General features: G+C 35.7%; 2 protein-coding genes across 4 annotated transcripts; both read right to left on the bottom strand.

The window, feature by feature from the left end:
- Window positions 1-13,367: 13,367 nt before the first annotated feature.
- SLC30A9 (solute carrier family 30 member 9) lies at window positions 13,368-48,226 on the bottom strand. Of its 2 annotated transcripts, XM_062575506.1 has the most exons (18): window positions 48,115-48,226; window positions 47,072-47,248; window positions 43,603-43,665; window positions 40,698-40,797; window positions 40,257-40,349; window positions 39,810-39,892; window positions 38,269-38,327; window positions 37,404-37,471; window positions 33,854-33,956; window positions 30,993-31,048; window positions 29,471-29,606; window positions 29,014-29,053; window positions 28,506-28,577; window positions 27,930-28,037; window positions 26,047-26,212; window positions 20,502-20,631; window positions 17,940-18,053; window positions 13,368-15,799 (listed from the first exon to the last, which is right to left on the bottom strand). In XM_062575506.1, the coding sequence occupies exons 1-18, from the start codon at window positions 48,209-48,211 to the stop codon at window positions 15,755-15,757; spliced, it is 1,710 nt and encodes a 569-aa protein (XP_062431490.1). In that variant the 5' UTR covers window positions 48,212-48,226; the 3' UTR covers window positions 13,368-15,754. The 2 variants fall into 2 exon arrangements, with proteins under 2 accessions (XP_062431490.1, XP_062431488.1); XM_062575504.1 differs by lacking the exons at window positions 13,368-15,799; window positions 20,502-20,631 and having other exon boundaries at window positions 17,957-18,053; window positions 48,115-48,215.
- An 8,929-nt stretch (window positions 48,227-57,155) lies between these two features.
- TMEM33 (transmembrane protein 33) lies at window positions 57,156-67,796 on the bottom strand. 2 transcript variants are annotated; one of them, XM_062575502.1, is made up of 8 exons: window positions 67,758-67,796; window positions 67,562-67,635; window positions 66,395-66,489; window positions 65,784-65,971; window positions 64,769-64,836; window positions 64,137-64,270; window positions 62,405-62,488; window positions 57,156-61,166 (listed from the first exon to the last, which is right to left on the bottom strand). In XM_062575502.1, exons 2-8 carry the CDS (start codon window positions 67,610-67,612, stop codon window positions 61,037-61,039), a joined length of 750 nt encoding a protein of 249 aa, XP_062431486.1. In that variant the 5' UTR covers window positions 67,613-67,635; window positions 67,758-67,796; the 3' UTR covers window positions 57,156-61,036. The 2 variants fall into 2 exon arrangements, with proteins under 2 accessions (XP_062431486.1, XP_062431487.1); XM_062575503.1 differs by lacking the exons at window positions 67,562-67,635; window positions 67,758-67,796 and adding an exon at window positions 67,367-67,478.
- Between the last annotated feature and the right edge of the window lie 3,532 nt (window positions 67,797-71,328).

Genomic DNA, 71,328 nt, shown 5'->3' with positions numbered 1-71,328 from the left:
GTAAGACCATACACACTGAAGTGTCGGTATGTCCCCAAGAGGTTAGGTATAATGCTATGGGACCTGAAGTCACAGATAGCATGTAAGCCCTCGCACAGCGACATACCTGTATTCAAGCACGGTGCTTTGCAAGTCGCCCACCGTATCCCATTCAGGCTGCCGTCTGTGCACGGCAGGCTTGGAACAGAAGGGAACTGCTATCTGTCATGTCACTCCAGAAAGTCCCCGGAGGATAGATTCTTGTCTTATCCTTCCATACTCCCTAATCTTACTGTCATTTATGTATCTGCCTTCTCTCAAACTTTGTGTAGCAGTACCGCACACCCACCTGTGCCAACATGCCTTCGCTATTTTTTCTATGACAAATATTTGTGGAGAAACTGTGATTAAAAAACCATTAATCCTGATATTTTTATTGTTATGGTGTAGTTAATTCTATGAATACTTTCTAATGATGATTGTACTGTGTAGAGTAAATACAGGTTAGGGATAGACTTATACCAGATATTGTACAAAAAAAAGTGCATAGTGTAATATAGACTAGTAAGGTTTTTGTGACAATTTCTATAGGATGTGTGAATTGTTTTCTATGTGGCAACACACATTTCTTTTAAAATATAAAATCTTAGAGAATTTTTTAAACAGTCAATATTTTTTAATTAAAGACATTTGTTACCAACAGTTTACTATTTCAGCTGTTAATTCTAATTTGAATATTGGTTTTATTACTACATACCTCCAGTTCCATTTGTTCTGTTGCATAACAATGCAGAATAAAAATTAGTCTCTGGTTAAAGCTGTGTCTCTTCTTCTCTACACACATCACTGTGTCAGTGCGACAGCAGTCACAGTTTAGACTTAGATTCATATGAAAGGCTGGAGCACTGTCTTTTTCATTAAATGCTTCTTTGCTATAAATTACTGGCAAGTGCAGTGAAAGATTATGCAAATTCCAGTGTAAATATAATATATATCATTTTCACCTCAACATATAAACAACATTAGCATATTTGTACGCTTGTTAGATAGAAAGAACACTCAAAGTACCCATCTGCAATCTTCAGATCTGGATTTTCAGATGGTAAAATTTAAATCCTCTTTTAATTCAAAATTCAGTGATAACTAAATGTTTCCTGTTCCCTTAAATGCTTTAGAAAATCCTGACTCCAAATAGTTTGTAAAGGAATTATGGCCTCTACAGTGAGAAATGTTCACTGCCATAAACCGCTCCTCCTGAGCTGCAAAGCAAGACAGGCCTGACTGCATGCTAATGCCATCCATTATGAAAGATTGCCAGATACTTCCATTATAAAGCAATGATTTTGGTTGCCTGTAATATTACAGAACTGGTTGAGCTGAGATTTTCTAGATCTGGGTTTTCAGTTGCCTTTTTGATTTGGTTTATTTATTATTTATTTACTAGATGAAAGCATCACCCAAATAATTTCAGCTGATTTTGAAAGGCCGAGGTTAAAAAGTGTTAATCTCTTTATAAAAAATATAAAAATATATATTTAACAAACTTTTCTTTGAAAAGCTCTGACTTCCCATATCTTTGGGCAATAACTTAAAAATTCAGAAGAGGGTGGATTCAGAGGTTGGAGCAAGCCTTCTCTGCCCATGTGAAAAACTTTCCTTACTCAGAGTACACACCTTTGGAGGCAAAAAACAAACAAACAAAAAGCAATCATAACTCTCACTTGTGTTGTAGTGACTGCAGTTTTAGCATTTCTACTTTGGCCTCAGTAATATCCTTCTGTCTCTTACAGCTTCTGCATGCTGTCCCCTGGGATAGAGAGAGGGAGGAGAACTTACGTATGGAAGGAAGAATGAATTGGTTCTGTGAAGCTTGGAAATGTTCAGTGATCCCCCAAGACACTAGGTCTAACAGCTGAGCCTGCCAAAAGGCTGAAAAGCAAACTGGGCCCAGGCAGGCAAAGAGAAGGGATAAGGAAGCGGTCCCTGGGGTGCAAGAGGCCAGGCCTGGGAAAGAGCAAAACGCATCAGGCAGTGCAGTTTGGGAGTGTAATTCAATAATGTTGCATCTTATCACTTTTCCTCTAAATACCTGTTAAAACTACTGGCAATGCAGATATGGTTTAACTGTGTTCCTGCTCCTCCACAATGCCCCACAATACAAAACGGTTCCACTCTGAGAAGCACGGCCAACCACTGCTGTCATTTATGTATTTGATCAAGTACCAGATGTCCTTGAGGTGGACCTTTTAAGTCCAAGCGAGCTGTTGAATCCCAGGGGTATGAAGAAATTTATTTTTTTACCTCATTTGCATAAACTACAGCAAGCTCACATTATAAAAAAAAAAAATATGCTAAAAATAAGATTAGAGAAGTTGCAAAATCAAGCCCTCAAAAGTTCGGTTATACAAGAATCCATGTCATCTGCACCACCTTAACTGTTTCTGTGTGCTGGTGCCCCACTACAACCTACTGCTGTTTCCCTAGTGGGACCCACATTTCATTCCCTTCAGCAGAAGTGCCCGCCCTGGAGGCAAAGTAGGCTTCCAAAGTGAAAAAGACTGAAGCCTACCAGCTTCTAGCTCTGTGAAACAAATGCAGGGTGATGCACAGGGACAGAGGCAGGGTTTTGCAGAGCAAGGAGAAGGAGCATGGTCTCCGCACACTCCATTCCACCTGGGGAGGAGGAGGCTCTTGTGCTCACCACGGCTATGGTTCAACGCTGAGCAAAGTGGGGTGACTTGCACCCAGGGCGGATCACTAGCTCTGGGCTCTTAACCTCCCAGCCACTTCACCGAGGGCCCCGCAGACAGATCTTCAGACATGGTGAGCACTTCAGTGTAATCAAAGTCAATGGGAAGAGGAGCTTCAAACTAGGACATGCTTTAAGCATGCTGAGGAGACAGAGACATCAGAGTCCCAGGAAGGCGGTGCAAGATGTCATGTTTTAATCTTCAGCTCTCTGTGCCTGAGTTCTTCATCTGTCATGGAAACAGGGATTATTCCACTTCTCTCCTCAGAGGGGTTCTGTGAAGATTACTGCTGGTGCATACCTCAGAGCTATAGTGATGAACACAACAGAAAAGCTCATGAACAGTTCTTGCTGCAGAGTAGTTTGAGTACAGTGCATTATGTAAACCCAGATGACCTGTTGATTGATGAGGATAAAACAAAATATCAAATGACAGTTCAGGAAGGAGCACCATCCCCTGCAGGAGGCTGGACATTAGGCAGCAGCAGCATGGGATGGGAGAAGGAGGGATCCCAGGCAGTGTCTCCTCTCTCTCTCTCCTCCCTTAGGAGTCTTTTTTCATAGCTTTGCAGGTCCTGTATCACATGGCATACACACTGACACAAAATTGGTACTGACCTGGGAGATTTCACAGGTAAACCACCACATTCACATTTCTGCTTGACCATGCTGCTATTATCAAAACCAAGGCACAGCTCCTAAAAAAAAAAAAAAAAAAAAAAAAAAAAAAAAGATTCAAAAAATAAAAATAAAATAAAATCTTCCATTTAAACATTCAGATTCTCACCTACAAAGGAAGATAAACATGGTCTGTACTAGGACTGGGGTGCCCAAGCACAGGTGCCCATCTCAGCCCAGACCTGGGGCTCTCAGCCAATGCCACAGCAGTGCTGGCTCCAGTCCCACCACAGGTGGCTCCTCAGAGAGCAGCCAGCCCTCACTGTTCCAGCATGCCTAATGGGTTTCTGGTGGCAGGTTAGCCACCAGAAACAGTATTCTTGCTCAGAAAGACATAATATTTGAGTTAAAACAATAATGGATTTCTAACCTGTTTAAGCTAACACATCTGAATGCACTTGTGCTGTGGTGTTACCTGTGTATCACCAGGGCTCTTCTCTGCTCTCAGAGAATTCACAGGTGCCCCAACCTCTCCTGCTCCAGAGCCTTGGGTGGCTGTGAAAGGGGGAGCCAAGCCTGTCCTTGCAAAATGGCAAACATCAAGTGATGGGGCTCAGCAGAAAACATGCAAGAAGATCTGCGAACGTAACACACAAATGATATCTCAGAAAGGAACAGGGAAAGAACTCATCATTCCTTACCTGGCACTTACTTTATGTTCATTTACACTGTGGTTGACTGTAAATGGTCCCCAGGTGCTTCAGCAAGAGAAAAGTGTGGACACGCATCCAGATGACATCTTATAAATCTCAGTTATTGATACAGCAGAGCAACATCAGTGATGGTGCTTGACTGCTCCTAGAGCACAGCCTAGTTAAATCAAAGGCTCTGTCACTGTTATTTCCTAGCAAGTTCATATATGAACAGCTCTCCAGGGAGAAATTGTGTGTGTTGCAGCATGAAGTTCCTTGAAAAACTGCAGGTCTTTGTATATGACCTTGCTCCGAGAACACAAAAAAACTCTCCTCCAAGGATGCTTCAGCATCTGAAGTGTATAAAAGCAGCTTCTGGTACAGACGGAGGAAGTTGAGAGGAAAAAACAAACAAACAAACAAAAAACACACACACACACACCCCAGAACATTATCAGACTCAAGACAAAAATCTGACATGAACTTATATCACAATATTGAGAAAGTCCTAAAAAACCCTGTGTCTTAAAAACTATGTAAGCTCTCCCTCATCTAGTAGATAGAATTGCCACTCCAGGCATAGGGCAGGTTATAGAAAAATGAAGGAGGGAAACAGGTTTCCTAATGTTTCAAAGGGTTTTTCCATTAGAAAAGTTAATACTAAATTTAGTTCCCATTTAGGAACAGGGTCAGCGATACAGCAGAAAAAGTCTATTTAAATCTTTCAAAAATCTTTTAGTAATGTGAATGAAAAACTAAAGTCTTCTTGCAAAGGATATAAAACCCGAGTAGCTAACAACTGAAATATTTATTGAATTAATAAAAAAAGGGGGATTTTTTTTCTGAAGAATAATCCAAAACTAGAAGCAGAGAAGCAAGTAATTTTACTATAGTATCCTGATGGAAAAAAAAATGAAAGAAACACACAGGATCGCTTTCCAATCCATAGCATCACAAAGAAATTCCTGGGAGACTAGCTTCCTGATCTTCAAGAAAAAAATCTTAACATATTTGAAACCCCACCAAATGCTAGCCAGAACATCACTGATGACCCAGAAAGGATTGTCAAGTCTGCCAAGCCTACAGAGCTCTTGGAAGCTGCTGCACTTTTAGAATGAATTTCCATCTATCCCAAATTCACTGTATTGAACCAACTGGAGACCAAAGTTATATACTGGATAATACTAAGGAAATCAGTCGCAGGAATAGAGGGGAAAGAACAGAATGGGTGGCACAAAGTGCACAAGCACTGAGAAGGTCTAATCAGAAGTAGTAGTGAGGTTCTTTGCTGAGCACCCTGTGGGTGGTATATTGCTCTGATCGAGCCAAGTCTAAGACTATCTGAGAGAGAAGTTAAACACCATCTCTTCTGTTAATCTTTTACAGACAGACAGAGCAGGAGCAGTTTAGGACACAACTATAATATTAAAGTTCAAACAAACCAAAAAAAACCCAAAACAAAAAAAAAACACCTCTAACACTATGTATACATCAGTCATGACTCTCAGTTTGCTGAGCCATTATCTTGAAATATAGGGAAGGAGACATTCACATATCCTGAATGTTAGCACTTAGAGAGAGGGTCTAATCAGAGGAAAGACAACAGGAGTGTCCAAGTACCACAACAAGAGTCCAAGAACCTAATTTGTACTGTCTTACAGAGAGTTCCCTCTTTAAAACTTAAAAGATTTCTCTCATTTCCTTTTTCTTTGTCCTTATACACATGAAAAGCTAGACTTGTCATAAAATCTTCAAAAGTAACATAGCAGTTTCATGCAGAACTGAAAAATGAAATTTTGGTTCCAAGTTAATGCAGATAGTGATCTTTTCAAAGGCGTCATCCCATTCTCTGCCTCGTATTTCAAGAGTCTTACCTCAAATTTCCAAGTCAACATTTAACCACCTTCAAAACTGATGGAAGATGCATGTGAGCACCATATCCTTTTCTTTAGCTTTGTTAACACAGCTAAGCAAGGGCAAGGAGGCTAGACAACGCCTCCCTGAAAACTGATGTTTGATCCTCCCATTCCTTTAAGTACAAGTGATCTTTGTGAATTGATATGAGTATTCACATATCTTCTATGATCAAAATCAAAGCTCCTCTTCTCTCACTCCTCCTACTTTTTCTCTTCCGTATTTAATAGACCAACAGCTGCTGAAAGAAACTAAAGGCTGCGAAAGGAATTCTCCCCTGGGGAGCCCTTCCTCAGGGCTGGCCTGGTGTGCTGCACCCATGCCTGGGCTTCAACACAGGACTAGCACTGAGACACTGAGAAAGATATATGAGATGAAGGCACACAATTTTCCCTGTTCTATGCTCCCTTTTGCTCTGCTGGGGTTACCTTTCCAACTGTGCTCTGCTGTAGGAGAAGAGCTGCCAGTGGAAATGGAGGGCTGACAGAAAATTTTTTCCCCTGAGGAATGCTCCATCTGAAGTAGACCCAGGACTTCTTGTCTAAGTATCCGCTTTTGATAAGGATTAGTGTTGACACACCTCAGTTTTATTCTGAGCACACAGAAGTCAAAATAATATACCTCAAGCAGATGAAAAGTGAGCACAGAATGAAAAAAAATCATACATTACCATCTCTACCCAAGTCACTTGAAAACTTTCCTTTATGCACATTGGAGATTGAGGATTCTAAAGCAATTCTTTTATCTTATAAAACCATTCAAGCTTCTCCCTGTTGTGAACTGCATGTCTTCCATTTCTGTAAGTTTCTTTAAATTGTGCTGTAATGCACTCTGTGGCTCATATATCCCTTGTAGGGCTCTGATCTTGTTTAATAATATACTCACGAGGGTTACTATTTCATTGCTCCATTTTCCTTACCTTCCTCCTCTAATGTCAGTGAGTCTAAATGGCTTAATAAATAAGTAAATAAAAAGCCATAGAGGGTTCAGCCAAGCTCTGGTCAACCTTTCTCTGTGCTGCCTCCGACTGCAACCTGCATAAAACGTAGGGCAGAAAGGCACAAACTTGGTCTTCTCAAATGTATAGCCTACTGAAACTACTCCCTTCCATTAACGTTTCCTTCTTTGTGTTCATATTCATTAGAATCTTCTCCCACAGTATTTAATTTTTATTTTTGCTAAGCTATCAGTTCTCTCATGAAAAATGCAATCAACAAAAAGGTGCAAGTCCGCACCCAAAGATATCTATGTCCAATTAGAACATACAGGGACACAATTTCACATATGAATACATTCGTATCTGGTGCACCAAATTCAAGACAGATTATATTACCATAACTTGCTTTGGAAAAACATTTTGATCCTAAAGGTTTTGTGTATTCACAGTGGCCTTATTTATTGCAATAGCAAACTGAGGTAAAACCAGTTTTTCTGGAAAATAATTTTTCTAAAGCACTAAAGATCGTCCTACATTAACCATGATTTTTGAAAACAGAGTTCTGAATAACATTTTCCTAGGAATCAGGTGGCTTAAAAGGTCCTAGAGAAGATCCTAAGTATTGAAAGCTAATAAGCTTCAGTGCAGTAAAATTGAAAAAAAAAAACTATTCCAACACTTAACTAATATGAGTAACTTATTAGAGGTCAAGTTGTCCGGCTTCTGCGAAGGCAGAAACTATGGCCCTCTCCCTCTGGTTTTCAAAAGATTTAATTAAAATTGGTATAAAGGAAAGCTTACTTTCCCGAATCTTTTGCTTAAGACAAAAATTGATTCTTCAGCTTGAAATCTGATTTTCTCCAACAAACCAACTGTGAGGTCTCAGCTTAATCTGTCATCAAACAACACAGTTATTTTACAAATGGCCCTTCAATGAAGGCCACAAACAGATCAAAGTAAACAAGAATTTTAAGATATTCCAGTTTACATCACAAGAGAAGACAGAACACTAACACACACTCTCTTGCATTGCTTAGCATGGGAGCTTGTGAAATGCAGACTTTATCAGTGTGAACACCACGTCTTAATGTATAGTGCCACTGCAAGAAAGTCCTTTGAGAGAAGGCTTTCTGATAAGTGAGGTTCCTGTGAAAACGCATCTTTAGCACTCAAGATAGATGCTGTTTGCTCTCCAAGACCTGGCTACAGATTTCTTCATCTTCCAGAGGCCATACCTGAAGTGGGTGCATATGTGCACCTGCTGTGATGTAAATGCAGGCTACAAGCCAAGATGACCAAAAGCCTGACCCGCTGTAGCAGCGAGACTATCTAACAATCCTCACAACCAAAAGGCTTCTGTAGAAAATATGATTGTGCAGTAAGCATTCAGGAACACTTCCTATAATCATCTACACCGAGGCGACAAAGTCATATCCTCATTTACCTTTGGATCCAAAAAACCCCAGAATCTGAAGCATTATCTCCATGTGTTGAAGAATCTGAACTTCTTGTGACAGTCAACTTGATTATCAAGGTTCAGATGAAGGCCAGCATTCTTACCTTTCCTGAAATACGTTGTCTACCTTATTTTTGAAATCTGGTATTCTAGAGGGAAAAACTCCACCTTTTTTTCCCTGTTCTTCCACTTTATTGTGGCTTATACAAGGCTTATTGCATTTGTATGTTTCCTTTTTATGACCACATCTAGATTTTTCTTAGTCCAATTTGAAATAATTCTTTCCAGAACTGGATACATCTACCAGACAGCTTTCATCAGTATTAGAGGCACTTTAATGAACCAGTATGTTAATCTTTTCTAAGTTGACTCCTAGCTTTTTCTTAAGAGGCTGGGATAGCTCTGCTGGAATTGTAAAATTAGTTATTCCTTAAGTATAATATATAAACTCCTCCTGTCCAATAAATTCTCCGCATAGTTGATGGTAAAAAGACACGTAAGCCTTCTCTTTTACTGCCTGCCCTTCACCTCATCCTGAGATCTGAACTAGGACTAGTAGTCCAAACTGAAGACAGGACCAGTGGGCATCTGACCCAGGCAAAAAAATCTGTTTAGTCTATATTAGAGAGGGAACTTCACTGTTTGAGGATAGGGAAAATAGGATTAAAAGCACAGTTGTCAATGAAGTACACTACTGTGCATAAGTATTTAGAAGTATAGCTTGGCTATCCTAGACAGGTTGCTCAAATATCTAGTGCATACTATCTAATATACCGACATTGCAAAGGCACTAGCAACTAGTACAAGTGGATGGATGCAACCTTTGTCATGCATCCATAATATACTCTAATATGCACTTGGAATTCACAACTGTAGCAAATCTTCATCAACCGCAGCTGATGAAGCCAGTGCTACTGTTTACTTTTAAAACATAAAATTGCTGAAATTAACAGACCACAACCTTTACCAGCTATGTAACATTTTACTGAATAATTACAACTTCCAGGGGTTTTTACAGGATGTACCAATGTAAATTATAATTACAAAATAAAATATGCAGAGAAATACTTAAATGTCTACACTTCACAAATTAAAATGATTTCCTCACACTAACATAAAATAAACTAGACATAGAATGAAAAAGCGATATACAAAAGCATGAGAACAGAGAGAGAATACATTTGATTAAAAGGCTGCATGGAAAAGCCTATTTCAGTTTTGAGATTACTCATTGAAAATTCTACCACCAGTGAAAATCCCTCCTGTTGGCTTTCAGATTTAATACAATTTTTGTAATAGCCTAAATGCTTGCCAAAGGCTTCAGACATTTTTTAAGACACTTTTTTACACCCTTCTTGAGTGGGGATGTAGAACTCAACTTTCGAGAGAAACTTACCAAAAAAACTTTAATTATGTAGTTTCTTCAACACTGTACATTCTTCTTCTGTCTTCAGGTCTGAAGCAGCTGATCACAGCCTCCAATGCTTTTACATGAAGTAACTTTCTTAATAAATGAAGCCTGAATTTAGGTTACAAAAATCAAACTTATCTTAGGCTAAAGAGTGTGGGGCTGCATTCCACTATTTTAGGAAAGAAACCTTCCTGTAACAGTACTACGAATGCTAGAAACAAAAACAAACAAACAAAAAAAAATTGTCCAGGCTTACTGTTAGGGTAAGACTTGTAAGAAGTAACTAAGATTTTATATTTTAATTGGTGGTTCTGATTTACACACAAAGATCACTGTCCTCGAGAATCTACTGTAATACTGGTTGGGGAGAAAAATTGTTCTTTATTTACCACGATCTATTTTTTATTCTATGTAATATTAAAAAAAAAAAACTGCATCCTTTTTACATTATACATTTAATTTTCTCTTTAACTTCTTTGTAGAATGTGATGATTTAACTAGAAAATTTGCTTATCCTCAGACATTAAAGCAACCTAAAAACATGGACTAACATATTCAACAACGCTTGCAAGTCCACTGCAACAATTCTGCAGCAGTCCTTAGAACACTACACCTTTTTTCCAAAATATCTTCTGTATGGTGCTTCAATTTGTTTTTTGTTTTGTTTTGCCGAAAGACACAATTCATTATTTCTCTAATTCACTCTAACTCCCTTTTCCAGAATTAAAGTTATTCAGCCTCCTCTCACCAAATGCACAATTCATCAACAAATCTCCAGACTGAGATTATACCATCGCTCTTGGATAGGACTAAGTTTTCAGAGGGAAAGGAGGTTTAAACCTGTAAGACTGAACACCATATTAAGAAACAGTTAAATTGAGACATTGATCTTAATTTGATTAGAGGGGAAAAAAAAATAAAATCAGCCTGTGGGGGGGGGGGACACCCAACTATCTTAACACTGCTAAAGACAGACATTTTTACTGCATTGTTTGATGCCCCCTAATCAAATGCCATTTCTTATTGTTAACGTTTTCCCCTTCGATCATCCTCTCATTTCTGGGCAAAATTTCTAGATTGTATTGATCATTTCCTATTCCAGATGTGTCCTTGTATTCTTTTCGTTTTCTTTTGTTTTGCTTCAGCAAAGCCTGATTGACTGTAGCTTCTACAGTTCATGTAACTATTCCTGGCCCTTTTTATTTTTCTCAAACAGCACACATTTCAGAAATCACTTTATTGTGAATGGATTTTTACTTATTTTTACCTGTATTAAAGCTATAATCAACTTCTGATATTACTTATTTCTGTGTTTCAGTAACAAGAAAGGAAAAAGCTTTAAGCTTTTTCTTTAAGCTACCCAACCCCTCTACAGAAGAATCTTTTTTGGTACATCTCAACTTCTCATTTACATTAAGCAGGTGAACTGCAAAAGAGATGTTAGTTGTACTCTCTGTTCAGGATTAACAGTAAGAACAGAAGCAGCACAATACTTGGTCAAGGGGGGGACATTTTCATTTTATATTCACTTCTGCAACGTAAACCTTTAGGTAAACACAGAACTTCAATTTTAGTACAGGAGTCAATACTAATCAATTGTTCTACTCTACCAAGCCAGACTACCTTAAGAACATATGATCACAAAATGAAACACTTTTCTTTCAAGTCTTAGACAATATGCATCTGTGGATTTTTTTGTGAGACAGACATCTAAATCAACTTTGGAAAAAGGACTGATTGAGAATTTTAAGAAATCGCAAGATTTCCTGCAACATATAACAGCCTAAAAACACTTCACATGTAACCTGTAAATATTTAATGTACTCATCATTAACAGAAGTACTTCCACAATGGGTAATTTTTCTTTGTTAAGGAAAAAATCAAGTCAGTTAATATAGTAACAAAAAAGGAGAATAGAGTTGCAATCAGTGTATTACCTAAACAAACCCTACCTAAAATCCTTTCAGGTCCCCCATCTGCCTCCCAAGATGGACCATTATGAAAAAATTTCTTTAAAACTTTTGTGATATAGCTTAGACAACCTGCACCTATCAGAAGCACAAAAACCTGGTAATTTTGGCCAACATGACTTTCAAAACAGCAATGATGCTGTAGTAAATTATCAATAAACAACTAGTTAGAATAAAAAACAGAGTCCAAGAGCAGTATATAGCCTTACTATTAAAATGTAAGAGGCCCAGGATGGCTTCCTCCTCTCAAAGTAAGGATCACTCTTACTCAAGTAAAAGTTATTAAAAGAAATATGCATGGAAATTCAAGAAAGGAGAAAAGTAGAGCCTAAAAATACCTTCGACTTGAACACGAGCCACAGAGGATAAAGGATGCAACTTGTCATTAAAAACGTTTTCCTGTTCCCTGAGTCCCTGCGGCTATTAGACCAGGACACACAACAAACAGTGCCTCTGCAATACAGTAGCTCAAAAAGGATTTACTAGTACACCATGCTCAATAAAGCCTTAAGTAATGGTGGAGAATGTTTTACACAGTAGTTTGCAATTCTAATCTCTAATACGCACACCCACATATATATTTATGTTTAGTTAAATTACTTTAGAAAGGGGAAAAACAGCACATTAAATGTTGAATTTCACAGTGTATAAAGGAGACAATTTAGATTTGAAATTGATTCATAGGGGCACAAAATTCAGAATTTTATCTTTTATAGAAAAATCATATAGGAAAATACATATTATTAGCATTCATCAAAATATTTTAAGATCACTCAGTATATTGAAGTACCAAGACTTTTTTTTTTAAGCTGTGAAACTTTTGTAGAATTATGAGACGTCATGCAACAAATAAGCAATCTTTCACAGAGGGCAATACTACTTTGTACACAATTTGAAAAAAATAAAACTTAAGGCCAAAACAGTCTACAAAAATAAGTTATTTTAAAATACTAAAGCTTTACCAAAAAATATCCTAGAAATATAGATTTGTTAGCTGTCACTCCCTTTCCTTTATCAAATCTTCAAATGAATTTAAAACGAACACTAAGTAATTGCATTTGTGATAAAGAAAAACTCTGCTTCTCCACACTTTGCAAATTTTCTTTAATTCAGAGGATTCTATCATGTAAATGGACTATCTACAACTTTTCCTCCAAAACACTAGAAGATGGACCCACATCACCTCAATTTTTAGGCTATAAAAACCATTGCAGTTAAAAAAAAAAAATCTGTTAAAAAAACATTCTGCAAATTACAATATATATTAAAATCTAGCAATTTGAAATTACCTTTCCAAACAAACAGGCTCAGCGAATCAATATTTTCATCCAACTGCAAGATATGCAAACCTGTAAGGGCCTGCCAAAACCAGTCTGCCTCTTTATCTAACCCACCACTATCAAGGTCAGTTTTGAAGATGAAAGAAGGTCCTGAAACTATGCAATTGCAACATTACCGAGAACATTCAAGTTGTAAATTCTTACATTTAACATACTGTGATGATACAATCAATAGTGCAATTAGGAGAGAAGGAACTGAATTTTATCTCAGAATATTAACAAAAAGTGTGTGAATGCATAGGATTCTGACTCAGAAAAGGAAAATAAGATCAGAATTCATACAAATTACATCTCATGAATAAAAAAAGTATCATTTTTACTGGCTTTGGAACAGATATCTTGCAAGAACACATGCTCATGTCTCTTCTTAAACAACATATGTGAACATTTCAGTATTTAAACTTCTGCTCTGTCAAGTGCAGACTAACTCTACTCATTCATTACTAACTCGAGCACATAAACCATTTACATCACATTTCCTCTCTCCATTAATCTCCCACAGTAAGAATATTTGCACATTTTCACCCCTCTTATTTGTGCTTTTAGCATTTCTGGACTAACAATTTTTAAGTGCCTATTCAAATTCAAAATCCATTTAAATATTCAAGGAAGAAGGAAAAAGGATATGCATTATCAGATTTCAGTGTTCTTCATGAATGAGACTATCATCAGTAGAGTGCATAGCAAGATGAGCTGAAACACACATTGTGGGGGGGAAGGGAGGAAGGCAAATGACTTATAATATTCTAAAATCTCTCTTTTTTACTTGAGATAGTACATTCACAAGTTACCTTCAAACTCTTTCACTAAATGCATTTCAGATCATCAGGCTTAAGTATACTAACTAGTCATCAGGCTTAAGTATACTAACTAGTTCTACAATAGGAGAAAACCAGATAAATGCAGCTTTCTTTTGGAATAGCCATAATAAGCTAATACGCTATAAAGAAGTCACTAGTGGTAAGGAATTATGGACAAGGGTACCAGAGAGACCATTCACGCACAATTAAAGTATGGGAAGTCTCTTTTTCTTTTTCTTTTCCTTTTCTTTTTTTTTTTTTTTTTTTTAAAAAAGACTGGAATGTTACTCTACTCAAAATGATCAGCATGCAAAGTGCTTTGCAATTGTCAAAAGGCATGCTATTTTAAATTCTCATAATTTACTGGTGACATTTTATATGAAAAATATCATCAAGCTTTAAATCAAATCCTGACTTACTGGTCTTCACAATTACTATTTGCTGCAATGCTTATAATTTAAGATTAACAATTTGGTTTTTGAAAACTTGTGTTTGATATCAACATTTCTTCTCTCAGCAAGTCAGTCATTAAATTAACTCAGCAACTGAGTCACTAGGAGGCTGTTATTGCCACCTCTCATTCATGAACAATTTTCATTTTACTGAAATATTTTAAAGTGCATAAGAAATTTTCTTCAGAGTTATTTATCTGTAGATATCTCATTTATATTCCAATTAATAGATTTGCATGATCTGTACTCAGACTTTATTAAAAGACTGATTTGCAAAGAATCTACTATGACTTAAGTGCCTACTGCAGAAAGCCTTATTCTCGAAGTCTATTTTATATAATGCTAGAATTGCACATTTCAAACTTACAAACTCTAGGCACTTCATCTCAGGATTGTTGAGGACTACTAGTTTCACTCTCCCAGACAAGCAAGGTTGATTCTTAAAAAACACAAAGCAAGCAGTTCAGAACTCAGACTACAGATAATGTCTATAGGTAAATAAATAAAAAAATACAATGTATTCATTTCTGTTTAATTATAAATATTTCTAATACATTTTGACTATTATAACTTCTAGCAAAGAACTCTTCTGGCAATATAGCCTATTAAAAGTATAAAAAGCCAAAAAATGCCAGGTAAATTTTAATAAGCACAGTCATAAATATCCCCCAGATTACATCTGAAGATATTTACAAATAAGAGAAAAAGTATACAATCAGGGGGGAAAGAACAAAATCTAAACTAAGGAAGTTCACCAAAATCCCTACACAGTAATTTCTTCACAGTAACTCAACATACTCTGGATAGCCACACAAAGCTGACCCTACTGAGGAAAAAAATTGATTTTTTGAAGTGTTGTTGTGAACGGCAACAGTGGCAAAAAGCAGATTTCCAGGTCACGGTACTTGAGAGAAGGCCAGTGCCTCTTAGAAAGAGCATATCTCAAAAAAAAAAAAAAAAAAAAAACTGTGAAACAATTACATAGAAGGAAAATAACAACTAGCTTAAGGTTGGCAGGTTCCACTGGAACAAAATCTTCCTAGCTAATCTTAATATCTCCCAAGAATCTTTAATGATATCTTGAAAGAAACTAATGAAGTGCAAACTGATTGCAAGGGGACACAATGAAAAACTAAGCATGTTGTATATTTTCAGGCAGTAATATTTCCCTAACTGAACCTCAAGCCTCAAGTTCTGAATTGCAATAAATTCACTCAGACAGATTCTCTTGAGGAAATTAAATAGCTTTTTGAAATTGATTTTGCCACAGAAAGTTTTGCCCGCGAGTCTAATGTTCTTCCAGAAACAGCGCTAACAGTCCAGGAAGCCTACAGCAAAAGTAAGCGAGGTATGGTACTGAGGTCACTGCAGTTTCAGCAGCTTTTCATCCCTCTACACAACTTCTTTCCAAAACCTAAAGACTTCTTCCGTCAAGTCTATAGTATTTCCAAATCCACATGACGAACATCAGGGTTTCGTTGCTGGGGAAAAAAAAGTAAGATAAAAAATGTTTTTTATTAAAAATGTTCAAACATGTATTTGCACATGGATATAAATGATGGATTCATGGTATGATGTTATCAATTGGATAACAAATCCTTATTTCTGGTAACACAGGGACTATTTTAAAATGAAGAATAATTTCAATAAATATACCCCACACTATAAACAATTTTGAAGACTAAGTATTTTTATTCAACAAATACTTTTCAACTTCACAGTTAAACTAGTTCTTATGCATTAAAAAGTATGAAGCAGCTCTTCTGATTTAAAAAAGGCAATTAGTTTTTATATAAAACTGACCAAACAAAACATTCTTAAAATGACACACACATGTTTAACGGGCACTTGCCTGAATACCAGATAATTGCTGAAATAATTTGTTCCATGCCATTGAAACTATTTACAAAGATTCAGAATACTGTTTCTGCTAAGAAATATGCATCTTCTGATCCTGTAGAAATGTTATGGTCACTACATGAGTTGTACTATCCATGCGAGGTTTAAAATACCACCACCACTGAAACACTTGTATACATAAAAAAAACGAAACAAACAAAAAAACCCACAGTATTCATGTTTCAAATGATTAGTCACAAGCCTGCTGCTCAAAAAAACATGAAGAACCGGATCTCCTGATACAATTATACTCAAAAATAATAATTTGATTTTTAAACAACATCACTCTGGAGAGATGAAACTAAAAGCAGAATACTTCTGAGAAGTTCTACACTATGGCCAAGGTCATGCTTGAGCAGCGTTGATGAAGGCAAAAGGCAATCAAAAGCAGACTGTATTTGTCTGACGATCAATATACTTACAGTTCTGTATTCACTCTAGAAAATACTAGAGAACTAACCTCAACTTGTGAAAATATTTGTCAGACCAAATACCTGGCAACTCCAGGCAAGGAAAATTCTTAACCACATAAAAAAGGAAATGAATTCTGCATTTTGTATAGAAATATAAAATCAGAATGTCTTCTATGGAAATGTATAGAATAGATACTATATAGAAGTTTTTACCAATCATTTTTCGTGAGCTATACCATCTTTAGATGACTCAGTATTATTCCATCTGCTGGTCAACCACAAGAGGGCATAAACATGCAAAATATCCATCTTTTCTGTCTACACAAGGTGCACACACCTGAGGCCCTGAGTTGAGGCCCAAACTTTATCCTAGATTTGCTTTGGTATTTGTTTGGGGATCTAAAAATGTTTTTAAAATTACACTCAGAAGTAGAGAACACTAAAAGTCTCATACTTCTCCAATTCTGTTCAGAACTAGCAGGTACAAGCACAGGCCTTGAGTCATGAATAACCACAGCTAAGTCTCCATCTAGGGCAGTGATCTAACACTAGAATTTCCAAAGACATAAGATACAAATAATGTGTTCAATACGATAAAAGAAAAAATGATCTTTCTTAAGACTATTCAGAACAATATTGCTTCTATTTACAGTATGTAAGGAATATACAAAGAGAAAATGAAATTAAGCAAGCCATTCTAATTACCCACAGCTAGTTCTCAGGTTAAGATTTTAATAGCCATATAATAATTATAAATTAAAAATGTAACAATCCTCTGCTGTATCAACCAAAAGATTTTTAAAACTCAGAATGAAAAAAGGACTATGATTTTTGTTTATGTAATGATTAAAAAGTTATAACAGACCTATAAAGCAATAAATATTGTACTTCTCTACCAAGTGCAGAAATGGTCAGGTAATTAAAGCTCTCATCACACAGTGATATCAGTTTGATACAATACTAACTGCCAGATTAAAAATCATTTGAAATTTGCTTCTTTACAACTAAAACAGAATTTAAAAGCCTATAAATAACCTGACATTCAGAGACTACCCTAGCTTGAGGAAAACAGTCAGGTAGCATTTCATAAAAAGCGTGTTCTACAGTAGTATAAAACTCTGACCAATATATATAGCAAACAGACCAAAGGCAAAGTAAGGGCTTGCTGCTGGTCAGAATTTAGTTAAAAAAAAACATAGCAAGAAGTTTGGCATTAGGACTATCAACCAAACACAACTCTCAAAAGTAGATGCAATTATTTTGTTTAAAATTTATTACAGAATAACCGCTAACAACAGCTAAATCTTACCTTTAGGTCCTTCTCAAGTCTGTCTACTTCAGCTCCCAGTGTGTCAATAATATTCTCACCATGCTTAAGCATGAAGGCTTCTAGTTCTTCAAGAGTCTTCACTTGTTGAATTTCCTAGCAAGATAAGAAATTTAAGAGGTTGAGATGCAGAAGAAGGGAAAAAGCCCACAAAAGGTCCTGACATGTTTCCTGGGCCTGCAAACACAAAAAAGTTATCAGCCTTTGCCATTTTCTTTCGTAACACCATCTAGTCTGACAACTAGACATGGAAAAATAGTATCTATTTGATAAAAATGACTAGCTTACTGTTACATCTGCATCTGATATAAAACATCCCTTTATTTTTAATGGATTTTCTCCTTTATTTGCAGACCAATTTTATAGAATTTTATTCATTTTCTAGAAGTATCCAAGATGTCACTATGTCATAGCGAGATAAAGCAGATTATCTCTTGGTATTCCTTCCTCATTTCCGTATCTTCTTGTTATTCCATCATACTACTTACTGTGGGCATCACATTACTATCTTAACTCAAAATCCATAAGGAATACTGTGAAGACTGCTGTAAATACTATCCCCCTGTGATATCCAAGAACTGGAAGACTGCTGACGTGAACTCAGCCTAGGAGACCAAGCATATACCAAGCTGTAGAAATCAGGGTAAGGAAGACAGGATGCTACACTCCCTCTAACATTAGGCAGATTTCCACTACAGGCAAGAATTCCTCACTCTAGAAACAGATATTACAAATACCAAAGAAAGTATCACAACAATAAGTTTGTCTTAGAGGTCATACACCCAAAAACCAACTTGACTAGAAGCTGTTTATCTAACTACAGTATCTCAGCCATAGAGCTAGGTGATAAAGTTGCAGTATGTTTGAGACAAACAGGTTGCTGTTGACAGACAGAGTAACAATTAAATAATCAGTTCTTCTTGCATATACAACTACAAAACAACTTAAAGTTCAATTTTCTCATTACTTTAATGCTTAAAAAAAGAATGTAATTGAGGGAGCTTAAAAATACTCCAACCACACTAAGCTACAACTATGATCAGGGCAAGTCTAAGAGGTAAAAGAAATAAGATTAATCTGAATGAGAGCATTCCAACAAATATTTCACAGCTTTGGAAAGAGCAATGTTGATATCAATACAGGATGATCTAATTAAAAACATATATATTCCAAAAGGCAAGTACTGTATCTATTCTTGACTACGGATGGCTGAGTCCTGACAACTACCTGTCAGAAATGGTTTCATAGCAGACAGATGGTTACCTAGTGGAACTATGTAACTTGTATAAGAAAAACTTGTCAACCTAGAAACATTAAGGAAGAACTTTCCCAACAATACCAGCTGGAAGAACCAAGGAAGGTTGCATGCGAAACACCAAAAGGAAGGTAAAGAACAAAACTTAATAAAGCCTTTCCAAAGAAAAACAGCATACTGAACAGCTGCAACAGCAAGGCAAAAAAAAAAAAAAAAAAAAAAAAAAAAAAAGTCTTAGCAATATAAAACCAAGAAAACCTGCTGTATCTCAGTAGTACAAGTTGATAGCACTCCTCCTTCTTCAAAAAAAAAAAGTATTAAATTAAAATCCAATTTAAAAAAAAAGATCGTTTAGCACACCAGGTGATAAAAAAAAGAAAGACAATGTACCCCCTTGATATTAAAGGGTAGTACTTATTAAAAATGGGACACCAGCTAATGGCTTAAATTTAAGGTAGCTTACACATAAATTCAGATACCTGGTCAGTCACACTTAAAAACATAAAATTAAGATATTATCTCACATCTTCTTTTCACTTTGAAGTGGTATATAAGGAAGAGTAAAATAAAAAAGTCACAGCTACAAAAGAAAATGTATATAACCCACAGTTATTGGTGAAATTGGATGACTATAGCTTGCTTATCTAAAATATAAGGAGATTTTAAAGTAAATTATGCTTTATAGCTTTGCCAGGTAAAATTCATCTGAGTGGTTTTGCATTTCTTTATTGAAGCAAGGGATTAAAAAAAGCTGCACTACATTAAAATTAGAGTCAGACACTCACTTAAGGATGGTTAATTCTTAACTGCGGCTAAGGTATGTGACACAAGCAATCCATATTCAATGTTAGTTTGAACGGCAGGTTCTGTAAATCATAACACTGCATCTTCAACACCCAAGGAGACTGCCTCTGCCAAAACAAAAGCGACAGGCTTCTGATTTTTACTAGAGAACATACAAATTAACAAATATTTCTTGGAAAAAATTATGTTCCTAGCAAAATGATTTCAGATAAACCTGTATTTTCTAAGAAAAGGTTGAATTTAAACCTGCCCTCCTCCCTACCCAAGCCTTACTCAAACCAAAAATGGCTCTATTTCAGCAGCAAATAATAGGATTCTGTGTAGAGATACTTAACATGCTGACAGAAAGCAAAAACATCTGTAATCCTTCAAAATGAAGAAGTGGAATATACCCCATCTGTTTGAAAAACCTGCTTTGAACACACTTGAAATTGGAAAAGTAAAATCAAATGCTGGAAATCACAAAAACACTTTTTAAAACATACTTGTAGCAGCTGTTCAATGTCTTGTTTTTCCAGGTAAGAACGAGTAACAACCCGTCCATCAAAGTCTACTTCTGCCTTGAATCTCACTTTGCTCATTCCCATGTCTGTGGCTTTAACATCATGAATTGCTCTGAAACACACAATTTTTAAAGAACATGTAGAACAACATACAGCAAACAACCAGCTAGTTCAACTTCTGTAGTTCACAGCATTGTCACCATAAAACAATCGCATATTTTTAGAAGTCCATGGCCCTTGACTAACAAATACTCATTATGTCACCACATTCTCCCATTAAATACTGTTTTATATTAAACTGGTTGTATCTTTTCCACAGGAATTTAGTAAGAAAACAAACTACAAAGAAGATGGCAGATTTGAACTAGACTAATAGCAAAAAACAAAAAATCCACACAAAACCCCCCGAAATACATCCCACAATAAAAACTGAGAATTTCCCTAATTTTGAATCAAACTCAAAATTCAAATTATTTGCTATTGCACACAAGTTTTTATGCTTTCTCCTACTCTACGATATAATGATAATTTCTTCTGGAATAACAAATACATACATGCAATTATTCTAAAATCTACCCTGATTTCAAAGAAAAGAATGATCTGTTGCCAATTAATGAAAGGATACATTGCAATTATAGAAACTTCCTTTTCAAAATAAGTACAATTTGCAAACATATCCCTTTCTTGAGAATTTTCTCTTTCAAGTTACATTTGATATGAGAGAAAAATGGGAATAATGTGTTTGGAACTCATTTTGATTGCACTAAACTACGAAATCATTCTTAATCACAATATAACTGTTTGTAACTGGCAAAAATGTTTCATTTATGGATTCCTAATACATTACAGAATATGAACATTGCAATTTATTTACATTTTGGACCTTTGAAGATTTGTGTTTTACTATTCATATAGTCTTGCTCCTGCTTGTGAATAAGCACCAGAAGTTTCTGAATACAGGCAATAACAAAAAGCCCTCCATTTTTCAGGGATAATAAAGTATGAAGTAAACTTACATTTTTGAAATGCATTACAATATGTCTAGATCCTCTAATGTGTAAAATTTTGTAAAATTTCATTTTTCTTCAATTTGATGAACATAAACCTCATTTATCTTTAAAATCAAGTAGAATTTTAAATGGCTATTGTAGAATATGTTTCCACATTTTTTGCATCAAGATCAGGAAAACAAAAATATGAGGTTATAAAAATCACACAGAAGTTTTAGAATGCTTTATTTCGACATTTCCAAAGCAAAACAAATATCTGCGGTCAACTAAAACCCCTAAGTATTTCAAAGATTTTGGTTTTGTTGATATAAAAAAATCCAATCATGACAAATTTTGAATTCCAGTATAACATCTAGATTCAGAAATAAAGCTCACCTGGTGGAAAATACAAATTTTTTTTCATTAATTTTACTAAGTTGCGCAATTTCATAGCACCTGTAAAATTAGAATGTACCTTGTCTTAACCACGTTGTTTGCTCTGCCTAACTAGAAATGTTCTTTCATAACTGAATGCTCACATGTGGGTGGAAGTGGAAGGCATATTTCAGAAGTAGCCTGCTAAAACAAAAAGCCTGCTGAGAACAGGAGGAATTTGTTGCAATGCTCAGTGGAAGGGTGTAGTATTAAGCACATTAAAAAAAAGCAATAGAACCAACTAAATATTGACAGGAAAAAAATACATCATAGTAAACATGTAAGCAGATTAGAAGAACTAGTTGTTTTTCTTATTTACTTACTAGTAGCTATAAAAAATTTCCAGCTCCAGTCAAGTTTACACAGTAAACTTGCAGGAAGCCACCAAATCAAAACAATATTGACTTGAGTAACCAAAATGGCATCAAGCTTTCTCCTCACACAGAAGGGTACTTAAGATATCAGATGTGGTTCAATGAAGGTTATTGAAGACATCTGAATTCATGTGCATGATTCAAAAATGTAGAACTATCAAGTGTCAACGTATCAGAGCTAGGAGAGAGGATAATAAAAGAAATTTGAGATTTTTCACTAGGCAATAATTTCATATCTGAACTCGGTGGGATGATGCATATATTGTATATCTAAAGAAAAAAACAAAACAAAAAAACACCTTACTGTTTATAACCTGTCCAGAAAAGACAAGACAATGAGTCAAGAGGAAAATCACTAGTAATTCAGAAGTACAAATACGCATGCTAAATTTGTGTTACAAAGCTTGTGCATGGAAGCTTCTGAGTGGCTAGTGTAGATCACTAATTCAAACTCAGGAACAGAGCAAGTTTGACATTAAAGCAAAGTGTATCATAGAGGACTTCAAGATATGAATTGTGAGTCATCAGTAGATTTTTTTTTTTAATTAGAATGATATATTTCCAACTGAATAGTAGTACAATTACCAAATACCTATTATAAGTAAAAAATAAAAATGAAACAGTCACTAAGAATTAGTGGGTACACCAGTTGTAACATTCCACAGGAACAAAATCAGGACAATCTGTACCAAATGAAGTATTTTATTTCACAGTTTCAAAAGCTTAGTTTCCTAAATTTGAACTAAGTTGAATACAATGAAGTCTTAGGGAACAAAATGTGTGAATGAGAATCGGAAGAACGAAACACTTATATGGCAAAACATAGAAACAAATAATTTTCAAGCCGAGAGAATAACATCAGCTGAAAGCCCCTTCTAGCTCATTGATGAAATAAGGGCTAAAACTAGAAATTACTGAGCAATGTGTGTATATATGTATATCTATATATATGTGTGTGTGTGTATATATATATATAAAGTAAATTGCCATCAGTATAAAAGAAATCGTGTAGTCTAAGAATCCGATAGAAGTGAAATAAAGGCACTACTAGAAATGCGAAGGGTTTTTTGTTTTATTGTTTTTTCAAGTACAGTAGAAACAAAGGATAACCTGAAACGAACCTGCTACTAGATTGAAATGGTAAAATTTTTAAACTAATGACATAGAATAGGTAGAAACATGCAACAAGTACTGTATTCTTGATCTGATAAAACAATGTGCTAGTACAATAGAGCATTTCTCAGTAACCAAGAGGTATATTGCATAGTTAAAAAAATGAAATACTTCCAATTCAGCAGGTTGCACAACCTGCATTCAAGAGCCCAGAGAACTGAGAGAAATTGTGAAGGACAATCAATTTTTCATCTTGCAGTACTGATGAGACTGAAAGGAAGTATTAACAACATACGCCAAAATTTCAGAATGGCAAAAATGACAATCTAGGTAACTGAAAAGGTACTTCATCTGAAAACCTAAGGCAAATCGTGGAAAAGCTGAAAAAAATAATATATGAAGAGGATTAAATCCAGTCAACAATATTTTAAGGAATGTAGGCTTTGTCAAACAAACCCTTTCAAAAAAAAATTCTTTTTTGAAAAAAGAAGAGAGAAATCAGAGCCTCTCGGTTCTTTTAGTCCAATTGAACCCAAAATACATTCTGATGAATGTCAAATTATTCCCAGATATACCTCTTTCATATTTCACTGAACACATCTGAAAATAAAGATCACAAATCCACCCTGAAAGAAAAAGATTCTACTCTAGGATGCAAACTACTACAGAAATGATTGCATTGGGAATGCATTTACAGTTTCATAGCTGAAGACCCTGAAAGGCTGGAATACAAAGTGACAATACTAGTCACAGCTGTATAAGCAGCCCAGTACTCAGGAGTCGTTGTTCCTTTGCATATGGTGTCAGTAGAACAAATGCTAAAATAGTATATACAGCTTTCATGTCCATATTTAAGAAAATGAGAGAGTCTGCAGTTTGAGAAAATGCTTTAAGTCTTACAAGTCCAAAAGTAAGCTGATCAAGGTAGAGAAGTAGCTTAAGTAGCCTTTGGGAGAAATACTTAATGTTTAAAGGACTTCCTCATTTCATCAGTGTTTAAAAAACAACAAAAAACCCCACACAACCCCACACACTATACCACACACAGCCCAAGAAAAAAAATGAGTAAAGTTTTTCCCCAAAAAATATTTCTAATCACAAGCTGTACATCATACAGAACTCTGAGATCAAGACCAAGTGCCTTATTGGAAGATGTAATTTACCCAAGCACAAGGTATTAGGGCTACAAAAGAGAAGCTGGGGAAAAGACAAGTTGTGCAATTCAGAGGAATCAAGCCAAATAACGTGATGGATCACCAATACAGACCACCTGAGACAGATGAATACAGAAGACAGACAGTGTTACGGAAAGTACCTGAACACGCTTCAGCCTCTATGATTAAGAGAAATATTCATCCAAGCAGTTTACCCTCGCAAGCAATTTTACCTTCATGCTTTTTAAAAAATTAAGTTAGTTTTTGTTTTAGAAAACATTTTTGGCCAGAAGGAGACAAGCTAGATCTACTCTGTTAAGAAATTATGGCTGTTTACAGAGCAGAATATAACACTAAATGGATTCTGAGATAGGAGAAACTGCAGGATTCTAGGATTCCAACCTGGGACAAGCAAGGACACGCTCTGGACAAAACAACTAACAAAGTGACATGCAAATAGCCAAGTGAACTCCATTACTCTAAAGCAATACTGTTAAACACATGTTCCATCACTGAAACCAATGCACGGCAACCACAGCTCCTTAATAAAGCTTAGTTACTGACAAGCGAAAATTTTAACACAGCCTTTTTCCAAAACAGGAACACTGTTTATAACATAGCTACCTTCTAGAACGAAGGGCATGTCATTCATCTGTTGCTTGTAGTTGAGATGATGCAGCATTTAGTTAATACAGGAACACCTGATACCAAAACTAATGGGCTCGGGTTTTTTTGTCTGCAGCTCAGTAATGACTACAAACAGAAAAGCCCTAACATATTCCAGTGATTTATACCAAAATATAAATCTAAATAAAGGTTAAGAAGAAAATAAAAAGGCTTTTAAATCAAAGTTAACAGGGTTAAAGTGAGCTAAAATAGCTTCTTATAAAGCACTTTAAACAAGATTTTAGAATTGCAATAGCCTGTAAGTTTGTTATTTCACTGCAAATTGTAAATTCCAAAGCAGTCAGAGAAACTAGCACTGAATTCATTCTGTAAGCATCTAATATGCAGAAACCATTATATCATAAGTCTGCAGCACTTCACTGACAACTCTTACAGAATTCCGGAGACTCAGTATTCACAATAAAATAGAATTTAAACATTTAAGTATTAATAAATTATAAAATCACTTCAAGCATTTAGAAATGCTTCTGAAGTTCAGCTGGCATTCTCATTAAACCATATGTCAATTCCTGTAATTAATAACTGTGAGAATGTATTTGAAATTATTTCATATATGGAAGAATGGACAGACAGAAGTATTTGCTTATTAAAATTTCTAGCATACAACAACAACTAAAATCTTAATCCAGAAGATTCCCTCTTAAAAAGAAAAAAAAGAAAGAAAGAAAGAAAGAGAGATTTCTCTCATTTAAAATTCTTTAGCTATTCTTTTCAAATGCTATTTTCTTGCTTTTTGTTGGGCCGTTAGAGATTTTTGAGTTGATCAGATTCTCACCTTACAACAGGATCACTCTCCAGTAACTCGGTAAGTCGCTGCAGCTGTTCAGGTTGAATGGATCTTCCCAGAAGAGCTTCTGTGTTAGTGTAGATTAGAAATGCTGATACAGTTCCTAACAAAGTTCCTACACCTAGAGACCCCAAACTGTCATAATAAGGGTTTCCTAAAAAGCAAAAACAGAAAAAACACACACAACAAAAACCACACACAATCACAACTCAAATTAGTTTCACAGAGTACTTCTAAAACACAGCAGATATTCAAATTTCACACCAAAAGACATAGGTTTTTCTTTTTAATTCATACATTAATGTGTTGTTAATTCTGTATTTTACTACTGATGAACAAGAATTTGGAAGAAAATAAGTCCTTAAAATAAAGTCTCATGTTCTCCTCTCCCTCACTTACAAAATGTCATACTCTCCTGTCTCCTCTAGGACTAACAAATTAGTCAGTTCTTCTGTCTTCGGTTCTGTGATATAGATTTAACTTTATGAATATAAAATTATATACATCTAAAAATAGGTAGTAGCACAATCAAAAGTCTGCTCTTTCATCAGTAAGGCAACATTATCTTATGAAGACAATTATATGTATCTATCATTTTGACAGATGAATAGGACAGTCCTATATAATTCTTCCTATCAACTTAAAACCTTGCAAGTATTAACCGCTTCTGGAATGCAGAACTTGCATAATGGATGAGCACTCCATGTATTTACTCATTCAGATCTAGTAAACTAGACATAAAATAATAAAAAAAGACATCTATATAAAGAACGAAACTTGCAAGTAACTCTTTAAAAGCCTACAGAGAAACAGAAATTACCACGTTATTTTTCTAAACAACCAAAAAACTAAAGCAAATACCTACAAATGGACAAATAAATACTCTTCTCCCTTTAGAAAACTTAACTGTGGCAGACTTTTGCAGCTCTGAATCACCTGCCATATAGATCATCATATTTGCATGAGTTTGCCACATTATCTTCAGATTAAAATAACTGCTCCTGAGCAATACTGACACCATTCTGTAACCAAAGGAATAATAGAATTCCTTCCTTAAATCTTCCCCACATGCACATGGAGATGCATACAGCTTATTAAGGAGGCCCAAATTATGTAATCACATTAAGATAGGAAGTGATTTACATAATTGGTGATAATAAATATACTTCTAATAGAAGAATACCTTAGTCTGTCTAACAAAACAGGTCAAAAGGAAATTAGACCCACTGGCATGCAAGTACTCTTTCAAGCTTAAAACTATTTTCTAATTTTAAAAATCTTCAACTCAATCTATTGGAAATACAAATAGAAAACAGTACAAAATCCCCAGAATCTAACAAAATAGAAGAGCAGAGATATATTTTCATCAAAATTTACTTTTAGAAATTCACTCAAATTCATCAATTCTGAATAGCAGATTGTAACACAAGTTTTTTGATTTGTTTTTTTTTTTTAATACAATAAGCTGTAAGTGAATGCCACCAGGCATAGTGTTATTGCAAGAAACTACTAAACAGTAAAAGCATGTACAATTTTAGTGGACAAATTCTGCATAAAACAAAGTCTGTGTAAGTAGTAAATTATCCACTGGCTGTATATCATACAGCAATATACTTTTTATAAAGTGTGCAACAAACAAATGGTCTACTTAAAAACTAAAAAATAGCTGTTGTCAATCTTCAATTGTTTTGCTAAGAAAACTGACATTCTGGAAAGGGTGAGGTGGCAATAAAGTCACAGTATGACAATAAGCCTAAAGAAAAATAGCCATATATTTAAAATAAATAAGCCATATAAAACATGTTTTGTGTTCATATCATGCACAGAAGAAAATTCATATTCAGTCTGTCTCATTTTGAGGTAGAATTTACCTGTTAAAGAAGTCAGACCCATACACGTAGCAGCTACGGCCACACTCAGAACTGCAGCAGCATCCTCCAGTAACACCACATTAGTACTAGGATCACGACTCTGCACAACTGTATTCAACAAAAATTGCACTGCTGTAGAAATCTTAGTCTTACTATATTATGCATAGTACTTTAAAAACTACATCCTTACCAGCAAGTTAAGGGGAAAAATTTCTATAAACATATAACTGTAAAGCATGAATTTTTACATACATACACACTTCTTTAAAGCATTCATAAATATATAGAGCAAGCCTTGCATCACTTACAGAAGCATCTCCAAAATATCGGTAAATCTAATTGGCATTCTTCAGGATAAACTCCCCAACTACTTTAGTACAAGTGTGTAAGCAGTGCTACTTAAATCAATAGGTTTTTACCTATTTTATAAAATGTATTTCTTACTAGAATAAAACACTTAACAATTAAGTAGGTCAGGGGGAAGAGAAGAGAGACAAAGCTTTCTATAGTTATGCAAATATGGGTAAATAGATTGTTTTAAATAATCACATACCTTATTGCTATAATGACACATACCATATTGATAAAATGAGAGACCCTTAGCTCGAGCACTCCTCCGAATTTCATTTATAGCAACAAGAAGGGTAGCTGAAACAACACCAGAGTAGTTGCTGAAAATGGTTAGAGGCAAAATAACTTGCTTCTATTTTGAAAAGGGAAAATCCTTATATAATAGGAATGTGTCATCTAGGAAACTCTGGCTACCGATGCTTTGAATAATGGCAAAGTATAAAGCTATATCTTTATCTACGTGCATACCTCCCCACACAAATCAAAATTGTTTATTCATTGGTAGTTTAATATAAAAAAAGAGATATTCTACAAATGCCCTCAAATGATGTGTTCAACTTCTTATTACATATGCAGATGAGGAAAGGAAAAAAGTTTTCCCAAACAAAATGCAACTATCAGAAGAGTTCAAAACTTTAGTCTTTGCTTACACCACAGAAAATATTACTATAAGTAATCAGATTGTACTATCAGAAGTTAAGAATAAATAGAAATATTTTTTAACACTGCATACCTCCTTCAGAAACCAAAGATCCTGCTAAAATGCAATATGCCTATATAAAAACAACAACAAAAAAAAGTCTCTTAATTATCACATCATATACATATTTGTACATATTCCTTGCACCATTCGAGAACCTCATTCCCCATTCTCCCATGCAGGTATCCATAATTACAAGACAATTATCCTGCAGTTAACAATATTCAAATTATACAATACATATTGCAAAATGGAAAAGGATCTTGGGAGGTAAGAATGGACATTGCAGGGTTTAAAGGACAATCTCACTTTGCCGTATGATAAACCACAGTTCAGATACGATTTTTTTCTTAAAACATTCTCGGTAAAGCTGGTTGGAATTGCTTTGGGATTCAAACTGACTCAAGAAGTGCATTTCATACTAGACCATTACTTTCTATTAAGTCACCAGTATTATCTACAGATACAATATCAAACATGATTTGCTTACCCAGAGAAGAGATTCTATAGGATGAGGATGGAGTAAACCCATGATCCCATGATACCAAGAAAGTCCTGCACCCATCATGAAAATTCCCACTCCGCTAATCAGGGAGGCAATATAGCGCATGTTTGTGAAGCCATATCTAGATAAAAAAAACAAAGAAAGTCATTTAGGAAAATAAGATTCTAGCTCTTTGCAAATATATTTTTCCATGAACTTTTTACTTGTCTTGAAAATTAGCACCACATGACTGGACAGCTACTTAAAATACAGCTGCTAAATCCAACCTAATCAAATAAAAGCCATCTAAAAAAAGGATGTTTAGTATACACAAAGATATTTTTTCTAATTCCTTTTTAAACAAGCTATTTAAATAGCTCTCCTAGCTCTTGTGCAGAGACTGAGGTATTTATTAATGTAAATAAATCATTCTAGTGTTTAATGAATATGTTGCATTTACATTTTATTGAAATGTTACTTCTAAATGAAAATTCTGGTCATTATAGGCAACTAGCCTATATACTTCATTTCCTTTAAATTAACATTATAAAACATGTAACATCTTTACCTACTTCAGCTAACTGCAAACTTTCAACACACAGTTTTATGAGCAGGGAGAAAAGCTAAAGCAGTATTAAAGTACACTTTTATCATCTTTCTTGTATTAACTGCTACTAACTACAATACATTTCTTTAGAGACATTTAAAAAGCAATAGTACAGACAATTATTGAGGAAGAAGGTAAAAAAACTGAGGAAGGAGACGCAAAGAATGTTTAGACAAATTTAAGATTAAAATATTTTTTGTTTTACTTGATGCTCTTAATGAAGAAAAGCTTACCTAGTTCTGTAAGTCAGATATATTTTAACCTATTGCTTAGGATATGAATAACTTGTCCAACCAAAAATGTGAAGGATAAAGCATGCTATCTCCAAGAAAATATCACAAAGACAGTATCTTCAACATTCCATGAAACTATAAGCACATACCATTAAAAACCTCTATTACTCGGGCCAAAAAAAATAAAAATAAGTAAATAAAAGTAGTTTCAGTAAAACACATCTCCTCACTTGTATCAAACGATACAAGTAATCTCCTTGAAGAAAAGGGAAGAAAGTATAGTACAGTAATCTTTTATTTAAAGAGCTTGCTTTTCACGTAGGAAATAATTAAAAACAAATAAATATTTTAAAATAAAGTGAATCTATCCAATAGAAGTGCCCAGAATAACTTTAAGGAATAATGCCAAAGCACACCAAAAAGTGTACCAAAACAAAATCACAAAATGTAACATGCATCAAGACACTGAAGCTAAAACTCCCGCAGTTTGGCAGACATCCCTTTTCTTATTATTTCTATTGTAAAAATAGAACAAAATACATTTCAGAAATTATATGAAACAGCAAATTAAAAAGAACAGGGTGATTCACAAAAAAGAACCAATCTTACTTCTATACATAATTACTTATATTATTTTATATATAATTGATTATATATAAAATTATAATTATTTACTCCAAAAGCTTACGGATGACTAGGGTCAGGTGTCCTTGCAGACTGACTGATGCCCAAAGCTAGTAATGCCTATTTAGGACAAAAGGAAAAAATATCAGTTGAAAAATATACAAAACATTGACTGAGCTTGCAAGATAAATAAAACCAGACACAATTTGTTTATTTGCACTTGTGCCCTATTTCTGATGTTATATTACAACTGGAATATTGTCCTCAGTATCAGTCTTTCAACTTCCTCCCATAAAACTATTAATCGCAACTCTAAGACATCTGCAAACTATAATTTAAAGAGAACGTTAGAGTGTAATTACAAGTTTTGTCTCTCTACTATAAAAGAATGTAGTTCTTCAGGAAACAGAGCTATTTAAAATAAACACCTCTTGAAGATAAATCATACATAGACAATGGTGACAGTATTATAAATTTAGTGCAATTATTCTACATTGCAGTTTGCTTCATTAGTAAACTATTTTCCAAACTGAATGAAAAAAATTATTTTTCATAAATGGTAGATAACACTACTATCAAATTTGATTCATCTATAAATTGACATCCTCTGACAAATTCATCTCACATACCTTAAGGCTATCTCCCCACAAATTCCCCACAAATCTTTAAGTATTATCAGCTGAATTAGTAGCATCCCCCTCTCTACTATATAGCTGGAACTGCAAAAAGACTATACAGGATCACTACAAAAAATACAGAAATAAAGCAAAACACAAGCTCTCAGTACAGTCTTTCCAAACGGACAAGCATACTAGGTTCAACTGAAGTAAAAAGGGTGGGGAAAATAATGTTAAAATGCTTAAAATGTACTCTGAGGGTCGGAACATTCCTCCAAGTTAGAGAAGCATAAGACATATCACAGGCTATCCACAGACTTTCTTGTTTGCCAGTGGATTTCAGCCACTCACTTTTTTATTTCCCAAATCTTGCTATGTTAAAAACCTTAGAAAAAGAGAAGGATTTTTTTTTTCTATGTGGGAAACAGGAAGATTGTCAAGTCTCCCAGTGAATGGCTCAGCCACTCCTGGGAAATAGTGGAAAAGTCAACACTAAGTTGGTTCTTTCACTGTAATAATAACAAGCTCAACTCCGAGTCTGTCACGCCACCTATTAGGTGAACATGCTGTGTGCGTGTCTAGTTATGCTACCAGCGGCGAGCAGACAATCTAGAAGTAGATGAAGAAACCATGATGCTCACATTCTCAATATTCTTCTACCAACACATGATTAAGCAACAAAGTCTGTCATTCTATGCCTGACAGGCAAGGTGTTTGAAGTTAACATTTAACCAAAGTAACAAAGATACATATTTTGCAGATCTTCAAGTCCCATTTATGTTTCACGGAAGAGCTCAGTATGGTTCTACTTACGATAACTCCTGCCTTTTGATTTAATTCTAAAAAGCCTTAAGGATCCACATTCATTAACAGGAATTAAAAAAAAAACACAGAGTTTTAATTTTAGAAGCAATAGGATATGCACACAATAATACTGTCCGATGATCAATACTTCATTCTTGTCTGTTGGGGCAGTAAGTGAGACCAGCTACTATGAGGAGACAGCATGTAGCTCAAATTACAAGGATCTGGCACCGCCACTGCTCTTCCAAAGATAAAATTGGTAACATTGCATGTATGCATTGTGACAAACAAAATTAAGCCTGTCCTGGAAATTATTTCCTAATATTTGTATCTTTGACTAATAGTTTCTCCCTTTTAACCATTTTGGATGCAGCATCACCTTGTTCATTTAATGAAAGGGAAAAATAAGTCACAAATGAAGTATGGAATAATCTATTATATGAAACACCAGTTTAGAAAAGAATAGGGAAATAATTGAGGAGCGGTTAAAATAATATAAATGTTTTACAAATAGTATTACATGAACAGAAATACTAGTCCAAACATTATTAAAAACAGATTTTACTTATGAGTTAATCTTTCTAGACTCTTTTTACATGTAATGCTTCTAGACTAGACCAATAACTCTGTTGTTAGTTTATGAATTCTCCACCAAAACACAGACATCATTATAAAAGGTAAATAAAAGACCAGCGAGATAACCTAATACCTGTAAAAAACACTAGTTTAAAGTAAACATGCAACAGAGCAACAATAGCTGTGTACTCACAAAAGAGTATAAAGAAATGTTGCTAAGAAAGAGCTTTAAGTAATGTAAATTCCTAACAAAATGCATCTTCATCTGTCTGCAGCTTCATAAAAAAATGTAAACAACCATAACCTTACTTTGTAATTGAAACTCACTTTTGTCCCAGGAAAATATGTACATATATATTACATATACATAGAAAAGAGTACATTTCCTACTGCAAGCACACACAGCTTGTCACACTGTAGGAAAGCTTTGTAATCTGAATGACCAAACCCAGAAATTATTCAATAATCAAATAACAACTCTCCCAGATGTAATGGTTTAGTTAAAAATTAACTGTTTTGCGCTAACATTATTTAAATAGTCATTAGATTAAGTACTAATCTTTTCTTTCCAGAGTATATTAGTAACAAGTATGTAGATCACACAAGATAGAGCAAAAATGAACACACAAGTACTGAATAGGAAGACCACTGTAAATACACACCATAGTATAATCTGAAAGTCATTTTTAATAGAAGTTGATGATGATAAACTTGGAATTTCTTGGCTTTTCTCTTCAACAACAACATCCTTTACAAAATATGTTCATAAATGACAACAAAGAATTCTGACATGCACCCAAGTCTCACTAAACACAAAAATGCTTTAATTTTTAAACACCATAAGCTAACTAATGATCACTAGTAGATTGAATTACTGCTTTCAACTGTAATACAATTACTGTAAATATCTATCTTTAAAAATACTCACCTGGTTACAAGTGTCTGCTAAAGAATGTATGGCTTCTGAAAACATACTTGCAGAACCCGTGTAAACCCAAGCAAGTAGTTTAAAGAAAAAATTCAATCCATTTCTGAAAACAAAGGAAAAGAAATAAGCTAAACAACAGAATACTTGGCCTTTAATATCTTCAGTAAAGCCACAAGCACTGAATAATCATGCATTACATGCCAGCAAATGATGAAACCAAGTATCAGTTCATTATACACCCATACAGGCAGATAAGAAATATGTATTTTCTGCATGTTTATTATGTTAAAAAAAAACCTTTCAGGTAAATTGATATGTAAAATATACATTTTATTTTTCCCAAAATAGTTAACTTCTAAGCAACACTGGATAGATTACACTTCCTGAAAGCTACCACCACCTTCAGATCTCAGCACAACTAATTGCCTATCTATACAATCATCAAGCTTTTCCTGTTACTGGAGTAATATAGGCCTTACTAATCCCTTTTTCTCTTACTTCAATTCTTCCGCTTCCCATAGATCCCCTCGTAATACTAAAATGCAAGGTTCTCCACTCCAATCTCAGCTTGGGCAATTCCTAACAGGATATGAATGTAAGATGACAGATAGAAAGACAAGACATGGAATAACTAATAGGTTATGCTGTAAAGATTTTCTAAGGTCATGTCCATTAAGATGTCCATCTGGACTTGTCAAGTCCCTTTCAGACTACAAGATCATAAGGGCAGGCACTGTGTTAGGTTGTATGGAGCACAGTAACTATTTGTACTAAAATTAGAGTCTGTACTCTCACAAACATGACATGTTCCACTTCAATCATTTGTTATGGTGATCAGCAGGTTAACAATTGTATTACAAAAGAAATCAGACTTGAGGATTACATGATTTTTGAAGATGTTTATCACATTGGCCATTTTGAAAAGTATTCAAATGACATTTAGTGTTATGAACAAGTATTAACAACATGTAGTTGCATTTTTAAATAACCGCATGACAAGAAAAAAATACATAAGTTGAGGAAGCACAAACTCAGCCCATTGCCATACACAGGATTACAGTTTACTGAATAGCATTAAGGCCATTCTTAAAGAATTTCTAATAGACTATATCAACTTCTTGACACAGGAGGTAGTAATTACTTCTATACTGCTTTCTATCCAACAACCTGAATGTGGTTTAACATTTTTAATTCAGTCTCATTACCTCCTAAGATGGGAAGCACTACTACAACTTATAGGTGAGGAGGAAAAAAAAAACCAAACAAACAAAAAAAAAAGAAAAAGTAAGCTAATGAATAACCCAAACAGACAGGAATTCTGTTATAGCACTAACTCACAACTGAATCTTCCTGTTTCAATAACAGTTTCTTCCAACCCATGGTACAATACAGCTTCAGCAGAGAAAAAAAATGAAATAAATTCAGTGGAATTCACGAATATGTTCTTGATTTTTGTATTCTTCTTCTCAATGTTGTACTAATGCAGTTGACAGCTTATCTCAAGGTGCAATCCATTTTTAGGGCCCCACTTGTTCAGAAGACACAATAGGAGCTCAGCTGATATTTTATTCCACCCATACAAATTCTGTATTTGTGGAGGATCTGACATCCTAGAACTAAAGAAACCACACTAAGATTTTCAAGTGTCAGGTCCAGCAACGTTATTAATTCATTAAAGACGTCCAGTGGGTTGGAGACATAAGGTAGAAAGATCAAGAGTGTTATAAAATAAATAATTATTTTAAAAAGCAGACATACAGAGGCTACAGAGTTATCAAAAAGAATTTGGTGCTTCTCATCTAACCAGAAATTCACATCAATGTTAGACAATAGATAAAAGTCAGTTTTGGGGGAAAAAAACAAACAAAAAAAAACAAAAAAAAACATGTTTTTCCTGCAAGTAAAATATATTTCACTTAAAAAAAAACACCCATAAAAGAAATTTAAAAAATCATGATGGCATTTGAAAATAATACAAGTACTATGAAAGCCCAAGTTCTGTACAAGGAATATCACAAACATTTTCAATAGCAGAGGAAAAAATAACTCAAACTCAGCAAACTCTGATTCATTTTAATACAACAAAGACAGCTTTTAACACAACAACTGCTGATACGAGAACATTTTCCCTGTTGTACTTAAATGAGCTAGACTGAATGAACTAACCAGCTCATTTCAAAACTGTTTGGATCTATAAGAGCAGGAAATCTTACCGAAACTAGGCAAAATCTGAAAAATACTTGTTTTAGTGTTTGGAACATCATGTCAAGAAACAAAAAGTTTGATTCGTAAGTTGAATTATAAATCTTTTGCTTATTAAGTCAAATTCTTAATATACACGTTCTGATAAGCCTCTCTTCTGCATCTAGAAAATAGGAAGTTTCATCCAACACAACCATGCTTCTAACTGTATTTCAAAGTCCACAGAGGAGGCACACATCCACCAACAAAATGAAAAAGTAATTTAAAAAATTGTGTTGAAACAGATATACCATATATCCTTCCAGCTGTCTTACCAAGTTTAGTGTAAAGTCTAGATTTAGTCGGTAACTTTAAAACGTACTGATATGCAATCAGAAACAATCAGCCTTTAAAAAATATATAAATGCAAAAGCAGATAAAAATAATTTATTCAAATCAAGGTTTCTACATTACATTTAAAAAAAATTTGAATAAACCTATCCTGCCAGAAAGCTGTAAACTAAAAAAAAAAAAAGCTTAGTCTGACCATCTTTAAAAAAACTTGTTTTTCTCTGATCAGACATAAAATACATATCACTGATCTCTACGTTTCAATGCATGCACTTGATTAATCTCTTTCTGTCAATTAAATTAGTATTTGAGTTTGCAGACTATATACAAATATTCCTACCATTTTTATTAGGGATTCATATTTTTGCAGTAGATGTAATAACTCACACCAAGAAAGGAGTTGTAACAGATTATATGCATCAAAAACACTATAAAAGAAAAATAAGCTCAGTAATGCATGCATTGTGTCCTTGATTTTTTTAATATTGCACAAAATATTAAGTATACTACCGCTTATTTATATCTGTTACATAGTTTACATTGTGTACTTATATCTGTTAAGCAAAAGTAAATTTTAGAAGCCCACGTTGCAGTACTGTGGGGTTTTTTTTTTGTTTCTTTATTTCAACAAAGAGGAGTGATGCCTACATGATAACAGTTTCTTCCTTTTTTCCTTTCATTGATTTGTTTATTAAATTAACAGAAATAATCTGGAGACAGCTGATTGGTTCTCAGAATTTTTCTGATCAGTCATTTCTACAGAAGTTCAAGTATGGATTTAATGGTCCACTTTCAGACAATCCAACTTTTTATAAAACATACATATACTTTTAAATTAAGAGTCTCTTATCTTCTAGGAACAATTCCTCTTAGGCTTTTAGCAATTTCAGTCACATATTTTTAAGAAACACAGGTATGTTTCACCTGAAAACACACACTGTTCTCATTTTTAAGATAATAAAAAAAATCAACGTTTTTTGTACTTGCACATACAAAATATTAACTTTTCTACACTTACATGCAAATAGCTACCATTACCACCTTTCCTGGTCCCTTGAGAAACATAGATGTTGTACTGGAGCGTGGCTATAAAAAGAAATGAGAGATCATGAAAACAAGTCACTAAGCTAAACAATCAAATCTGGACCTCAGGAAGAACCGACTGTACAAATTATTGCAATAAAAATTTTGCATTACATTATTGCAAAAAAAGTTAGTCCTTGAAGCCTACTTTACTACTGATTGCTCTCCCAGTTCGCTGTTGGACCTTATATGTTATTATGAATGGATGGCTACAAAAAAGGATAAATAACCAAAAAAGCCTCCAGCAGTGGCCACTGCAACCACAAGGATAACAGCAAGCTGTGCAGTAGGAAGATGGAAGAAATCAGTCTGCCAAAACAAAACACTTGGATCCAAGGAACGGGTCTGCTTAAGGGCAAATAGTAATGTTGAGCATAGAGAACAAAGTCTTAACAACTTTCTAAGAGAAGTATTTCAATTTTTCTAATTAACAACATATTTATTATACCTTATATTATGTTAAGGTATAACAACATCATGTTAAAATATTTATTTACCTCTTAATTGTATATTATGGCTACAGGTAGAATCTCAGATATAGCTGTGATTTTGACAAAGACGACAATTGACAAAAACTTACCAGTGATTTGCACTTCCACAGTGGGAACCCATTTAAACTGGGCTAATAACATTAACCACTGCTTTACAGAGATACATCTAATATATTACAGTAAAAATAAACTTTATAAGAATTTCAAGTTACTTACGCTTATGCAATTATTTTAGTTCTTTCCTTCAAAAGGTATCACAGTACATCTTATGTTATTTTTCTAGTCAAAAAACTTTAAAACAACTCTTACCTTAGTATTTCCAAAAAACTCCTTGTACTCCTTCAACAGCCTTTGGTTTCTAAATAGATCTGCAGTGCAAAATTATCACCATGAATACTTACTAGCAATTGCAGTAGTTTAAGGAATTTAAGTTGATTTTCTTTATACAGTAGCTAACAATCTGCTTACGTTAAAGCTAGATGGTCCTGCTTACTGGTAAAGCTAGATGGTCCTATCAAATTAAAATCTCTTGAAGGGATCTCCTTCTGGGAAAAATTCCTCTTCTATTGTTAATTAGAAATACACATTTTTTGGTATTTTGTGTAAACACAAAATACTATCTGTTATGATCGTACACATCATCAGCATTTCTCCCAAAATAGGATGACATGCCCAGGGGAGGAACAACCTCAAAACACACCATTATGGCAATCCTTCAATGTCAATGCATCCAAAAAAAACCTGTATAACACCAAGTCCTGAGATTCCCCCACTCTGCCAGCCAGCCCCTTCGTGCCATCAGTATTGGGGGGGGGGGGGGGGAGAGGAGTCTAGAATAACTTTCAATGCAAGTCTCTCATCTGCAATAGTTCTTCCATTCACTCCTTACGCCTAGTAACTCACAAATATACATTGGTATACTACAGTATCTAGATGCTGTAGTGCTAGATCCTCTTCTACAATACTATACAAACATAACACCTGTGTTTTATATAACACAACACACACACAATATTTTAATTAGATTAAAAGAGCCAGTCCAGTAAAAGCATAAAGGCAATACTAGTCTGTATGAAGGGAAGTTACCACTTCAAATACATAATGTTTCAGTATGCCCTTACCATGAGCAATAATTTTTTATTTTTGCTTTTTGGCAAGAGGTCTGATAATTACTTTGATAGTCACTGAAAATTTAAAAACTACTAGCTGCCCAATCAGTATAAATACTTACAGGCATCCTCATAAGTGCCTACAGCTCTAGCCTTCTTATTAATGTGTTTTTTTGTTTTTTTTTTTAAGAGGCAGAATTGCTCCCACAAATTAGAAGTCCTCTAATTTTAAGATAAATAATTAGAATAAGTATCTTGAAGTAATATTGCTTCTCCTGAAATTTTAACTGTCCCAGCTGACTAAAATCTATTTTAAACTACTGGTTTGATAATTTTTATTGATAGTGCCAGCACAAATGACAATACTTTTAAGCAAAAAGTTGATTTCCCACCCATCCCACCTTCCAAAGCACAATGGTAGGCTGAACTCATTCAGAGGAAAAATAAATGAATGAAGATCCAGTATCAAGATTTGGGTTGCTTTTAAGCATTTTGAAAGTTCTGAGTAAAAAAGAAATCCAAAAGCAATGACCACAAAGATAGTAAAGTGTAAGACAGTAACAGACTGCATCTGCTCAGATAGGAAAGTGTTATGCTAAACTTGTGCTATAAAATCTTATTAGCGATTGATAATTCCAAATTTGTGTATTCTCAATGAAATACCACGTGTCTACCACCTCATGGATTTCTAACCATCATGTTTTGTTTACATTTGAAATTATTTGAAAACTCTATACTCACTTTCTCTGTACTCGATCTCTGCCTCTTTACGTCGTTTTCTTTCTCTAGCAAGAGCTTCTGGACTACCCCAAACTTCAAGAGACCTGCACAGAGTAAAAATAACTTAACAATGGTTCTATTTATACAAGTTACAACTGATGAAACAACACATTTGTAAATCTGTAAAAACAGAACATCATTCTTTCTGATAAAGTAGTACAGACTATTTTGCAGAATAAAAGGTTTGGGGAGAAGTGTTTCATCTTTAGACACATAAAACATACCCTTCAGTTGTGTATGCACCATATAATTATTATAACAATGGGAATATAAAATGCATTCAGAAAGAAAACAGAAAATACTATTGCCCTTTTACATTGTAAATCTGACTTTAAAATTCTCTCTCTCTCTCTCTCATATAACCCATTTAGATGATGCAACTATTTTTCTTCATAAAAATGTACTTACTTTGCCTCTACGTCCGATCTCAAGTACACAGTGAAAGTCTCAGTGTCATCATGGGGGCTTCGTCGTTTAATTTTCCTCAGCTGGTCTAAATCACTAAAGAAAGTGGACAGTTTAGTGAAAGAAAAAAATCGCATTATTCTAATCTTACTTGTGTGTCTGTGTTCCCACTCCCCCTTTGGCCTGCAAGATAAACACGTGGTCATATTCATACAGATAAGTTGCTTTAAGAAGTCACTCAGGAGATACGCAAACTAAGTGCAAGTTCTTAATCCAATATATCAAGGAAGCAGAGCCAACTTTAACCAGTTATGATTAGGTATATTGCAAAAGTGTTTATAAGAGTTACTGTGCTAAACCACGCTACAATAGTTTCTACTTTTAAGGCACATACAAGCAAATACAAGCATTCACAATTTATATTTCACCTCAAACACACCATACCTGGACTTAAGACAGAACTCATTTATTGCTCTGACTCCAGTGATGAAGTTATTCTGTGTATATTTTGGTCCATACTCTCTCTTTTTAAGGACTGCTTTCACTTAAAAACAGAAACAGATAAGCAGTTAAGTCATTCACAGAGACTACAGTAGAAACTTGAAAAGGTAATTCAGTCTAATATCATGCTACCTCTAAAGTGGAGAGCTGGGATAGAAAACCTTTTCTTCATTATAAGGAATGCTCTTGATGGTGGAAATAAGTAAGAGTAGAAGGACTCCACCTCTAGCTGTGCAAAGAATGCTATTTTGAATCTGCAAACATTGCTTACGAACAAAGTTTTAGTTCAAGGCCCTCAAACTTCCCACACACTTACTGCTGCTGTCAGCTACATCTCCAACTAAACATCAGAGATGGTGTTTGGCTACTAAGATAGCATTCATGTACAGCAGTTTGGAAACCTTTGTTCTAGCAAGTACAACAGCATCTTAGAACTTTTTTTTTCCCAGTACTTAGCCTACTCTACAAAAGAATTAAAAAAATGGCTTTCTGATTTCTAGATCATATGAAGAACTGAGATAGGCTGCATAACATGGTTTTTCCTCAACTATTACTTTCAAAACAGCCACACTTAATATTGAAATTCATAACAATTAAAATATACATTATTTATTTATAATCCTATACACATCTAGAAAACTTACTCTTATCACATCAGACTTTTACGTACAAGAAATAAAAAGAATACCAGACTTATTTAGAAATAGGATGAGTGGAATTTCAAACTCGTCCTGTTGTTCCCTGCTTGTCTATACATACATAACTTCAATAAATTTTCAAATTCACCTCACCATAAACTTACATCTGTTAAAACTGTTAAGTAGATTGGAAAAAGAGTTACAATTGCTGAAGGATATGATATTATAAGAACTGAAAATATTCGAAAATAGGAAGCTTAGATTCTGCAGACAAGATGACTTACGAACACAGACTTTAACTTCCTATCACAGGAGCTTACACAACCCTTTCTGTATTTCATTCAAATCTTTTCCTTGAGTCATAACAAATTTGAAGAAAAATTTTGCACAGAGTTCTACATTTTCTCATTTCTGAGTTTTGAAAGCTTCAAGGTAAAACCCATTGTTTGATACTTCACAAATGTTACAAATAGCAGTATTTACCAGGATCATCTGATTTCGGTCATTCAGTTTGAACTTAAACAATTGTTTTTGAAGTATTTGAGTAACCACATTCATCCCACAATCCTCTTAAGCAAAAGTGTCAAAAAAAATAGAAAATAGTTCATCATACACATCACTGTATGAGCATTTTTAAACAGGAAGAACGCTCCTCTCCTTTTCTTATTTAAAATACACAACGTATCTTAATCTTAGCAAAAAATAACTTGATTTATCAAATACTTTCTAACCCATCTTTCAGAAATATAGGATTTTCATTCAGTGAAATTTACCTATAACTATTTTAACATAGTAGCAGATCTCCACAATTCTACCCCAAAGTTCAAGTACCTGCATAAAATTGATGGTAAAAGAAAAATATATCTACTTCTCTTACACAGACAAATGCAAACACATAAGATGATGTAATTACAACTCCTTAAATAGCACAGATTAAGATCAGTGTTCCTGTAGTATTAAATAATAATTGCATTATTTTAGCAACATTTGGAGCAGTAAGTGTCTAAGTCACAGCAGTTTGTGAAGACTAGAATCCCACTTTCAAAATACTATCAAATTCTTAACACAAATATTCTTGCTTTGTGTCTATAATCTAGAAAGAGACAAAAAGCCCTTTTCACTAGGACGACGTATGTATTTTTACAATTACTTCACAGTCTTACTGTTTCTAATTTCTCTTATCTGCCTTGTATTTTCCCTCTAGATGCATATACTTCAAGTGACAACAGACCCAAAGAAATTTACGTAAAGGATGCAGACAAAAACATATGAAAAAATAAACACAGGGAAATACTGACATCAGCTTGCTAGTAACATTTATTATTATTTGATGTTTCTTTTAAATTGGGAAAGAGACAGGAAAGAATTCTGACACAATTTATAGTCTGCTGAATCATTAGCAGAGGTTCAGCTTTGAAACCATTGCAGAGATTCTTTTTTTTTTTTTTTTTTTGAATGTAATAGAAAATTATTTTTTTTCTGGTGATTTTTTTCCCCACACACATGATGCTAGGAACAATCAAAGTGCAGGAGTTTTTAAAGGATTATTCTCACAATAAAAAAATAGAAACTAAAAATACAGATAGAAAGAAATCAAGTCATGATAAATTAAGAAACACAAAGCCATCCTTTTATTTTATCCATTTATGTTTTTAAATAATGTAGCTAAAGGCATAGAAGTGTATTTACTGCAGGCATGAATGGAAATATTACAGGACTCCGATTAGACAGTTCATGTGGTCAGAATATATTTAGAAGCAACACTGATTAGATTACCTCAGCAATAAGAAGGAAGACAAAGATTTAGAACACGGTGTAGGGGAAGATCAAGTATTCAGTTTAGCCATATTAGTCTAAGATGGTGAATGGACATGGCTAAAAATATGCAAGAAGGATGGGCTATGATAACAGATGAGAAAACAAATTAGTCTTTCCCTCATAAACTAATCAGCTTAATGAAGTAATTAAAAAACAATCATTCTAGGGTGAGCAATTAAGAGGACTAATGCTATACTGGATTTTTCAGAAGACATTTTCAAGCAACTGGGCACTGAACAAACTGATACACAAGTGGTTTTTTTCTTTTTTTAACAATATTCCTGTAACTTTTTATTTAATCAAAGTATCCGAACACATAGTTACACTAGCCCTACCTTATCTGACTAATAGCAGACAGTATTAAAATTATGACACAGGAAGTACTTGTTTACCTTTCACTTGAATTGGCTCTTTCAGAAAAGATTGTTTTTGACCTACACTGCTGGTATCTTGTCCTGTAAAATAAAAATAAAAGTTATTGCATATGTGTAAATACTTTTTTTTTTTTTTTTTAGTAAAGAGTTAGGTTGACAAGATAAAAGCATAATATAACTTAATATAGCTTTCCATCGTGACAATTAACAATTTTTTTAACACTTAAAAGACTCAAAAGATGTGAGCTAGATAATAAGACATCTAACTTAGTATTTATTAGTAAATTCCTAACAGCTTGCAAAACAGTGCAAACCTGCAACATAATACAGAAAGATCCAGAAATTAAATAAGACAACAACTGTGCACTTAAAAGTTTGGAATTATATATACATATATATATATATATATTCATTTTTTATATATATATATAAAAAAATGAATATTATTCATTATTAGATGAAAAATATAATGAATTATGACAGTTTATGACAGCTCATCACCAAAATTTCATGCGGTTTTCAATATGCAATCATAAGAGGCTGAAGCTTCTTAACATACAAAAAAACCTAGCTTTTTAAAATACAGAATGTTTAAATCAAAATCCACAACTCATATCACAAATTGGAATTAGAGTTAAACCAAAGTATTTTAATTGTTTAATAGTATGATGCAACAAAAAGTCAATACAATGTGTGTATTAATATGTATCTTTTCTGTAAAACAGAATTTACAGTACTATGAAGTGAATCTTAATATTTGGAAATTCTTAAATTCCAGCAATTTAACTGAGATTTCTAATCACAAACTAGAAATGTCAGTAAATCATTCAGACAAATACTGTATGCTACTTTCACACATCTCACCATAGCTTTCAGGACAGTAACCTTACACTTCTGATACCTAGAACCAACATACCCTTTCTTTTATGCTCTAATGCTAACTCTGGAGGTTTGCCAGGCATCTGCAGTCATTAACAAAACTAACCTTGCTGAAAGTGATAATCCAAATTTGAAGATTCTTCAAGAACATTTGTGTTGTTTAATGAGATACACTTAGCTTAACAGGTGACATAATTTACTCAACAGCCAGATAGCATCAAAAGCTTTGGCTACATAACTATATTTTTCATCCGGCAATTAGTTATGCACTTAAGAGCAACTGAGAAGTAAGTGTAATGACAATCCAAGTGTACATTCTTAGAAGAATAACAGTAACAAAAACACTTATAAATTTATGAAACTGATTTTACCACACAACCAAAAAATGCTGGATTATAAACAATCTGTCTTCACAAAACAGTGATCCCTATCAGTTATTCTTTGATTTGAACAACACTAAAAAAAGACTCCTTTGCTTTTCTTTTCTATTCATTTCTTACCAGATTTAAAATATTTGGCAGCCAATCAATCATTCGTTATGATAACAGACCTCAGCCAAGATTGCTTAGAAAAAAAAATGAGTGAAAATGTGACAAGTCATTCTCTAGCATTTCAGAAATTCTTCATGCAAACTTTCATCTCACTAAAACATATCAGACCAACTCTATTTAACAAAAGAGAAAGTCAGAAAGTTTCAGAGAAAAAAAAATCACACAAGTAAAAATTTATACCTCAGCACTGAGATCACATTAAGCACTCTTTTGAATTTTACTACCTTGGACTAAAAGCTGGACAAAACAACAACAACATTACATCAACAAGAAAAAATATAGACTATTTCGATTCAGGACTACTGTTCTTCAGACAAGCAAAGGCTGAAGATAATGGTACTTTCAAGATGAATACATTAATGTTTTCAATAGTACATTAATAAGTAAAGCATTCCCTAAATTTACTGATAAGAGGAATGGAGCTTCAAGAAAGATCTACAATATGCTAAAGATTAAAGTTTCTGGAAGAACATGGCAGTCATTACAAGAAGTACATAACCTTCTCATAATCCTATCAAAAAACATGCTTTTTATAAATCAAAAGTAGTAATATGTCTAGAATGGATATGAATGAGGTATCCACAAAGTATGGATAGTATGGCCTAGTACGATCCAAAGCCATACTACTACAAAGGGCAGTGTCTCTTCTCCCACCATTTCAGAGACAGCGAATAGGATCACCTTGCTGATCCAACTGAACACTAACTCAGCAAAACAAGAAAAAAAAAATGTCAGGCTCAGTAAACCTAAACAATTGTTAATGCCAACACATGACAGTATAATCAGATAGGGATGGGAAAAGGTGGTAACACCCTTCTAATGACAGTTAACAATTATGTAAGTTTAAGGCAATCATGAAAGCAATAGTGCTAAACTCTGTTTTCATATGTCCAGTGTTTAAGAACACCAGCACCTGTAACATTAAGCATATGAAAATATCAACAATTACAAGTTATTCTGTGTTCTTTGGATGTATCTGGCAGAAGCCTCTGCAAGATTCTCCATCTAGCAAACACTGTCAGCTCAAGACTTCCTAACAAATGGTCTCAATGAATATGCTCTTCTAAAAATCCAACTACATCTCATATTTCACAAACAATATCTGTTAGTATTACAACAACATTTAATATCTACCTTTTAACTTTCAAACATCAGGAAAGGAATACTCTCAGATGATTACTTTTACTAGCTTTTAAAGACTGCTGCAAGCCTCAGGAATTTACAAGCTATAAAAGTAAAAACTAATACCTGCTAACCTACCTTAACAATAAAGAGAAAAAAAATTTCTTTAGTAAATCATTCAGTTTTAGAGAAGAGAGCTCAGAAAGAGAACTCTTATTTTTAGAATCTTTACCATCTCTTAAGCATACTAGTCTTTCAAACACATATCTGTGCAGTGCTACATTTAGTAAGCTGAAAAAAATAGATAACACAGGGATTGAGCGAGGATGAGACAGCTCTGAATTTCTCAAGCCTCTAACTAGCACAAAATTGACAAGCACATCAAGGAGCAAGGATGGCCAGGTCATCCTCATTTTATCAAATTTTTATTGTGAGTGTTGCAGGTGTAACCACTGACAGATTAGAGAGTTCTGGTAGATGAAACAGCCCAACCTTCTTCATCAGTTATCTCCAGCCTAATCTGAAGAAGTCACAATGCTCAGTATTAATACTCATTTAGTCTTTAGCATCAGTTCATTTCACACAACAGATCTGCAATGCTACAAAAACAGTTCAATTGAGTAACCAAAATGGTAAAAGACAAGTGATACATTCCATCTATTACCTCTTGAATTATCTAATCCCTTCTGACATGCACACTTTATCATCGTAACCAAGCGCTATTACCCTAAAAATATTTAAAGGAATGTCATTCCGCCCTGCTTATACATTTGAAATTTATATATGGCATGCCCAGAAGCCGTAAATATTAGAAGCTCTGCAGCTGTAGTATAACAGTGAAAAATACATCAACTGTTACTTAATTAAATTTTTACACTTACATAAATACTCTTTACTTTAGTCTTAGCACTACGAAAACTGAAACAAACAAAGACCTGTTCCAACTTTGGGCACAGTTTCTTCAGGGGCTGATACATTTGTATCCTCTGATCCAACATCTTTTTTCTGACCATTTGAGGTATAAACTCTCACTTGGCTCATCAGCTGCACAGGCAGACGATTGCAAGGGATAACATAAGAAAGACTCCCACTTTTCATTGAAGTCTGCCATCCTGAGAGAGAGAAACGAAAAGATATGTTTCAGACAAATCATTTTCAATACGAGGAAAAAGTGATTCCAAAAAATATCAACATAGACAATAAAAAGTTGGCTTTTAGTAATGAACTGTGCCTATTTTACCCATGTTTAGGATTTCAAAATGGGAATAGACACCATGCTTTCACTGTGTCCATTCAAACATCCATTTTTAAGTCATTCTAACACGTTAGGTTTTTCTGTACAGTCTCACTTTCACTTTTTTCAAATACATCTAGATGATCTTAAGAAAAAAAATAATAAAAAGCAATTTGACAAAATTGTTTTATTGACACATTTTGTATTCTAGTCATACTGCATCAAAACTCAAAAAAAGCAAACTATTGATTTTAAAGAACAATCACGAATTACTACGAAATATCAGCCAGTACTACCCCTTCGTTTTACTCCATATATGCTCTGTACCAACCATAACTTACCAACTGTTTAACATAGAGTGTAATTTAAGATCAACTTACTAAAGCAGTAATCTATGAAAATACACTACATGTGTAAAGTATTTTACATAGATTTGAGATTATTCTATGCACCATCTTTGTAAGTTGCAATATAAATACGTAAAAAGCCAATCAAGAAGTCAGCCCCGGTAGGCAGTTGCCAATCTTAAAAGACTAGCTGAGAATAGAGCTGTATGCAGATCTGGCCAATGGACGTTAACAAGCAGTTTCTTTAAGGCAGCACATACATATGTTTGGTTACACACGTATGTTTATACGTATTCATTGTAATTCAACCACGAGCGACTGTATGAAGGGGGGTAAAAGCAGCCAGAATTTTAGCTTCCGGGGATCCGTGGCCTAAAGGAGAGGCCGCAGGACTCACCGTGGCAGGCGCGGCGGAGCGGCGCCGCCTGGCACCGCACGTACAGCCGGTAGAGGCTGCGGCAGCCGCGCCGCTGGGCGGCCAGGGCCGGCAGCATGGCGGCGACCTCGCGCAGAGCCCGGCCGCTGCCCGCCGCGCGCCAGGGGCCGGCGGGCGGGCGCCGAGTCTCATGGGAGAGGCCGGCGCCAGCGGCGGCGGCGCGGCCCCCGCTGCCCCCGGACCCCAGGCGCGGCGGCGGCGGCGGCGGCACGGGGGAGCCCGGCGGTGGGCGGCGCCGCGGCACCCGGATGTGGAGGGCGGCGCGCGCCGCCCAACGGCCGCCGCCGCTGCTGACTCACGAGGCGCGCGCTGCGCCTGCGCACAGCGCCGCCCGGCCCGGCCCGCCCCCCTGCTGGCGTCGCGTCGCCGCAGAGCCGCCTCAGCGCCGGAGGCGTGTTGCGCAGCCGCAGCTAAGCTTGGTCTAACTCTATCTTTTATATACATACATTACATATATATATATATATATATATATATATATATATATATATATATATTTATAAAATGCCTACCTTCAGAACATCGTAGGCTGATAATGGCAAGGAGATCATATATATACCCCTGTATGTACACATACACGCTGAGCCTCACAGAAATGTGTAACAACATCTGTTATTCACATTATAGCAAACCTCAAAACCTGCATTCTGAATAAAAAGTTCGTTTCCTTCTGTCAGCAAATGTGATGCTTTCTTGTCTCCCTTCTCAGCTCTGCTGTTAAGCCTCCTTCCCTTCCTTTCATCTAGATTCTGGCCCAGGACCTATGGATGTGCCTAATCTAAGCATATAATTGGTCCCACTGGCACGGGAACACATGCTTTTTATAAAAAGCATTTTGGCAATTTTATGTTTTTTTCCAGGATATCTTAGCTATTAATTTACATGACTGACAAGCTGTCACTATAAGTTAACTTGGCAGGGAGTTCAGGTAACTGATGTATCTGATAGTCCACAGTTTAGGGGAATTGTTATGGTGCTTGTCCTTAACGTACCCGATTAGATTTTGGACAAGGTTTAATAAGAAGGCGCACAACTTCAACAGTCAGCTAGTGATTAGTTTTGCCAATGAAGGGTTTCTGTAAGGCTGATGGAGGCAGATTAAAGTAAAATACTTGCACAAAATAATTAACACTTATCTTGTCCATAGCCCAAGCACAGCTATACGAGGTGAATGGGTAGTAGTGAAACAGATGCTGAACACTAAGTACAGCTAGAGAGTTAAACACTAAATTAAAAGCAAGTTGTAAAGTAGCAAAGGTGGAGTTAATTCACCCATTATCAGTTGGAGTGTAACATACAACTGATGTTTGTTATTTTGGCAAAGGCCTAGCAATAAATTAAGGTTAACTAATTTCCTTTCTTTCAAGTTCCTTTATGTTTCTTTTCTGTACGTAAAGATACCTGAAATACTAATAGACAGAATCTTGAAACAGTTGTAGTTCGTGAGGAGTCTCTGCAAACTGTTGCATTATTTCTAAAAATATTTTTCTTTGGGTCTATCACTTCCTACCCAAAACCAGATAGGATCACTGAATTATTTCATATTCCTGTATACAAATGAATCCCAATAAATATGGATAAGGAAGGAAATCAGTAAAGCTGGAATAATACAAACATTAAACAAATGTTACCAGCATGGAGGTCAAACAGAATTTACATCAAGAGCTCGGCATGAACCTTTCTGTTGATGAACACTGAAGCCTGGGGAAGGAGGCAAAGAACAAGTAATAGTATCTCAAATGGCCTCTATTCAGCACAGGACAGGCAAGTGCATGAAGTAATCAATAATGAATTCCCATGCTTCATGACGTGCATCTACAGTGTCTTTTAAGACAGAAATCCCAAATCTTTATTTTCCAGTATCACAATCATCAGTTTAATCAGTCACTAACATTGAACATTAACCTTATTATATTGAAAGCTCCCCACTATTTATAACACATACAAACTATACTAAGGTTTTCCGCTTACAGCAGAGGAAACTATATAGCCATAGTGAATGGGTAAGCTTTTTTCCTCATTATTAATAATAACAAAGCAACATTAGAAATAAAGCAACATTGCAATTCAGTATATTCAGAATTGCATCCTAACATTTTATTGTAAATAATGATTATTCAGTAGCCATTTTAAGCCTGCTTTAAAATATTTCATGAGATGCAAACTCATTCACATTCCAGTTGTACCCTCTCACCTGATAACATTTAAAAAAAACAAACACAAATACACACACACACACACACACACACACTTCAATAGAGATCACCTGTGTTAAGAGCAAGGAAAGCTTCCCCTAACATACAGGGCTTCCCTATTCTTTAACTGATAGTACAGAATAATTCCAGTACTCTTCATTAATAAAACCTGACCAAAGCTCCTCAGCAGTTCCAGCACAACTCCATGCCACAGCTACACACTACATGAAGAGCACCAGTGCTGTGCTTGGGCAAGGGCTTCTGCTCAACCTAAACCCAGGACACAGGCTGCAGTGCAGGACTACCTGGAGCTACCTGCATAGACAGGCCACGCATTCCCACCTTGCAGCACCATTGGTGAGGATGCTTACCCTTCCCTTTGGTGGCACTCCTATCACAGTTCTCAGTCACATTAAGATTTTAGTTTATTGCTCCACCTCATCAGGCAAGAGTTGTTGTCTCAGACTTCCTTTAGTGAAAAAGGCTTAAAACCTTGCTGTTGCATGAAGCATATTCTTTGTAAATAAAATCTTAAAAGGTTATTAAGCTGCTTTATTTGTGTTACAAAAATCTTCAGGAAGTACAGGGACTGCGCAACTATAACTTTCCATGATTTGGAATTTGCTTTGTGGAGAATTTTGAAAAAAATATCAATATATAAGCAGTTCTAAGTAAAAGCAGGTGTCTGAATTGAAAGACAAAATACAGACCTTCAAAAAGTCAATTACTTTTTCCTAATTCTCATTTATTTAAAGTAAAGGGTAACTGACTTGATTACTGAAGCTACAGCCGAATTTCCTAGTGATTTTTCCAAGGTTACTGCTCAGAATGAAATTTACAATGCATATGTAAAGGATAATATACAGTGAGGCATTTTAGTGTGACTTATTTGAGAACTGATACAATGTAAAGCTAATTTGAATATTTTTAAATCTCCAAATGCTTTAAAGATTAAGTTCATACAATTGAAGACACTTGCATGTTCTCACAATACCCACAAGAGTTAATGACTTAAAATAGTTTAAAATTGCTGTTTGCAATTCCTAGAACATCCTGTTGTGCACACCTTGCATTCAACATGTCATTTTTTTTATTTTATTTTTTAACAGAAGGAGTCTATTTGGGTTTTGTGCCTTTTATAATTCTGCAGTGTTAACATCAGAAATACTTACCAATAGTTTAAAAAACACAAAGCATAAAATATCCAATAATTCCAGATAAACTTTAAGTTTTGCAGCCAAAATATTTAAGTTCTCTCTCATGAAGCATTTTTCTAAGAACGCATAAGCACAAAATTAAGTCTGTATAATCACATACTACCTGAGGTCTAGAAATATTTCATGGATCACAGAGCTGAAGATCAAAATAAGCTAGAAATAAGAATGTTATCCTCAGGAAGTCTGTGTTTTTCATTATTCACATGCAGTTCATTCACATGAATACCAGCTCTATTTTGTGCAGCAGATTCATTTCCTGCTCCTTGAGCACCGGACAGCACTGATAACCTGTCCTGAAGCCAGCAGCAGTCACAGGATTAGCAACATCCTGATGCTGCTGGAGACACTTTCAGCTCTCTTGCAGCTCAGCTTTACAACGTTGTCACTTCCTCAGGAATCCAGGAGACACCACATCAGATCTTCTGCAAGGCTGAGGTTGGCATTGCTATTGCAGGATCAGGTGAAAAGAGTACAGCAAAGGGGAGTGGGGCTACAGAAGAGAGAGTTTAGTGATGGCAAAGAGTATCAGAAAATAGACAGACAAAGATGGGAAAGAATATCAAAGTAGGAGAAAGATTGAATAGACTCTGGGTGCTGGAGATTGACAGGAAACATGGAAGCAGAGAGAACCATTTGGCTCTTTATTTAGCACTAGGAACACTTCAGGAACTGCATGTCTCCATAGTTTGGAAGGTTATACCCCTATTAGGGAATGAAGCACATTACAAGCATGCCTGGGGCACATCTTTCAGTTTGGTTTCATGGTAAGTGAGAATGATCAGGGGATTCACTTCAAGAACAAAGTATAGCTCTGATCAACATGTCAATGCATGCACTCCCGGTAAGTACCTGATAGTCTGTTTTTCCTGAAGTGAGGCATTAGAGTTTTAAGGAATTTGCTCTCTCTCAGTGGGGAATGGAAAGTCACCTGCACATCTCAATAAAATTAAAGGAACATCTACTCAGACGTATGGAGCTACAATCCAAATATTGAAAAAGGAAAGACACATGCAGCTGTGCACATCTAGTCATACCATATCAATTACACTGCACTTAATGCTTAAGTAGGGAAAAGCAATGAAAAGCTTATGGTTCTCTTATCAAAAAATCCCACACATACATGTGCAGGTAAGATTTCAAATATAAAAAAGCAACATCCTAAGCAAAAGGGGGATGAGGACTCTGCTAATGCAGTGATAGTGCTTTAAAATTGCAAGGATTTGACAATAAAGGTCTTAAGACTTTTATTTTGGTATGCTCTCACAGAGCATAGAATCTTTCAGCTTCCCCATAATAATAATAAAAAAAAAAGCATTTTGTCTTGCAATTATTTCTTTAAAGAAAACCTAACCATAAATCTGTTTTTCCTTTCATCTCCTTTCCTGTAAGCATCAATGCATAAACCAGAAGCTTGTGAAGCCAAAGCACCATAAATCATGAAGAGGCATTATTCTTTTCAAAAGGGTAAAAGAGAAGAGGTTCAATTCTATTGTAGTTAATAGACATGAGAGGTGCACGATTACTGTGTCTTGTTTCACACTTGCAAACCAGCCACTAGAGGTCAGCAGTTTGAAAATTAGAACACTGAAGAAACTCCCATTTATTTCAACTGACCAAGTTTCCACAATTTCCAGCCTTTGGATAATGAAAAAATTCCTAAGGATAGTAGTACTTACCATTTTAAGATTTGTAAGCTATTTTGCCATGAGGATAGAGGTAACTATACAATGCATACACTATTGAAACAACTACTCTTTTACCTGAACAGTAATATGGAGAGATGTATATGAACTTGAGACTGGAGGAGGCTTCCTATATCAAGTCTATGCTGCTGCCACTGCAGCACTGTCATACAATTTCATGAACAAATCAAACACCAGCTTAAAAGCAGCTTGATTCATTTGCCCACACTACTTTATAAGTAGTATATGAAATAAAGTTCTCCCAAACCAGTTTCACTAGTATTTTTCAGGTGTAAAATGGCAAGGGATTAGAAACACCTACACAGTGCAAGCTTTGTTTGTTTTTTTTAAAAAAAAACCTCTTTCCCTCACAAATATGTCCCATGTTCTGAGAAGTGAGAGGGCTGGCAGAGATAAGAAAGAGGCAAATTGTGAAACATATGAAAGAAATATTCAAATGGAAAAAATAGGGCCCAAAATATTATATTATTTATTAGTAATCATTTAGCTGCTGTAAGTGTATACAACATTGATCCACAGGATGTATATACATCAATGAAGCCATAGTGTTAAGTCAGCTACAGCAATAGGGCTTGCCTCTGCCCCAGACAGCAATGTTTAAAGAAAGTGAATAGGACCACTGGATGCTGAAGAAACACAAGCTAAACTAATGCTTGATGCTATAACTGTAGTTTCTAAGGTTTGAATATTCCTATGTATTTTACATAATTACATAATTACATAATTGTCAAAATGCTGACAGATATATTAGACTTCACACATGTGTGCTTTACGTGAACTTCACATTGCCACCCCCCTTTAGTAAATCCTTGCCTATAAAAGCATCAGTCTAAAGCTTATTGTCAATGGAAAGATTCCCAGTGGTTTCAATGTGCTTTAGACAGACCCTACCTGTATGGCAGTAAGTATATTGAAAGGAATTCTAATGGACAACACTAGAATATCCACTGTTTCAAAATGCTATGCATTTGATCAAGTTTCCAAAATAAAAAAAAGGGCAAATCCAAAAATACTAAAATGATGAATTAAAAATACCGTATGCTATACGAAGTCTTTGCACACGCAAGTAAACATACATCAGGACAAAATCCTATGGATTTGCACATGGTATTTTCCATAAACTACTAACACATAAACATAACACAGCAAGAGAAAAAAATAAAGCTTAAAAAGAAAATACTCCAAGCAGCCCAGGAGCAATATAGACCTTAATAAATGTTTACTTCTCTACCTTCCCACAATATGAGTTGCTATTCCAATGACATTTTAATACAGAATAGATCTGAAATAATTTTCAGCTAGGAAGCTTAAGTACTGTGCAGATAATAACAGAGCCACATGAGTGGAGATTTGAGGTTTCTGAAAGCAACAGAGCACCCAAGTTGGATTTCCATACCTCTTTATAAAACTATATAAATATATATGTGTGTATATATATAATATAATTAGCTTCATTACATAAAGCTAAACTCTTCAGCTTTTCTCTTGTTTTTCCCCTTCCATTCTTACTTCTTCCCTGTTACTTTTCTACTCTTGTGAAAACTAAACTCAGCATTGCTCTAACTACAGCTGATGGTCTAGTTCTGCATCTTTATGATCATTTCTGATTTTAAAGTTTATTTTCCTGTTAAATATCTCACCATACTCTTGTTCTTCACATTGGCAAAGGTGTTAACATTCATAAAAAGCATGCACAGCTGAAAATGAAAATACTATCCTCTGCACTTGTTTGCAAGGAAAGCAGCATCTACACACTGCTGCTCAGGGAGCAGACTGCTGCAACCCCTTACTAACCCTACAAGGAAGGTACCATATCAAGCACAGGAAAATTCAGAATAAAAGAAGATAATTAACTGCTAATTAATCATTGCCTTCTGTTAAAAGAAAGGTCTTTGATGGCTCCTCAGAATATAATCCACACTTCTGCTTCTCCAAGACTAACCTAGGACCACGGATATATGGTCAGTTGTGATAGAATAAAGCCCTGATGGAGTTGGGGTTGAACAGAATTGTTATTTAAAGCATCACCACAGATAACTTAAGGGTATCCCACAAAAGAAACTGACAAAGATCACACTATTAACAGCACTGGTTTATGTTTTTGTTTACCTGTTACAAAACAAATGACACTGATAAATTCCAAGTAATCAAGTGCTGGTTATCAGAGCAGCAACTGGTCTTATTATCTAGTGTGATACAGCCAAAGTCAAAGCCATCTTCTAGAAAATTCACAGAACAGGATGTTACTCCCACCAAAACACAGATGTACTTATAACTTCACTGCAATTAACACTTGCATTGGCAATATGATAGTAAACTCAACATCTATGCTAGTTTTCACAGAACTTGGCCTGACATGTACACTGGTATAACTTGTAATTGCTCCAATGACTTAAAGGCAGATAACAAGTTCTTTTGGTTTTGATATGCAACTTAATCTTTCTTTTTCTCTAGGAAAGCAAGCAAAAAGTTATAGTGGTTTGCTACATCCTGAGCAAACGACTATACTACTATAACCACTATGTTCTTTTTTCCCCTCCTCCTAGGATGATCTAGAACATTTAACATGCAAAGCCTTTGGTCAGTAACTCAAACTCAGAAATCTGAACTTAATTTTCAACACAACATAGGTAATATTTTAAAACCATCAAAACCCACACAATCTGATTTCAGGAACACCAACAAAACCATAGTTGTATTGATACAGAAAGAAAACAATTTAATTTGTTTTAAAATAAATATTTGACATACAAAGCACATACAGTGAAAAGAGGTCACAATAAATTACAAGTGGGGATACTTTGCTCATTCACTGAGAAAAGCCCTTGGTAGTTGCAATTTCATACCATCAAACTTATCATTCTTGCTGATTTAAGCAGAACACTAAACAAATATGGATCCCAGTGCTTACTTTCACAGGTACTGGCATGGATAATTTACTGCAGTGATCCAATTTGAAAATCAGTAGGGACCAACAAATCACTGCATAAAAGAAAGAACGAATGAGGTGCTTCTTCCTTAGTGTCAGCAGCCTGTGATTATTATGTTTATTAGATTTTCTTGAGAGGGCTTCACACTTTCTCAAATATGTAGGAGAACTATATTTCCCTTCTGAGCCTTACATTAGCATTTTGTGCCTCAGCACTTGAATACAAGAAAAAGATGAGTTTTTCAATTCATTTTAGAAGTTTGTGTCATCTGGATGGCACAGAACTAAGCAACTCCCTTACTCATACAGTATCTGCTATGACCATGGAGCTAGCTTTTGTAGAAAAGTTAATAAGGAATACTGACATACTCTATGAAAAGAATATTTTTGAATATACATTTATTCTTGAATTCAACTGCATTATCCATACTGACAATGCATCTGTGAAATAAAGGTTTGCTTAAGGTTCTGCCCTTGAAGAGTAATTTATAACAGCAAGACCTGATTCCTCCTAAGTTTTTAAGAAACTTCTAGCACATTAAAGCTCCAATACATAGATACACTAATTATTTTCAGTACTGTTAACTTATAACCATAAATACGTACACAAAAGCAAGAAATATTATAAGCAATTTTAACAGATCAGCATAGCCTGCTAACATCTGTCTCACACGTAAGCACTCATAATGGCATTCTCCCACACGTTCCTCCTCAGCAGAAAGAGGAGGATATCAGGGAACCATACCTAAGAATGCTTCCCTTCCACAAGGGAAGCAGGTTTTGACAATACTTTAAGAGAATATAGCGTTCTAGGTCAATGGCCTTGGGTCACCCTTAATCCGAGTACCACACAGTACAGTATTTTTTGCAACTGTTTGAGTAGCATATCATTTTGGAAACAGGACCACGAATCATCTGTCAAAACACCATCATACAAAATAATCATGGTCTCTTGAAAACTTGTCCAACATTTTTATTTTTGTTTTCACTTCCTGTTCTGCTAAAGCTCTTAGAGAGCCTTGGGAAAGTGATCTTTCCTTCTCTGCCTCAGTTCCTATCTGCAAAACTGGCAATAACTGTAATTCCTTAATTATCAAGGGATCTCTACAGCAAATACTGTGATACAAGTGATTAATAATAAAAAGGGACCAACACAGGGTACAAAACAATCAGCTATGCAATCTATTTGAACAGCACACAAAACATATAGCTCAAACAGTACAAATTCAGCTCAAACTAACCTGTAGCTCAGAAACAGCCACAACAGACACTGACTTGCAATTATAATAAAGTTTGTTAAACATGAAACTTAATATACTAGTAGATATTGCTCCCCTTCAACATCCATCATGGAACAGTTAACACTTCTGTTATCAGGAAACAGAATGCATAGAACTGCACAATGCTAAAAGTATAAAATTAAATAAAGGACAATAAAGGAAGCATGGATGTATTAGTGGATTATTTGCTTATAAGAAATCCCAACCAGAACTAGCAGTTCCCAACAGACCTAATTTGTCTGTTCTCACCTGTAGAGAAATAAACCATCAGGACTAGAGCCTTATGTTGGAACCTCACTTCTACAGCAAGCTTGTGCAACAGTGAGGGGTATGATCTACCACAGAATTTATGCAGTGGTACTTAAACTTATGAAAGCTAAGTTAAAAAAAAAAAAAAAAAAAAAAGAAAAAAAGAAAAGAAAAGAAAAAAAAGAAAAAGCAGAAACAATTACCACATTAGGCTGGCAAAGTTTCACTAGGACAAGGATGCTCCTCTTCACATTTGGGGTGTGCCAAATGGATTACACAATCAGTTACTAAATTTCTCTAGCTATTACCAGCTCCTGCTACAGGCTCTGCATCATGGCCAGCAGGAAGAAAAAAAAAAAAAAAAGAGAGAGAGAAAAGGAAAAAAAACACCCAAACATTTTTTTTTTTAACTAGAAAGATCTCAAACTGTCAGGTTACAACTAGCATTTCATGTGTTTAGTTGTTAGTATAGAAACAGTCACAAACTGTGGTTAGGAAGAAGGCACAAGACAGAAATCAGGCAGCACTGGGAAATCTCAATATTATCACTTAGGCTAGTCTAAGACTAGAGTAACTTAAAGTTGATACAGAGTGAAGGTCAGTAGCCCGATTCATTTTGCTTGGAGGTCATCTCCTTGTTCCATGTTTTCTTGGCCTACCTTGCAAGTAAATTTTTCCAGGCCACAAGCAAAAAACCCAGCCCTCAGTTTTGCTGGCAAGTCTCAGCAAAGCATGCATACAAATGCAAGACTAGCCAAATCAAATTTGTTTTATAAGTCTTCCTCTCCTCAACCCACTTCTAAAACTAGTTAAAAGAAAAGGCTAGCAAGGTATTCCATATCCATATATAAACTCTTATTTCATGAGTCTTCCAGTTCTCCACCTATTGAAGTGTCACTCATTTAATCCTTTTACTCTTCCTTGCCCATTCATAAAGGGTTTCAAAAAGCTGGGTCTCAAAACTCAGCATCCTTCTACTTTTGTAATATCTCAGACCTGGCTTACACTCTTTGCTAAGATTCGCTAACATACCAGTAACAGCATACAACAAAAGGAACAGTAAGCTGGGCCCATAATAAAAGCAGTCTTAGAGCGCAATACTGACTCAGAAATTAAGAGTAATGTTACTTTGCTTACACCAATTACCAGAGCCCTCATTTGCCTTCCACTCACAGTATACTCCTAGGTGACCAACTTTATTTTAAAGTTACAGTGGTGCAAAGTCTGACATCACCACTTGAAAATACATCATGTAACATCAAACAGGGTCTAGAACAATGCTGAAATGGAGAAATGGTCAGAAGTTGGTCTGGATTTCCACTCCTATTAGATACCACTCTTGTAGTGCTTATTCTTGAGTTAAACTTTGAAGAGTCACTTTATATGGCAAAAATTCCCTATAAATTCACCTTTTAGAAACACACAAGACATTAATTATTTCCTGATTCAGAAGTGGCAGTGGGGACAAGAGAACATGCACACGACTGCACTCCGCTCAACTTCCAGGTTTAAGCATCAGTATGTTCTGTTAGAAAAATAAGCTTGAAGAGCCTAGTAGATTACATTTAACACTCCTTTTATTACAGTAGAAATTTCAGTTTTTCTAAAATTCTCAAATTACAGGATATACATATAGTGAATCTTGTTGCAAGTCTTAGCAGCTGTAGAGCAGGACTGCATGCAGTTGCTTCTGCACTGTGCAAGTATGCCATAAATAGCTAACCAAGTTCAGAGAGAAGTTCAAGAGTCAAATATCATATTGAGTTACCAAAAGCAGGTCTTCATCACTACCAAGAGGTTGAGTAAAAAAAATAAAAAAAAAATAAAATTAAAAAAATAAGTGTATAAATGCACGTCTCTGAACTAACGGGCTAAGACTTAATACAACCAAAAAGTCTGAATTACAGCCACATCACAAACAAGGTAACAAGTTACAAGAAAATACTTTGTTTCAAAATCACTTTCAGAAGTGTTTTACCTAAGATTTCCCTGACCAAGCAAGAATAAAGTACAATGCATTAGAGTTTACAAAAGGCCGATGAATTCCATTAACTTTTATGTAATTAAAATACTAACATTTACCATAGAAGATTAGTCGAACACTTTGTCTCAGCTTTAGGGATACAGGTTGCATCTTGACAGGTAACATTCTTTTTTCCATGCCTTTCAACTTTTTTTTTTTTTCAACTTTTTTTTTTTTTTTTTCCATACCTTTCAACTGCTGGGTGAATGCATAATAAGTACTCAATTTATTATTCATTTCTGTAGTCATGACACTGCCTTCAGTTCAGTAAGATCAGATGGATTTATGCCAAAAAGAATCCTACAGCCATTTGTTTCGATAGATGCCTGAACAGGTACAATCTTTTATGTAAATTTCCCATCACTCTGACTGCCCCAAAAACTGGAAGGACAATTTATATAGAGCTAGCTACAGATTAATTTTCTAGAAGTAGACATGCTTGAGTTACCACAGTCTCACATTTGTGGAGACACAAGAACGCATTTGCAATGATTCTGAAAAAAGCTACTACATTTACATTGATTAGGTTAAAAGTTTAATCACTGCACCTTTTTCTCAAAAGTTTACAGGTCAGCAACTTGGCTTGCTAAAACATCTTGTTATGACAACTTAACTATATAGGGTTTCCTGTGGTCAGAGTTTTGAGATTTTTCCCAGCTACACGATGTAGGACTATATCACAAGGAAAAAGCCTGGAAGAGTTTTTCTTTTTTAATAAAAATAAGCTCTCCTTCAGGAAAGGTGTTAGCTGTACCAGTTTGATTTTTATTTTATTAAATTCAAAGTGGGTCATATTTTTATATTGAATATAGTAATTTAGAAAAAATAAGTCTACGGACACATTAGTAAATAGAACAATACTGTCCAAAGTGTAGTGCCTCGAAATGTGTACCAGATGCTGTCCACTGGAGATGTTTTACAGTGGCTAAGGTTCCAATCAGACCTATCAAGCAAAGACTCCTTAAAACAAACAAAAAAAGACCTTTTAATCAACCTTAAACAACCTATGATTTTTAAGAAACAATTCCATATGATCAGCCTTTATCCCTCTTAGCATGTTTTGGATAACATGAGGCTACTTTGCATCAATTAGTAATACAACAAAGTAATTTTAAGTTTCCAAGACTTGCTTTTGAGATGATAAGTTTCATATTACCTCCAAGAGAAGCATATACATATTTTTCTACAGCCTGGAGTGAGATCAGTGTAAAAACCAGGAATTTATAATCATCAGCAGATGTGCCAGCTGCTCATAACGTTCACATTATATAAATGCCTGAAAGTTGGCTACGCAACAGTTGGTGCCAATCTGCTTATAAAGGAAATGCTGCTCAGGCATAGTCTTCTTACAAAAACAGGGCATGAAGGCTTCATTATTAGATGTTCAACAACAATCCTCAGCTCGGTGAAGAGAGTCCTGAGAATCAGATTTAAACAAAGAGTATTATGATACTATAAGCACTAGCAAGAAGCACCTAGTATCTAGAAATCTTTTCATTCACTCATTTTCTTAAAAAAAAAAATGTAGTTATGAAGTTTCTCTAGATCAACTCCATGTTGTGGTATCTTGTAAGAGCTTGAGAGTTCTTGTCCTTCAAACATTAGTATTTTAGTTAACTTTGAAAGCTACTTCCACACAAAGACTGATAAAAGCAGAAAAATTCCACCTGTCAAGCAAGGAAACACCATAGGGGCTGCAGGGGAAAATGTAACGCTTTTTCAAAGGCTGTGTATGGAGCTGAAGTGCGAAGAAGTGGTGCATTTGCGTTGCTTCTTGCCAGAATGGACAAACAGCAAGAATCCCGCACTCTAGAACCAACCCTTAGAAGATAGCCATAAGAAATACAATTCACAACACTAGCTTCACTTAAGACTACATAAATACCATCAAAATTTCTTGCAGTAGTTGTATTAAAAACAGTTTTAACATTGAACAGTTTAGACTATATAAACAAAAAAAGCATCTTTTTTTTTTTGAAAAATACCGGTAATAAGATGGAACAATTGATTTCCTACAAAATAGGAAAACAGTAGTGAATAGGAGGAGATTAAGTTTATGGTTCTCAAATCTGCACTTGCATACCTTGGCAGCCAAAGCCACTTTGTTGGTACTTTATCAAACTATTTTCTAATCAAGTAGTGATCAAACTGGAAAGTATATTCACAAAATCTTACATCACGCAATGCTTGTCATAAGAAAGTTCTGAGAAAGATTTCCACTTAAGTAGGAATTGAACATGCTTAAGATAATTGACAATTTTTTTCAGTTGACATTACACAAGTTTATAAACGTCTGTTCATGTACAGAAGTGGACTCGGATAGGCCTGCAATCTAAAAATAAGGCTACCTTTCTGATAAACAATTATCAAACAGAAGACTTTCTTCTCCAAAGCTTAGTTTTAATTATGCAGGCATGTTCTGAAAGCTCTGATTCAAGGACAGTACATTTCAGAGAAGTTCAGTTATGCAAAGTAAATATAACCTTGAATTCATTAATATATTTTTGTTAACCTTCACAGTTATTCTACATTTCTAGAATTGCCATTTACAGGTTTAGATTTCTGAATTAGCATTCAGAAATTTTTCACTCTTAAATGAATACATGAAACACTAAGCTATTAAGCATTACCCCCTGAAATCAACTTAGTGCTTACCGACAGTACGGGTTTCTCCGAGAAGAGTAGCGTAACGTAAGAAATCTATAGTAAATGAACGGTTGGAGCAGACTCCCCTGTCCACTGAAAAAGAAAGGAGAAGTAGAGCTTTATACTGACCACCCCTCCTCACAACAAAAAAGTCTCCACACACACAAACAAACAACACAGAACTTCTCCTAATAAAAGAACCTACCTAGACTCAAACACACCTAGACTCAAAAACACCAAGCCAGACTGAGGGTCATATTTGTTCAAAGAAAAATCTAGAACTGATGAAGGGAGAAGAAAAAAAAACTCAACACCCACAAACCACAGCCTCACACAAGAGAACTAACAGTATATTCTACAAAGGCTGAAGCTTGTATTATAGAATAAAACAGCTCAATAAACCAATTAAAGAAATGCAATATTGCTGTTCTCATATTGATTTTCTATTTATGAAGAGGTTTATGTCTAGATTCTGGTAGCTGAAAAAAGTGACAGCAGAGCCCCGTTTAGTGTTAAGCAAAAGCCTTTTTAATGTTGTGCTGACTGGCATAAACAGTCCTGTTACAACAAACATTTTCTGTCCCAAGTAGTGTTTTGAAAAACTGGGCCTTACTCCTAGAATCTTTTGCAGAACTTCTTATAACACATTGGAGGCTACCACAGACATAGTGAGATATTAAAGTCATACTCATATCAAATTATTCCACTTGCTCTGAAATAAGGTTTTCTTATACTTTATAAAGCTGCTGTTCCCTGTGACAGCGCTGTAAAGCAGCAAAAGGGTAGCAAGCAGATCTAAACTAGAATAAATCACAAATTAAACTCAAACATGAGTTTAATTTCATTGATCAAAATTTCCTTATAAAACACAATATTAAAAAGCACTGTGGAAGTTGTATATTATGTGACAATTTCATTAGAGTGTCTTCAAATATGAAGAGGATCTTTACCCAAAAGCATAACAAAAAATGAAAAGCAAAATGAGCTATGGGGAATGGGGGAAGGAAGTCTTGCACCTGTATAGTAATTACAAGCAATTTATTAAGCTAAAATAGTTTGCAGAACAGACTTCCAAAAAAATGTATTTATACAAGTTATATGTAATTGTGTATTTTCACAATTGTATTAAATTACTGTAAGTTGTACTGACCTTTATGTTATTTTAGATCTCAGTATATGATATTTTAAAACTTTCAGTACCTATTAGATGACTTATCAAGTAGCTACATCTAGATTACTTGTAAAGAGAAAGAACTACTTCTAAACAGAATTTGAAAGCACTTGAATGCTTCAGGTGTTGTATACTGAGAGTGTGTGGTAGTTGGTAAATAGCCCTAAAATGAAACCAAATCCATCAAGGGTAAAGCATCAAAGCATTCAGCTGGCTTATCAACAAATAAAGACAAATTATACATTCTATTAACTTTCAAGAAAATAAAAGTTCCTCTTCTGACTCCTCAGGACAAATGCTTTCACTGTACTACGACTTGTATAGAATAAAGGGTATTCTCCCCCCTCCAAATATTAAAAGGTAATGCCTCCAAATTCAGTGAGGTGCAAACCATCATGCTCATTTGTCTTTAGTTGGATTCCAACATGCATAAGCTGAAGGTTTCTAAAATGAATTCAACAGGCAGTGCACACACCCAGCAGTCCATATAAACGTGACCCACACAGAATTCACTGCAAAGAGTAATCTTTTATAGCTCCTAATTCTGAAAATACGTATTACAATTCTTACCTAAAGAGCATAAAAACTGTAGCTGGCATCAGGAAAATTTCATTGCAAGCAATGAATTTTAGAATATTCTGTTGATTAGCATTCAGTTTCTCCAAAAGATTTCTCAGAAAGGGCAGACTATTTGAACCTCGTGCCTTTAAGGAAGAAAAAAAGATTGCCAGAAAACATATAAGTTATACAAATCTTCTCTAGTAGGAAGAAATCGAAATAAAAACAACTATCAGTTATGACTTTTCTAAGCATTTTAAGACTAGCTCCTTCAGGATTAAAATTAGTATCCCAAAACACACTATTGGAAGCATGAGACCCCTCCTAGAAGAATCATTAACAATCTCTAACTGCACAAAGGTAAGTTGAAAACATGAAGTCTTGCAACCCCTTAGGTATATATTTTAGGTTCAACTGTATATGTCACCAGCCTTATTCTGTCCAGCCATGGTTGCAAGATTGCAAGAAGATTGGAATAACAGACGTTAGAGCTAAAGAGCTGCAGATGACTGTGCTTGAGCAGCAGCTCCACCTGGCCAGTATCTCCATCACTGTAACTAAAAGAATCCATAGCTGCAACTCTCAAATCTGCTATAAAACCCAAGCACACCCCAATATTCATCAATATTTTATATCATACTTACATCAAGAACCTTCTTTGTATATGTGGCAGCATGGAGCAAAGAAAACAGCAGAACTGGGAAAATACTCACTGAAGCAAACAATAAGGAAAGTTATAAGCGACTGAAGTGTTTCGCTTCTCCCCCCACAGCAGACAAACACACTTCGGTTCTTTACAAGAGGTTGGCCAGAATCAACTATACTGGAACAAGACATGCATGTGTGTAACAATTCTGTAGCTCTTCCCTTTGCTTCTTGCATCTTTTCTTAGCTATGTATTTTTATTGGATTTAAAGTGTATATGTGCATACGCAAAGTAAAAAATATAGTTTGACCTTATACACAATTGCATTTCTAGAGAAATACATTCCTTCTGCATGGAAGAAATGTAAAGGTTAGTATTAAAATCTATCCTAAGGACTTAGTCATCATAATATTCCTATTAACAGGTACTACAGATCGCATTTGTTCAAAGAATCGTCAATTCAGATTTTAGACAGTATGATTTCTGTGGCAGTCATTTTAAAAGTAAGACAATAAACTAAACACAAGTAAAGAGAAGCCCCTTCTTAAATGTCATCTTTGACAAGCCATGGGAATAATCCTTTTTTTCAGATTTTCTGTTTAAAAAACTGTTATCTGAAAAAAGCTTACTACTCAATAGCTGCCTCCCTACATGACATATATAAAACTCTTTACTACAAGACAGACGTAAGTCTTGGAATAATGAATTAAAGTTATCAACTGCTATTAAAGTATCACATATGATACTAGTTATAAAATACATTGCACTTAAATCCTGGAAAAAAGAAAATACTAGGAAGCAGAGGCTGAAATGCACTAGTTATAGAGATGATTAACCTGAATATGGCTCAGTCAACACAAGCAGCTCTTACTTTACACAGAGTATGTTCTATGAATAGTAGGTGTGTTTTAGTTTAAACTGTTTTTTCAAATCATGGCACAGATAATGAAAGGAATTATTTTTTTTAATATATTTTTAAAATTCACCAGGATGACACTTTTGGTAAAGGATACTTGTAACAGGGTAGGAATTAACAAAGATAAGAGAGTACAACAGGTAGTGGCAGCTGTCCTCCAACAAAGCCTGAGCCAGAAATGCCCTGCTAAGCTGAAAGTGTGGTAGCCTTTGGTGCAGTCGGAGGGCACTGGTTAGAGCATTTGCCAGCAAGGCACGCTGATAAAAGCTTGCTGCTTCATGCAACCTGCAAATTATCAGAGGAGATGTTACCATAAAAACCCAAGTCTCTGCTTAGGGAATATTCACCCTTGAGAATTGCATCACAATTGCACAGCATTTGAAGTTTTTCCCACTATAGGTATATTATCAAAATACCCTCAAAAACTAGTCACACTGACTTACTGCATGATGCTAAAGGTAAAACAGTATATTATTCCATAACTATACAAAAATACCTACATTACTGCCTCCTGCTGAACTGCCTATTCAGTGTGTTTTCCAAACATATCTAAAAATGGTTTAAACCAATCTAAAATCTGTAAACTGTTCTCATAGAAAGCATCCAGTAAACTGAATATACTTTCATTCTTACATAAGAACAACTCAAAAAAAAGTGTAGTTGCTTTGTAAGTTTTTAAATGCTGTTTTACAATATTACAATACATACCCTAAAAGAGGCAGGACAAATAAAGCTGAGCAGTAAACAGTGAACAAGCGGGAAATCCACATTGCTGTATCCAACTTGTTAGCCATCAGAAATTGCTACATTTGAAGAAAGGGAAAAAAAAGACAAACAGCCAATCCCCCAGTAATTAGTATCTTAACATCTGCCTACATTCAACCCTCCTCCCTTACTAGATTTCCAGCTCTCACTCCAACTTTGATTATATTCAAACAAAAGCCTGAAGTAAAGAGCATCTTCTGGTTTTGTGTGATACTTGATTCGTAAAAGGTTACTATGAAAGTCTAAAATAGGCAGTCAAAACCAAAAAAGCTCCCTTGTACGTTATGATCAAATACGGTGTTAGGACCTTTTACACAGTTATTTTTTCGATGTGCATGTACCTCACTAGACAGCCAACTTATTATGCAAGCTTGTTAGTCCTACTGACTTCTGTCTCTACTGCAGTGAGGCTCCTTTTAAAGCATGCTTCACATACATGATGCTAAAGACTCCATACAGAACTTCTTATAGAGGAGGAAAAAAGAGGAGGCCAGTCAACATTCACACAACTACTCGAGGGAAAAAAAAAAGAAAAAAAAAAGGGCATAATTTTGGCCTACAAACGCTTAGCAGTCCGAAGGCTTTGAACGATGATCTAGTGTGCCTCCTGATGTTGAGCTCTGGCTGACCACAGCCCTCTTCACACCTGACAAACCCACAAGTACCAGAAAGCCTCTAAAAAGGCACAGCATGCTCTTAACCAATTTGTCCCCAACAGAGGCATCCAAATGCAGCCTTCCAGCTGGAAAAGTTCAAAACTGTGGCTTGAATTTGAGCCAGCTTTTGAAAACTGATCTTCCCTCTAAGCCCCTAGACCCTCTTTAAGAGGGCCAGAAATTAACTGAATAATTATGGCACAGGTATCCTCCTGTCACTATCCATTCGCTAGCTTGCACGATAGCACCAGGGACATACAGTTACGGCCCTTCGAGGCCAGTCTCAGCTGACACAGCGCAAACCCACGAGCAGTGCGGGGCCCTCTGCCCGCGGAGGCGCCGAGGCCCAGGCCCAGCCCCGGCCCGCAGCCCCCGCAGCGCCGCACACGCAGCCTCGGCGCGGCGGAAGGCGCTGCTGCCCGGTGTCCCGCCGCCGCGCCCCGGGGCTCCTCACCACCGCTCCGCCGCCGCCCTGCGCGGGCCCGTTCTGCGTGGAGTCCGCCATGGCCGCGCCAAGCCGCGCCGCACCTGTGAGGGGAGAAGGCGCCTCAGTCGGGGTCGGGGCCGCGGCCGCCGGGGCTCCCCGCGGCACCGCGCTGGCGGCGAGGCCCCGCCGCGCGTGACCCGCCGCGAGCGGCAGCCCCACGCACCGAGCTCCGCGGCCGCCTCGCCAGCCGCGCGCCTCAGACGCCGTGCGCGTCACTTCCGGCGAGGCCGCGAGGCCTGCCGGGTAACGTAGGCCTCCGCCGACCTCCCGCCCTTCAGAGCCCCCCCGAGTGACGTCACGCTGCCGACTCCACCTGCGGACGCCACGGGCCTGGTGCTGCGCGGCGGCGGCGGGCGGGCGGGTGCGCGAGCGGGGGGGGCGGCCGCACTGACGTGCCTAACGTTCACGTTGTGTGATAATACAGCACTAAACTCGCCGGCCGGCGCAACGACGTCACCACACGCGCTGTGTCAGCACAACAGCAGCAATTCATAATCTCGCGTTAATGTGGGGTGGGAGCAGATCCAGGAATCGCGTGTCGGGGAGTGACGCGAGGAGAGGGCAGCGAAGGAGGTGACTTCGGCCCTCCTCCCCCAGCAGTTCCCGTGCCGCACGCTGCAGCTGTGCCCGGCAGCTGAGGACGCTGCCCTGCAGGTCGGGCCAGGCATTCGCCTCTGAGCCCGCCCTGCGTGACCTGTATAGCGGTACTGCCGCATAAACTGGCGACGTGACGGTCAACAGCAGCAACGGCAACGCGCGCGCGTTAGCCCGCGGCGTGTGTCACCGAGGGCTGAACGGGCTTTTCGAACCCATTTGGCGCGAGACGGGCGAATACGCAGCTTACTGCCGTCCAACGGTAAAGCGAGCAGGAGTCTCAAGGCTGCAGACCGCAGACGCGACACCCTCCAGCTCTGCCTTACCGGTGGGGTGTAGGAATGTCACACAGCAACGATGCGATGTACGGCTTGAACGTTAACACATCACCTCAGGCTGCGTCCTCTGTTACTCCTTCCTACTGCATAAAATGAGGAAGAGAAATAAACCTTTCCAAAGCTGTACATACTCAAACACTCATACTGTAAACAGTGTGAATTGAATTCAAATGCAGCAGCTTTGAAATAAGTTTCTAAATCCCTCCGTTAAATAATCATTCACTCATTTTATCATCTAGAAAGGTAGCCCAAGATCTTCCAGATTCTGCACGTTTTTTAAAAAAAATCTCATAATGTGTCAAAGCAAACTTCTAAAGTGAGAGGATCTGCTCAGACCCTGCAATGCACTGCTGAGTAAGCTGTCAGGCTATCCGTCAACCACACTTCAGTCGAAGAGCTGAGACGCACACTGTATACATAACCTTAAAATTGCATTGTATTACAGTACAGACCAGTAGAGCTTATAACAGATGATAAATCTCAATCATATTAAAGACTAAAACTTAAAGCTAAAGAATTTAGAGACACTTTTAATCAAGTAAAGGTATACTAGCAATGCTGGTGTGAGGACTGAGCTGGGTGGCACAATACAGAGGTCTCCTCCCCACTTGGTAATGTGTAGCCTATGCCATTTGCAAAGTCTTGGAAAGTGCAGGAAAGGATTAATCCTCCCTTTGTTAATCTGTCCCTGGTCTTTATATTGAGGTTTTTTTAATTGATCTGTGGTGGATAGTTATAGAAACATGATTCTGTTCTCAATTAGGCCTCAGTAAATCTAATACAGCTCCACTGAAGTCAGTATCTCATAAAAGAAAAAAAAAAAGAGTTCTTCAATACTAACATCTTTGCATTTTAACTTCTGTACCTCATGCAATCTGAAGTCCTTTGTTATTTCTCTCAAGGATGTGTAGCAGATTCCACCTCCTGGTGACATGGATTTGAGAGAAGCAAGCCACCTGCTCCCATTCCTACACATTCCATGATGCTTACTCTTTAGCAACAAAAAAAAAAAAAAAAAAAAAAAAAAGGCCTATTTTGGTGACCAACAATGTTGGAATCAATATCAACAATCAGCCTCATTTCTGATTTATGATAATTAAACTTCAAGATTCATTGGAACAGACGTAGGAAAGCATCTGGAAAATGTGTAATGAAATATGGAAGGAAGGAGCAAATGAACAGTCAGCTGACAGGGATTCTAACGCCATAACAATTACAAGAAAACTAAGACTTTAGGCTAATTAACACATTTAAAATTGAAGTTGTATAACCTGATTTTTTCTCTTCTTTTTTCACCACTCATCTCTATAAAGTGGGTGCAAAGTAGGCACAAGAGCTACCTGCTATTTTGGGACTTTTTTATACAGGTGTAGAAGACTCTAAGGGTAAACAGCTGCAGTGGATTAGGAGTGTGAATGTATCTACCAGATGTTCTCAAATGTAATATGTAAATGTAATTAAAAGACTGACAAACAGTTATGTTAACCTGAAATTAAGGCTTTGAATATAGCTCTGGTAATTTAAGGTTAAACCATTACAAGAATATTTTGTCTGTCACAACAGAAAATATTATCATATCCAGGAGATTTATTTAGATGAAGTTGAAATGTGGAAATACACAACGAAGACTACTAGACATTTAATTCTGCCAAACTGAAACGTCTCAAGGGAAAAACACCTTCTGACCTGTCTTCAGGATTATATATTTATTAAATTGACCTGGGATAACAAATGCATATCAAGAAGGCTTGTTTATTTCTTAACATTTGTAGTTAGGAAAGACTGAACACACACATACACGCACACACGCACGCATTCATTTCTAGAGTCTGGTTTGCTGTCTGTCAGTCATACACACCAAATTTTACATTTTCTTTTTACAAATGTTTTCTTTTTCTCTTGCCTTAATTTCATATAAATACAATGTTATTCCATTGCTTATTCTTAAAATTTAGTGGCTTCAAAAATACCCTACTTTGGAAAACATAGTAAGGAATATCATACTTGGACCTTGATAGCCAAGAAATTTCCTTTGTTTTCTATCACTTTTTTGTTTTTTCTGACTTTACCCTTCTCCTTTGTTCTTCTCTGCCTGGAGAACTTTGCCCATTGTTACTTCTTGTTGGATAAAGTCTCCCTCGCTGAGCAATTTGGGCCACAATACTGTTCTCTCTAACTTGAGAAAAAATATTAAGTTGTATCTTAAGAAATCAAGCTTCAACTATTGGCTTTTCCCTTTCCTAATTCTTCTCTGCTATGATATTGCTGATGGAGCAGGGAGGAGGAGCAGAAATTGATTCCTACTTTATTAATGATTTGATTTCCAATAGTTATAAGGGGATTCTTCCATACCATCAAGCCACCAATTTGCTTTTTCCTAGTTCCACCAGTGATTGATTGTTCAGATATTTAGAAAAGTCTAATTATAATTACTGAGGACTTATCTCTCTCATTTGGAATACATTCCAAATACATTTCTCCTCTCTGACAGTCAACACAGGCAGCACAGACATATCTGAAATCTTCACTAACACATCTCTCTCTGTGTTCCCTCAGTATGTTCATAAGCCTATCAATTACTGGGAGTTAAGGTACCTAGGATCAGCTTTCTCATAAATCATAAAATTGTGGCTTCAAGGAGATACGTTTTGTCTTTCTGGCCTCAAACATACACAACTATTTCTACTAAACCACTTGAAGTCTCAGAAAAAAATGAAATGCCTTGGTATGCCTGTAAAGTAACTCACACATTTAACAAAATATGAACGCTCTGCATTTGTTTAGCTCAGGCTGCAACCCTCC

The sequence above is a fragment of the Rhea pennata genome, chromosome 4 (assembly GCF_028389875.1).
Source record: "Rhea pennata isolate bPtePen1 chromosome 4, bPtePen1.pri, whole genome shotgun sequence".
NCBI lineage: Eukaryota > Metazoa > Chordata > Aves > Rheiformes > Rheidae > Rhea > Rhea pennata.
Note: the sequence above shows the minus strand (reverse complement) of the source record. Positions and strands in the feature narration are given on the sequence as shown.

Coding starts and splice junctions, on each gene's coding strand:
- TMEM33 (XM_062575502.1), bottom strand. CDS start 67,612: ATGGCGGACTCCACGCAGAACGGGCCCGCGCAGGGCGGCGGCGGAGCG. Junction 66,490..67,561: donor AGGGCGGCGGCGGAGCGGTG/GTGAGGAGCCCC, acceptor CTTCAAATGTAG/CAATTTCTGATGGCTAACAA. Junction 62,489..64,136: donor ACAGTTTTTATGCTCTTTAG/GTAAGAATTGTA, acceptor TTTCTTTTTCAG/TGGACAGGGGAGTCTGCTCC.
- SLC30A9 (XM_062575506.1), bottom strand. CDS start 48,211: ATGCTGCCGGCCCTGGCCGCCCAGCGGCGCGGCTGCCGCAGCCTCTAC. Junction 28,578..29,013: donor ATCTTTGGTTTCTGAAGGAG/GTATGCAGTGTT, acceptor GTGTTGTTTCAG/CTACCCTTCTTGTTGCTATA. Junction 20,632..26,046: donor GAGAGTGATCCTGTTGTAAG/GTGAGAATCTGA, acceptor TGTGTGTTTCAG/AGCAATTCATGATGTTAAAG.